This window comes from Triticum aestivum, chromosome 1A (genome assembly GCF_018294505.1).
Source record: "Triticum aestivum cultivar Chinese Spring chromosome 1A, IWGSC CS RefSeq v2.1, whole genome shotgun sequence".
NCBI lineage: Eukaryota > Viridiplantae > Streptophyta > Magnoliopsida > Poales > Poaceae > Triticum > Triticum aestivum.
In genome coordinates, this window is record NC_057794.1 from 445716959 (window position 1) to 445789047 (window position 72089).

Genomic DNA, 72089 nt, shown 5'->3' on the forward strand with positions numbered 1-72089 from the left:
TGGAGGTAAAACCCTACGTCCTGCTTTATTAATATTGATGATATGGGTAGTACAAGAGTAGATCTACCACGAGATCGAAGAGGCTAAACCCTAGAAGCTAGCCTATGGTATGATTGTTGATCTGTACGTTGTCCTACGGACTAAAACCCTCCGGTTTATATAGACACCAGAGAGGGTTAGGGTTACACAAAGTCGGTTACAATGGTAGGAGATCTTCATATCCGTATCGCCAAGCTTGCCTTCCACGCCATGGAAAGTCCCTTCCAGACATGGGACGGAGTCTTCAATCTTGTATCTTCATAGTCCAGGAGTCCCGCTGAAGGTATAGTCCGGCCATCCGGACACCCCCTAATCCAGGACTCCCTCAGTAGCCCCTGAACCAGGCTTCAATGACGACGAGTCTGGCGCGCAGATTGTCTTCGGCATTGCAAGGCGCGTTCCTCCTCCAAGTACTTCATAGAAGATTTTGAACACAAAGATAGTGTCCGGCTCTGCAAAATAAGTTTCCACATATTGCCATAGAGAGAATAATATTTACACAAATCTAATATGCTAACATATTCCATAGCGTGACACACCACGGCCAAGCCTTTATCCGAGTCGTTTCATTATCCCACCTCAGCGCGTCATGCGAGGCGGTTTCCTTGGCACGTCTGGTGGGGACATGTAGTTGCATCCACCCATATAAGGGGATAAGGATCCACCTTTTCACCTACGCCTTCTTCCTCCTTCGCCTATCCATTCTTGCGCACTCGAGCTCCAGCGCCCAAGTCCGCACTCCCCACCTTAACCTTCTCCAGCCATGTCCGGAGCGGGAGGCAAGTGGATGGTCTCCTCCGTCACGGAGGGACACATCAAAAAACTGAGGAAGGCCGGATACCTGTCTAACGACATCGCGTACCGGCTTCCCGAAAAGGGGCAGCTCATCCCCACCCCTAGGCCCCATGAAAGGGTGGTGTTCCTCCCCCATTTCCTCCGCGGACTGGGCTTCCCTCTCCACCCGTTTGTCTGGGGGCTCATGTTCTACTACGGCCTGGATTTCCATGATCTGGCCCCGAACTTCGTCCTCAACATCTCGGCATTTATTGTTGTGTGCGAGGCCTTCCTCCGCATCCGCCCCCATTTCGGCCTATGGCTCAAGACTTTCAACGTCAAGCCGAAGGTGGTGCGTGGCAACCAGGCGGAGTGCGGAGGCGCCATGGTGGGGAAGACGGCCAACGTCCTATGGCTCGAGGGCTCCTTTGTAGAGACCCTGAAGGGGTGGCAATCGGGGTGGTTTTACATCACCAAGCCGCGTGACACCGAATGGGTCACACCCCCTGAGTTTTGATCCAGACCCCCTACGCGGCTCACCTCCTAGAAGGAGACGGGCCTGTCATGGGGTAAGAAGGGAGAGCTGACCGGACTCCAAACATGCGCCCAAACCCTGGTGGACAAGAAGCTCAAACTTGTCAACGTAGTCCAGGTTATGCTCATCCGCTTGATCCTCCCATGTCAACAACGGGCTTTCAACCTGTGGGAGTTCAACCCGGCGCGGCACCAAACTCTGAGCAGGCTCTTCGACATGACGTATGAAGATGCCTGGAAGGTGATTTTCAAGGGCGCCGAGGCTCCCGCATCCGCTACCGAGGATCGCGGATTCAGTGTGCAGCGTCACGCTCTCGCGGTAAGCTATTTTTTCCTTTTACAGGGTATCAGTTTTTCATAGTTTGACTCCATGCGGGATCTAAGCTCCCTTAGCTTTGACAGGATTGGCTGGTGACATCCGGACAGATCAACTGTCCGGCTCCTTTGCCCGAAGGCCCAGCGGACGCTCGCTTAGCGAAGCTACTGGTTCCGGCACCCTATGTGGTGCCAGAGAAGAAGGCCGCGAAAAAGGCCGCGGGGACTCGAAAGAGTGCCCGGTGCCAGGAGGTGTCGGATCCGTCATCCGATGGTTCCGAGGCGCATTCCTCCCATGAAGACGAGGAGGAAGAAGAAGAGACCTCTCCCCCTCCAGCGGGAGGAGAGAAGAAAAGGAAGGCCGCCCTCTCTAGGGAGGCCGGAGGGTCCAAGAAGGGGAAAACCCTTCCTCCGGACTACTCCACTGACGCCGACGACGGCGGAGAGGAGTGGCAGCCCAGGGCCAAGCCCCTGGCAAAATCGTAAGTATCCGGATACCAGAGTAATTCATAGTATTCGTTTATTGCACAGCTTTCCCTTACATCGAATATGTTTATGCAGCCCACCCAAAGACCGGCTCGACGCGTCGTCGAGCGGCTCACTGGACTCGTCGGATGTGAACTCGCTTTCGACGGCTTCCTCCCCCCACCCTACGGACGACACAGAAGTGTTGTCCCAACAGGTTCCAAGCTAGGAGGAGGTGGTCCTGGAGGCGCCACAAGGCAACCTCCCGGACTCCAGGAGTAAAGGGGATGAAACCCCCCAGGGCTCCAAGTTTGGCTCTAGGCCGGACACCGCTCTGGAACCTTCAAAGGTTCCAGAGTCCGGCCGGGGACCTTCTTCCAAGAGGAGCAAGTCCACCGTGCCGGTGGCCCCCGTCCAACCGGAGGCGCTGGACAATATGTTGGAGGCGCTCCAAGGCGCCTCCATCTACGAGGAGCACCGCACTATTATGAGTGCGGTGGTCCAGAAGGTTTAGTCCGCCAAGAGCGGACTGACTGAAGCTTGTACTAGCCTTTTAACAGGCTTTGAGGTAAGTAAAGAATGTGTAAATAATATTACCGCATAAACAGTAGCCCTTGATGCTCTATTTGGCGTTCGGGAAGAAAAGCCGAATAGAGGATCAAATAAAATTCGCAGGAGTCTAACAAAAATGAGTCAATATGCATATGCAGGCTTCTCTGCTTGCATCTGCCGCACTGACTGCGGAAGTGGACACGCTAAAGCAGAACCTTGAGCGGTCCGAGCAAGAGCTCGGGCGTGCCAAGAAGCAGCTCGAGGACAATGAAGGTAAGAAATACCTTGTTTTTAAATATATATAAAAAGGTGCAATTGCAAAGAATGACATGATTATCGTGGCTATTGTAGGGGCCACGTCTAAAGTGGCGACCCTTAAGCAAGCGCTGGTCGAGGCCGAGAAGAGGGCGGCCTTGGAGCGCACCGAGTGGGAGAAGTATGAGGCCGAGGTTGGCAAGGTGCGGCAAGAGCTCCATGCTCTCATGGAAAAACATGAGAGTTTGGAGCTTGACTCAAAGACGCGAGCGTCCGAGCTCGCGTTGGCTATTGAAAATGCCAAGTCTGCCAAGGCCGGATCCCAGAAGACCCTCCAGGAGTTGGATGAGGTGAAGAAGATAGCGGAGGGTGATGCATTCTTTATGCAAAGCAAACACATAAACGTGAGTTACTTGTTACTTACCCGAATCCGGAGCTCTCCAGGAGCGTTCACAGATCTTCCCCGGAGTGTGTCTGATGCCGCCGCATTCTATCGAGCCGAGGAGGGCAGCTCGACAGAGAAGGTGTTCTGGTCTCAGTATGCTGAGGCCGGACACCCCGTGCACCTGAGTGACCAGCTGAAGCAACTGGTCGAGCTCCACAAGGCGGACGAACAGGCCATGAAGGGCCTCATTGTTCGGCTGTGGCCTGGAGGGGCTCTGCCTGGGAGCTATTTCGGGCTGGTGCGGCGGCTGGTGGAGGCCTGTCCAAGGCTCGAAGTCATCAAGCACTCCATTTGCATTGAAGGTGCCTGTAGGGCCCTTGCCCGTGCTAAGGTGCACTGGGGCAAGCTGGATGCCGAGAAGCTTGTGAAGGAAGGGCCACCGCCGGGGAAAGAGCATCGCAAGCCCGAGAATTACTATAAGGATGTTCTGAAGGGTGCCTGCCTTGTAGCGGATGAATGTTCTAGGGATGTAATTTTTGAGTGAAACTTGCTCGTTTTGTCCTGTGCGCTGGAAACTTGTTTATATGCGCTAAGCAATGCTGTTGGAATTTAAAATATTACCTTCTATGCGGCTGTTTATCAATTCTGAGAGATGGCGAGTCGTCGGCTTCTGCCCCCGTGCCGCTAGTGCTGGGGTGTTCGGGGATAAACCTGAGCGCTCTTTTTCCCATGTTTGGGTCCTTCGAGGGAGGCACTCAGCCCAACGAACAAGGCAATCGGACTAAAATGCGTGAACACTCTCACTAAGCCATAGAATTCTATAATTTTAAATTTCGGTGAAGCCCCTGGTATTCGGAAGACTGAGTTCGGGGTGCTATCCACACCTTGGCCGGACAGAGCCGGCTCCTCGCCCTAAGCGGCATAAGTCTTTAGGGACTCGAAAAACCTCTCGAACAGCGACCAGCTCTCGCTTCATCATGACAGTCAGTTTTAGCTTTCTCCACTGAGGTGCTCGACCCAGCTCAACTAGGGCACAATCGCAGTGGTTCTCCTAGTGCTACCTTAGCCGATATAGTGGAACGTAAGGCACCAAAACATAGGAGCCGGGCAAACCCAACTATTGACCCAAGACATGATTCGGAGCCGATGCATATAATGCTATAAGTTCGGGGTGCCGCACTTGTTAAAGTGTTCGGACTTCTCACACCATATTGAGGGGCACTAAAGCCCCTGGCGTATTTTGGCCGTACCAACGTGTACGGGTGCAACATGTCGTTAAGGAACATATATAAAGAAAAAAGGTAATGCAAAAATAGACAAAAGCTATGCATTCTTTATTAAAAAGGGCTGCGATCAAAGCAGAACGATACAAATAATGCAATAAGTGGAAGGTTGGACTAGTTAACATGCCCGTTCCAGGGGCAAGCTGCGGAATAGTATGCAGAACAGGTATACTACTCGTGATAGAGACCACCTGGGAGTTCCGTAATGCGGCGTGGCTTGTCTGCTTCCATGGTTCTTGCATCATTTGTGCGGCAATTGAACTGCCGAACATGCCTTCCGAAGGATGGAGTCCTGAAAGTAAGAGAAAATTAAAAAATCGGTAGCCCCTGGTACGGTTTAAGCCGTGTTTTGGGCGTGCCGTGATGGTGCCCCTCCCCATGTACCCATGGTATCTCTAGAGCGTAGTTATGTACGCGAAGTACTGGCGTCGCCTTTTTGCGAGGGTTGGGGTTGGGGCCGCATTGCTACGCCTGCTCGGATCGTGCCAGGAGGTCTTGTTGTTGGTTACTCCGGGCGCGCTTGACGGTGTCCGGTCGTTTAGTGGCCGGACTGGAGAACTGCCTGGAGAGGCTGCTTTGTACTTCCGCTGCAAGGGCCGCCGTGTGCTCCTCCGTTCGGAGGGAGCATTCGGTGTTTCCATTGACCATAATTACTCCTCGAGGGCCTGGCATCTAGAGCTTAAGGTATGCGTAGTGCGGTACCGCATTGAACTTAGCGAATGCGGTTCGCCCGAGCAGTGCGTGATAACCACTGCGAAACGGGACTATGTCGAAGATTAACTCCTCGCTTCGGAAATTATCCGGAGATCCGAAGACCACTTCAAGTGTGACCGAGCCTGTACAGTTGGCCTCTACACATGGTATTACGCCCTTAAAGGTCGTTTTGGTGGGCTTAATCCTCGAGGGATCTATGCCCATTTTCCGCACTGTATCCTAGTAAAGCAGGTTCAAGCTGCTGCCGCCGTCCATAAGGACTCTCGTGAGATGAAATCCATTAATAATTGGGTCTAGAACCAATGCGGCAAATCCGCCATGACGGATGCTAGTGGGATGGTCCCTTCGATCAAAGGTGATCGGGCAGGAGGACCATGGGTTGAACTTTGGGGCGACTGGCTCTACCGCGTATACGTCCCTTAACGCACGCTTCTGCTCCCTTTTGGGGACGTGGGTTGCGTATATCATGTTCACCGTCTGCACTTGTGGGGGAAAACCCTTCTGTCCACTGTTGTTCGGCAGCCGGGGCCCCTTGTCGTCATCGCTATGTAGCCCCTTGTCTTCATTTTTGGCGTTTAACTTGCATGCCTGCTTGAACACCCAACAATCCCTGTTGGTGTGATTGGCCGGCTTTTCGGGGGTGCCATGTATCTGGCACAAGCGGTCGAGTATTCGGTCCAAACTGGACGGGCCCCTAGGATTCCTTTTGAATGGCTTTTTCCGCTGACCGGATTTAGAGCCTCTGAATCCAGCATTAACTGCCGTATCCTCAGCATTGTCGCCGTTAATGCGGTGCTTCTGCTTGTTGCGACGTGACCTACCACTACTATCCCTGGTGTCCAAATTACCAAGGTTCTTGGTCATATTGTTGCTACGAGCAGGCCAGCTGTCTTCTCCCGCGCAAAAGCGGGTCATGAGTGTCGTGAGTGCTGCCATAGATTTCGGCTTTTCCTGTCCAAGGTGCCGGGCCAGCCACTCGTCACGGATGTTGTGCTTGAAGGCTATTAGGGCCTCAGCGTCCGGACAGTCGACTATTTGATTTTTATTTGTTAGGAACCGTGTCCATAATTGCCTGGCCGATTCCTCTGGCTGCTAAATTATGTGACTTAGGTCATCGGCGTATGGGGGTCGCACATAAGTGCCCTGGAAATTGTCGAGGAATGCGGCTTCCAGGTCCTCCCAACAACTGATTGGTCCTGTTGGCAAGCTGTTAAGCCAATGCCGAGCTGGTCCTTTAAGCTTGAGTGGGAGGTATTTGATGGCGTGGAAATCATCGCCGTGGGCCATGTGGATATGAAGGAGGTAATCCTCGATCCATACCGCAGGATCTGTTGTGCCATCATATGATTCAATGTTTACGGGTTTGAAACCCTCAGGGATTTGATGATCCATTATTTCGTCTGTAAAGCATAGTGGGTGTGCGGCGCCTCTGTACTGGGCTATATCATGACGTAGCTCCAATGAGCCTTGTCTACTATGTTTGGCCCTGCCGAATTTGTGGCCGGCGTGACGGTTACCGTATCGAGCCGTGGGGCACCCACGCGATCCGTAGATCGATCTTGTTTGCCTTGCCTTGTCCTCCAACATGTCTTGTAAGTCCGGCGCATATTCCCGTGCCTTGGTACGGGGTGCGGCTTGAGTGGAGGGCCGAGAGGCCTCTCTGTCGCGGCCACGAGGTGGCCGGTCGGCCACATCAAGTGCTTCCTCCTCTAATCGGGATAGCAACCTGCGCTTTGGGTAGCTCTTGGAGGGGCGTTCGAGTTTATGCTCTTCGGCCGCAAGGACTTCAGTCCATCTGTCGACTAGCAAATCTTGATCAGCTCTAAGTTGTTGCTGTTTTTTCTTGAGGCTTCTTGCCGTGGCCATAAGCCTGCGTTGAAAACTCTCTTGCTCGACGGGATCCTCTGGCACGACGAGTTCGTCATCGTCGAGGCTTGCCTCATCTTCGGAGGGAGGCATATAATTATTGTCCTCGACCTCTCTGTCTGCCGCTCTCTCATGAGGGCTGGTTTCTCCATCCACCTGTGCTAAATCTTGCTGGAGGGGGTTTTCTTCAGCGCTTTCCAGAGTATTATTATCTCCCGTGCTGGAATCACCATATTTGTTTTGGCAGGATTTTGAGCGGCGCCGCTGACGCCGGCGCTTAGGCTGTTTCTTGGAGGGGTCATCCTCCGCTGTTCCATCGCCATCTCCCTCTTTTGGGGTGTCCACCATGTATATGTCATATGACGAGGTGGCTTTCCAGGGCCTAGTAGGCGCTGGTTCTTCATCATCTCCTTCATCGGCGTCCATACCGTCGATGTCTTCGGAGTCGAAGTCCAGCATGTCAGTTAAGTCGTCGACAGTGGCTACAAAGTGGGTGGTGGGTGGGCTTTGAATTTCTTCATTGTCCGTACCCCAACCTTGCTGACCGTAGTCTGGCCAGTGCTCTCCTGATAAAGAGAGAGACTTCAGTGACTTCAGGATATCGCCGAAAGGCGAGTGCTGAAAGATGTCCGCGGCAGTGAACTCCATGATCAGCGCCCAATCGGATTCGATCGGCAGGGGCGCGGAGGGTTCGGAGTCCGGAGAGGAGTCCGGCTCCTTGGAGTCACGAGTCTCGCAGAGTACGGGGTTGGTGTTTGGCTCAATCGTCGTTGGGGTCGCAGCCCCCGAGGTGGCGTCCAACCGCCCATCCTCGATCAGCGCAGTTGGCTCTGAATTAAGGGTCGGAGCCGATGCGGGTGCGGCCTCCAGGGCACTGTTCGGCGGCAGAGCTAGATCATGCTCGTAGTGACAGTGCGGCGTGCTCGGCAGTGGCTCGAATCCATCGAAGATCAAGTCCCTGCAGATGTCAGCCGTGTAGTTTAAACTTCCAAATCTGACCTGACGGCCAGGGGCGTAGCTTTCGATCTGCTCCAGACGGCCAAGTGAATTGGCCCGCAGTGCGAAGCCACCGAAGATGAAGATCTGTCTGGGGAGGAAGGTCTCACCTTGGACTGCATCGCTATTGATGATCGTAGGAGCCATCGAGCCTGACGGCGATGACACAGAGGAACTCTCAATGAAAGCACCAATGTCGGTGTGAAAACCGGCGGATCTCGGGTAGGGGGTCCCGAACTGTGCGTCTAGGCCGGATGGTAACAGGAGGCAAGGGACATGAAGTTTTACCCAGGTTCGGGCCCTCTCGATGGAGGTAAAACCCTACGTCCTGCTTGATTAATATTGATGATATGGGTAGTACAAGAGTAGATCTACCACGAGATCGAAGAGGCTAAACCCTAGAAGCTAGCCTATGGTATGATTGTTGATCTGTACGTTGTCCTACGGACTAAAACCCTCCGGTTTATATAGACACCGGAGAGGGTTAGGGTTACACAAAGTTAGTTACAATGGTAGGAGATCTTCATATCCATATCGCCAAGCTTGCCTTCCACGCCAAGGAAAGTCCCTTCCGGACACGGGACGAAGTCTTCAATCTTGTATCTTCATAGTCCAGGAGTCCAGCTGAAGGTATAGTCCGGCCATCCGGACACCCCCTAATCCAGGACTCCCTCAAAACCCCTGTTATATACCTATGTTAGATGCGATGTTTGTGAGCTGTCATTTGTTTGATGTTTTTCCCGACAGCCACAAATAAAATCTCTCTTTTCAAAACTTTTGTTTGTATTGTGTGTATCCCTCTCTATCTCTCTTATCTCACCCCAAACCCATGGACCCAATAGAGGACGAATGGAGATGAACTCATGTTTTCCTGGACCGATAAGTCAATTGGAGATGGACCAATGGATTCAGAACATGGAGGATCATATGAAGAATAACCCTATAGTTGGAAAGGATATGATCCAGCATGCTCTTCAGTGCTTTGAAAGAGGTGTTGCTACTTGGTGGAGGATGTACCAAACCATCAATGGATGGCAAGGAGTAACCACCTGGAAAGAATTTAAGTTGACTTTGCCAAAGTCTCGGCTTGTGTCCCAGAAGTTGAAGCCTTATGGAAAGGATGTGAAGAAACCTTATGCATGCAAGATTTGTGGAGAAATTGGACACACCCATAAAGAACACAAGGATGAATGCCCTAATTGTGAAGGAAGTCACCCGGTTGAAGAATGCCCAACTAGGCAGATTACTTGTTTCTTGTGTGAAGGGACTACCCACTACCCTGCTTAGTGTCATATTTACCCCATGGTACAACGAACCATCCAGCAGAAGAAAGAAGTAACGAAAGGAGCCCTCATGGAAATTTTAGAAGAAGTTGTGATGAAGGAAGAGATGGAGGACACACCTAAAGAAGACCCGAGTAAACCCTGCACTAAGTCTTGCTATTCATGTGGAGAAGAAGGACACATCTCCCAAAATTGTTTGAATGGGGATCTAGTAGAATTCCTGACAGAGGAAGTAGAGTATGACCCACAGGAAATAGAAGCCCTAATTGGAATGGAAAAGTCCAGAAAGAGAAGTAGAGTGGATTCCAGGAAGGATCTGAGTCATATCACATGTTATAGGTGCAAGGAGTCAGGGCACTACCTCAACAGTTGCCCAAAAAGGAAACCTCGATACTTGCCAGAAGTAATATGTTTTAGTTGTAATGGAGCAGGGCACTTTGCCAGAGAATGCCCCAAGGAGAAGGCAACTTGTGCTAGATAGTTGAGTTTGCAACAAAAGAAATGGAGTAGTAGAAGTGAGAACATTTTCTTTTATATTGAGGTGTTGAGTTGAGACATGTAATGGAAAAACGAGAGATTGTAATCACTTGAGAATGAATAAAGTTAGCATCGTTGGTACTGATATGGATTTTATGAGTTGTTACTCTATGAAGAAGAATTTTGGCCATTCTGAGGATATGAGAAATATGGTCTATGGAAGATTTGTGCATTTTAAGGGTGGTAGTACCCTGTAAGAACCGTTGACCCTGGAAAAAGGTAAGGATATTCCACTGAGTGGATTTCAGACAAAATAAATACGAGTTTTGTCTCGATATGTGTGATACCCCAAGAGTATGTGGGATGAAGTTGGAGACCGTTAGTTATTTGGACCAAATGTGATCAAGGAGTCAGAAGAGAATGTTAAGTTGATTCGAGATAGACTGAAGGTAGCTCAGTCCAGGCAGAAGAGTTATGCAGACTAAAAAAAGCAAGGAGGTAGTCTATGAAATTGGAGACAGAGCATGTCTTCGTGTGACCCCTCTGCGAGGAGTTAAACAAATTAGAGTTAAGGGAAAGTTAGCCCCGAGATTTGTAGGACCATACCGAGTTTTGAAGCGTATGGGAGAAGTGGCCAATAAGTTGAAGTCACTCGAAGGACTGTCAGGAGTTCATGATGTGTTTCACATTTCCCAGGTGAAGAAGTGCCATGCATAGATGGCCGATATTCCCCTGCAAGGACGCTTGACCCTGGAAAGGATAATGATGTTCCACGAAGTGGAATATGGACTTCATAAGTATAAGTTTTTATCTCGGTATGTGGGATATCCCACGAGGATGAAGAGATGAATTACTATTGGATATAAAGGAGGTATGATGTAGGAAATATGGATCAAGGGAAATTCCAGGATGAGTCTGAGTAATCACGTCTTAGTTTGGTGCAAATAGAAGGAAGGAAGACAGTACAATTGGATGGATTTAAGAATACTAGGAAGTTGGAAGTTGGAACAATGATCAGTTGCCCAATGATAAGTTCAAGGACTACAAGTGATGAGATCGGCCATAACCCACAGGCCCCAGGACCTGCCAAGAAGCAAGCACAATCTTGCTGAAAGAAAAACCCTATAAGAGGATATACCTTTGTCGACAGACGATTTTATAGGAGTTTACGCAAAACCTGAGAGTTGTGAAGGAACGATAGATGTTTGTCTGGCTTGCAGAATCTATGGATATATCCAAACTTGGTTCGTCGACAAGAGAAATTCTGCAATGCTTGTGAGGATGACCAAGTGTTACAATGTGAGATTCTCTAAACTGTATACATGGTAATGATTTGGGTGCGGGATGGATTGATCACCATAACGACTTACTCTTATTATTTGCCTTGCTATATGGGATGGTAAATCTGAGTGACTTACCCATAGTAGAGCGACGACGATCGAAACCTTGTTTAAGCCTTAGAATGGTATAGGTATTTTTCCCTTGTACAAGGCAGTTTTTCCAACCGTAGGTTATACGGTGAGGATCAACCAGACCCATTTCATGCAGGAGAAACCCTAAATTGTTAACCACCATGAGATATCGATAGTTATTTAGTATTGGCGCCAGACCCGTCAGCTAAGGAGACCCAATCTCGAAATAACCTTACCAAGAGGAAAGGACAGAAGAATTGAGGAAAAGGTTATGCCACTACCGGAAGAGCCCAGAGAAGGAATTACCTTACGATCTGAGAAGACCGGCACTGTCAAGAATAAGGATGGAGTATATGAGTTTTGATGGAACCGTAACCATGCTTTTAAGGGTGGTAGCACCCCAGACCCCTGTGATGATCGATGGATATTGAGGAGACCCCCAAACCCTAACCTTTTCTTACTAGCCTCTCCGAATCTCGAGGACGAGATTCATTTTAAGGGTGGTAGGTTTGTAACATCCCAAAATTCTAAATTTTGGAATGTTATATTAAATAGATAGATTTGATTGACTGTTTGATTGATTGACTGAAAGTGAGTGAAATTCAAAACTTTTTGAAAGTTAAATGAGAGGGAATAAAAGGACTTTCCCAAAATTTCATTTTGCATTTTGATCTCCGTGAATTCAAATTCTTTTCAAATACAAAACCCTCGAGAGAAGATGACATGACTTCTTCCATTTATTTAAATGACAAGGGTTTTTGGAAACATTTGAATTTCATTTGGAAAATATTTCCAATTCAGAAACTTTAAGCAACTCAATGATTTTCACGAGAGGAGATAAAATGACTTCTTCAAATTATGAAATATGAGTTGGGAGTTTCAAGGATCAAATTCAAAGTCCTTTTGAAATTATTTTTAATTTGGAATTGTTTGAGTTTTATGCAAATTATTTTTCTCCAAAAATAAATATATGGAAAATAGGGTAACATGATTCCCTACATTAGAAAATTGGAGAAAAATTTATTTGAAATCATTTTGGTAATTTTAAAATGATTTTTGTTGGATTTTATTAGACCAGTAGCACTCTTTCAATTATCTGAATTTGGGTGGATTTTATTTGCCATTATAAAAAGGTTCATGTCATAGAGAATCTTTTTCTGAAAATTTTGATATATTATATGCCTATATAATATTTTTATTTTTGCCGTTATTATTTTATTTGTCTGGAAGTTGTTTTTTTATAAAAAAAACTTTGCGGACCGACTGGGCCGAAGCCCAGCTGGCCCAGCGCCGCGCCGGCCCACCCCGGGTCATCCCCAATCTCCAGCAGGAGACCGAACCCCGCACGACCGCTGGCCGCCGCCGTCTCCTTCCCGGAGTCCGCCTCCGCGCCGCCTTGCCTTGCCCCCTCCCCCACGCCTTCGCCTCCCCTCCCCTCCTATAAATTCACCCCGGGCCCCGCCTCCTCTCCTCTTTTCCCCGGTGCGCTGCAGCCAGAGATCGCCGTCGCCACCGCACTTTTCTGCTGTTGCCACGCCGCCGCCGCTGCTGCTGTCCGCGTCGCGCCACCGCCCCGCGCCGCATCTCCCAGCACTGCCGACGCCGTCGTCGCCTGCACATCACCGGAGTCGTGCCGCCCTCGCCAGAGTTCATCGGCGCCGCCATCGGTTTTCACGCCAAAAACCGCACAAATCGATCGAACCAGTAAGAACCGCCCGGTCTGGTTTTTTTAGGTTTTCGATTTAGTAGTCGGTTTTTCTTTTAAAACCCTGATCAGTATATTTAGAGAACGCTCGCTGGTTTAGTCTCTGGAGCGAACGAGTTCATAGTTTAGGGTTCAGGAATGATCGTTCGTTGTTTAGAATTATTCTTTTTCTTTTAATTTTCGGCCAGGGACTCCTCTGTGAAGGTTTTATTTATAGTTTAGTCCCTAATCTTAAAACGATCACTACTTTTTATTCGTTTGTCCAAATCCAACGAAACCAACGCTCACTTCTTCGTTACGATCTCCTCTATCCAGCAATCCAACCCAAACATGTTTTTGAAAAGTTTAAAATTTGAATTAGATCAGATTTGAATTCAAACTTCGTTTGATCATAACTCGAGTTTCGTAGCTCCGTTTGAGTTGATTCTTTTTGCAAATCGAAGCTCTTGACCTAAACTTTCAGATAAGGCCAAATTCACATAATTTTGGTACTGTTAGAAATTGTTTTATGTTTCAAGAGTTATTTGCTTGGTTTTGAAGTTTTTCGAATCGTCTTCTTCGATCTTTCTGATATTTTGAGTGATTGCTTATGTGTGGTTACTATTGCTTGCTTATGATAGATTGACCAGACTGTGAGGAGTAGAACTATCAAGAGTTATGAGTGCGAATCATCTTCATCAACATTGCAGGCAAGTTCACACTTTGATCCTATCCCCTCTCATACCCAGTTTTTATGCATTAGTTTCACCCTCAAACATTGCATGAGTAGGATTGATAACATGTGGGTATTGGGAAGTAGTTGATGAGGTAGGAACCTATTGCCCTACATTCAAACCTTGGGAGTTACTATTACGTTATGTTTGTACTACTATGCTATGCTCGTAGACGTGGATTGGGTTTGAGAGTATTCATGACAGATGTGAGATTGTTATTTAATGGTTTACTTAAGGTGGCAACTTTAACACACATCTGGGTGGATTGAGGCACCTGGGTATTCCAGCGATTGCCTATTTTTTATGGACCGCCACCCAGGCTCAAAGGGATCATGAGATTATTCATACTAGAAACTTCCGTGTGTAGCCACAAGCTATTATGGGCTCTAGCATAGTTGATTAAGTCGTGTGAACTCTTACAGTGGTAGACTAGCAGATGTAGGGGTAGTAGGTGGTACGGTCTACCCATCGTAAGGTGCAAACGCTTCTGAAAGACTATGTCTCGGTCATCCGTTTCTCAAACACCATGTAGTGCAAGAAATCCAACGGAGGAGATCGAGTCTTGTGGGGAAAAGTGTGCAAACCTCTGCAGAGTGTATAAACTAATCATGATTAGCCGTGTCCCCGGTTATGGACATCTTGAGTATCTAGTACCTGTATTGTCATGTGAATCTCATCATGTTACTTTAAATTAAGTTGTTGGGTTTAATGATGTTATTTAATTGGGATTGAGAATGCTGTCAACCATTCTCAATGTTTAACAACCACCATGATAGTTAAATAAAATTTATTCCTTTGTAGTAGGGAAAAATTGGCTTTTCGCAAAAACCTTATAACCATAGAGATTTTCCACCAGCCAAATATGCATCTAGTGATAGCCTTTATTCATCATTCTCTATGGTGTGAATTTGCCAATACATTCAATGTACTGACCCTTTGTGACTGCAACGTCTCATGTTGCAGGATTATCTTACGACGAGTAAGTGATACGTTAGGGTTACGATTTCTACACTCAACTTTGCCTTTGGTGTTGATGGGAATCCACAACCTTGTTACTTCCGCTATTTTGAATTGAGGTAATAGTATTTACGTTACTTTTACATGTGATTTACCTCTGTTATAAATCCTCGAGTACTGTGTGTCAGCATACCAATCGAGGGATGACACTTAAGCACAGAGACTTGATCCATTCCGGTCGGGTTGCTACATGTATGCTATAAAGAATAATGGTATCCATGAAACTTTTCATCATGATTTTAGTTTTCAATTGGATTATGCCTCACATGATAATTATTTTGTTGAGTTTGCTCCCACTATTATTTATGAGAAGAATTTTGCTTGTGTGGAGAGTAATAAAATTTCTATGCTTGTAGATCATGAAAAGAATGCTTTATGTGATAGTTATATTGTTGAATTCATTCATGATTCTACTGAAAATTATTATGAGGGAGGAACATATGCTTGTAGGAATTGCAATAATATCAAGTTTCCTCTCTATGCGCTTAAAATCTTGAAGTTATGCTTGTTTTGCTTTCCTATGCTAGTTGATTATTGTTCCCATAGATTGTTTGCTCATAAAATCCCTATGCATAGGAAGTGGGTTAGACTTAAATGTGCTAGTCATATTCTTCATGATGTACTCTTTATATTTCAATTCTTATCTTTTATGTGAGCATCATTGAAATCATCATGCCTAGCTAGGGGCGTTAAACGATAGCGCTTGTTGGGAGGTAACCCAAGTTTAATTTTGTTCCTTGCTTTTTGCTCCTGTTTAGCAATAAATAATTTATCTAGCCTCTGTTATTATTGAGTTTTTATGTTTTAATTAGTGTTTGTGCCAAGTAGAACCGTTGGGAAGACTTGGGGAAAGTCTTGTTGATCTTGCTATAAAAAATAGAAACTTTAGCGCTCACGAGAATTGCTTCCATTTTTTATTGGAGAGCGCTATTTAGTTAATTATTTTTTCAGATGATTAATAGATAAATTCCTCATGTCCAGCAATTTATTTTAGAATTTTTGGGGTTCCAGAACTGTGTGTTAGTTACAGATTACTACAGACTGTTCTGTTTTTGACAGTTTCTGTTTGTCATGTGTTGTTTACTTATTTTGATGAATCTATGGCTAGTAAAAGAGTTTATAAACTATAGAGAAGTTGGAATACAGTAGGTTTAACACCAATATAAATAAAGAATGAGTTCATTACAGTACCTTCAAGTGGTGTTTTGTTTTCTTTCGCTAACGGAGCTTACAAGTTTTCTGTTAAGTTTTGTGTTGTGAAGTTTTCAAGTTTTGGGTAAAGATTCGATGGATTATGGAACAAGGACTGGCAAGAGCCTAAGCTTGGGGATGCCCAAGGCACCCCAAGGTAATATTCAAGGACAACCAAAGGCCTAAGCCTGGGGATGCCCCGGATGGCATCCCCTCTTTCGTCTTTGTTCATCGGTAACTTTACTTGGAGCTATATTTTTATTTACCACATGATATGTGTTTTTCTTGGAGTGTCATTTTATTTTATTTAGTTTTGCTTGATGTTTGAATAAATTACCAAGATCTGGAATTCTTAAATGTTAGAGAGTCTTCACATAGTGACCTAATTATTCAACTACTCATTGATCTTCACTTATATCTTTCAGAATAGTTTGTCATTTGCTCTAGTGCTTCACTTATATCTTTTTAGAGCACGGTGATGGTTTTATTTTATAGAACTAGATGAACGCTCATGCATCACTTATATTATTTTGAGAGTCCTAAACAGCATGGTAATTTGCTTTGGTTATGAATTTAGTCCTAATATGATGGGCATCCAAGAGGGATATAATAAAAACTTTCATATGATGTGCATTGAATACTAAGAGAAGTTTGATACTTGATAATTGTTTTGAGATATGGAGATGGTGATATTAGAGTCATGCTAGTTGAGTAGTTGTGAATTTGAGAAATACTTGTGTTGATGTTTGTGATTCCCGTAGCATGCGCGTATGGTGAACCGTTATGTGACGAAGTCGGAGCATGATTTATTTATTGATTGTATTCCTTATGACTGGCGGTCGGGGACGAGCGATGGTCTTTTCCTACCAATCTATCCCCCTAGGAGCATGCGCGTAGTACTTCGTTTCGATAACTAATAGATTTTTTCAATAAGTATGTGAGTTCTTTATGACTAAGGTCGAGTCCATGGATTATACGCACTCTCACCCTTACACCATTGCTAGCCTCTCTAATACCGCGCACCTTTCGCCAGTATCATACACCCACCATATACCTTCCTCAAAACAGCCACCCTACCTACCTATTATGGCATTTCCATAGCCATTCCGAGATATATTGCCATGCAACTTTCCACCGTTCCGTTTAGTATGACACGCTTCGTCATTGCCATGTTGCTTTGCACGATCATGTAGTCGACATTGTATTTGTGGCAAAGCCACTGTTCATAGTTCTTTCATACATGTCACTCTTGATTCATTGCACATCCCGGTACACCACCGGAGGCATTCATATAGAGTCATATTTTGTTCTAAGAATCGTGTTGTAAGTAAATAAAAGTGTGATGATCATCATTATTAGAGCATTGTCCCAGTGAGGAAAGGATGATGGAGACTATGATTCCCCCACAAGTCGGGATGAGACTCCGGACTAAAAAAAGAGGCCATAAAAAAGATAAAAGGCCCAAATAAAAAGAATAAAAATAAAAAAATGAGAGAAAAAGAGAGAAGGGGCGATGCTACTATCCTTTTACCACACTTGTGCTTCAAAGTAGCACCATGGTCTTCATGATAGAGAGTTTCGCATGTAGTCACTTTCATATACTAGTGGGAATTTTACATTATAGAACTTGGCTTGTATATTCCAATGATGGGCTTTCTCAAAATGCCCTAGGTCTTCGTGAGCAAGCGAGTTGGATGCACACCCACTTAGTTTCTTTGTTGAGCTTTCATACACTTATAGCTCTAGTGCATCCGTTGCATGGCAATCCCTACTCACTCACATTGACACTACAAAAAAATACACTTCCGTGATGATACATGTTTGTCATAGTAGGTCGCTTTTTTTGTCATGCATGTACATCCATGACAAATTTATGACAGAATCAAGATAGTCATACCTGTGCTGTCGTAGAAGTGTTCCATGACATTACCAAAATTATCATCACGGAAGTGTCCACTTCCTTGACGATAAATCGCGCGTCACAGAAGTGCTTTCGTCAAGGGTGACCGACACGTGGCATCCACCGTAACGGAACGCCGTTAAGCTATCGGGTCGGGTTTTGGATCCGATAACCCGTTAACAGCCCCGACCAATGGGAAATTTCCACGTGTAAAATTCTTATTGGCCGAACGAAACACGTGTCAGCTTGTCAGTGGGTCAGATAGGCGCCTATGATACGTCGACACATGGCACGGCCCAACAGAGGCCCATTCCTGTGAAAAGGCCGGCCCGTTTGACTTGGTCAAAAGGTGGCGGGCCGGCCCATGGAAAGCCTGTTAACGGCCTGTTCGCATATAGCCCATTTACAGCCCGCTAACCCAAGGCCCGTTACGCCCTATCCGAATTAGGCCCAGTAGCGTCATCTAGGCCATCCAATATGTTCCAGCCCGTTTTCACTTCTGGCCCATGTATGGCCCATGACGTCTTTCGGCCCATATGAGGCCCTATGTAACTCTTGGCCTATTAACGGCCCGTGGTGAAACTGGCCTGTAGTGAACACTGTATCAGTTTACACCCATTAATGGCCCATGGTGAAACTGGACCGTAATGAACAGTGTATCACTTTATACCCATTAACGGCCCGTTATTCCGTTGGGCCGTTTCCAGCCCATGTTATCTTTCGGTCTTCTCAGAGCCCATTTATTCTCGGGCTCATTTCCAGCATTCATTTACTTACGGCCCGTTACTGTCATTTTCTGCTTGTGGGCCAAATTCGGCCCGTGGTTACAGTCGGCCCGTTTGTGGTCCGTTAATACGTTGGGCCGTTGAGGGAGTCCTGGATTAGGGGGTCTCCGGACAGCCGGACTATCTCCATTGGCCGGACTGTTAGACTATGAAGATACAAGATTGAAGACTTCGTCTCGTGTCCGGATGGGACTCTACTTGGCGTGGAAGGCAAGCTAGGCAATACGGATATGAATATCTCCTCCTTTGTAACCGACCTTGTGTAACCCTAACCCTCTCCGGTGTCTATATAAACTGAAGGGTTTTAGTCCGTAGGACAACAACCATAACATACAATCATACCATAGGCTAGCTTCTAGGGTTTAGCCTCTCTGATCTCGTGGTAGATCTACTCTTGTAATACCCATATCATCAATATCAATCAAGCAGGACATAGGGTTTTACCTCCATCGAGTGGGCCCGAACCTGGGTAAAACATCGTGTCCCCTGCCTCCTGTTACCATCCGTCCTAGACGCATAGTTCGGGACCCCCTACCCGAGATCCGCCGGTTTTGACACCGACATTGGTGCTTTCATTGAGAGTTCCGCTGTGCCGTCGCCACCAGGAAGGATGTCTCATCCCATCTTTAAAGACAGCACTATTGCTGAGGGAGCTTTGGCTATAGGCCAAACTCTTCGGCTAGGTGGTTTTATTATGACCGCCTGTTCGGCCGCTGCGCTGACGATGACTTCTCGGGTCATCGAAAGCAATCTTCACGTGAACTCGGAACTCGCCGAGCAGTTAGATCCAATGGAGCTCTCTTCCCTGAACGAGCTCTTGGATTGCATCGCCGCCCTGGGAGTCGCTACAGACTACGATCAGATTGGGCCTAAACCCGATCTGAGAGAGATCAACTCTCCCCAGGTCACCCATCACGTTGCAGTGGTGGAGGAACAATGTGGAAACCATTAATCTATCTTAAGGACTAGCTATGTCCGGATTCCCGATCCCTCCAAGATGGATACCCGTGGAGGGGAGGACTTCACTCAAGGCCTGAACCTAGAATCAGGCAGCGGGCTAGATTTATCGGAAAACATCCAAGAATCCAAACTTCCGAGTTTGGAAACTCCTCGGCCCCTGAGTCCCAAATTGGGTGAGGATTCAGATTCAATTCCACCCACCCACCCAAACATACGCGATCTATCCCAAATTAGGCAAGAGCTCGAAGAAACAGTACACCATTACTGGGCCAGATTCCTCCTGGTCATGAATAGGATAAAGGACGGCCGCGAGGAAGACGCAATTTTATTCTTCGGCAATAATTGCACGGATAAGGGAATCCTAAACGCCATAAGTCGTCGCGAAATTACACGCTTTGCCGACTTGGTGTCCATAGTACGAAAGTACTGTGCGATGGAAAGCGCCTGGAAAACCGAAATAAAATTTTGGGATAATCCGGCCCTGAATACAAACCCTGTCCGAAATAAAAGGGTGCATTATCACAATACACCTGGGTTAACTACCAAAAAGCAAAAGCCCTCTACGGGGCAAGGAACTGTACTGGAGGGACGGCTCAACGGACCCTGCAAAATTCATAGTACAGAGGATGCAATACCAACGCACAACCTTAGAGCATGTTGGATACTCCGGCAGGTGGCCAAAAGTGGTAAGGATCTACTCCTCCCAAATACCACAGAGCACCAACCCGGTAGCCTCTGAAGTACCACTTAACGATATTATAAACAACCGCGACGCAACGGGCCGGATTGCCAAATGGGCCATTGAGCTCCTCCCGTTCGACATAACTTACAAGCCACGTCGAGCTATTAAATTGCAAGTTTTGGCTGACTTCGTCGCCGAGTGGACGGAAGCCAAACTCCCTAAGGAGTATGACACATATTCAAACTGGATCATGCACTTCGACGGCTCCAAAATGTTGGCTGGCCTGGGGGCTAGCGTCGTTTTGACGTCCCCAACAGGAGATTCAGTTCAGTATGTACTACATATAATGTATACGGACTCCAACAACGCAGCCGAATATGAGGCCCTTCTACATGGTCTCCGGATGGCAGTATCCATGGGCATTCAACGCCTAGAGGTGCGCGGGGATTCGAACTTCGCGATATCCCAAAGAAATGGAGACTTTGATGCCAAGGATCCAAAAATGGCAGCTTATCGCAATGTCTTCCTAAAAATGTCAGCTCGGTTCGAGGGGCTCGAATTTCACCATGTGGCTTGGGAAAACAATCAGGGGGCGGATATCCTCGCCCGCATCAGCGCAAAACGCGACGCGGTCCCCCCCAACATATTTTTGGAAAGGCTCTTCAAGCCATCCGTAGCATGGGAAGGGGACACCGGTAACAACAGTCCGGACCCGGCCAAAATACCCGATACCGAACTCTCTGACACAATCGGAGGCCCCACCACCGAAATAACACATTCAGCCCACGAAATAATGGCCATTATTGCTCTGTGGACAGAACCATTCCTGGCCTACCTAACTAGACAAGAACTTTCGGAGGACCAAAATGAGGTACGCTGCATAGTGCGGCGATCCAAGGCCTACAGGGTCCATGAGGGAGAATTGTACAAAAAAAGCTCTACCGGAGTCCTTCAAAGGTGCATATCCGAAGAGGAAGGGCGGAACCTTTTGGCAGAAATTCACGCCGGACTCGGTGCTCATCACGCCGCAGCCCGGGCTCTTGTAAGCAAGGCCTTCCGTACAGGATTCTATTGGCTAACGGCCCGGGCAGATGCAGAGGACTTGGTCCAACGTTGCGCCGGTTGCCAGCTCTTTGCAAATCAAAGCCACATGCCACCCACCACCCTCCAAAAAATCCCCATTACATGGCCCTTCGCGGTCTGGGGGCTTGACATGGTTGGACCCCTTAAAGGGGGAACCCACAAGAAAAAATACTTATTGGTCATGGTGGATAAATTCACCAAATGGATATAGGCTAAACCGGTTAAAACAGCCGAATCCGGACCGGTGATAGATTTCATATCCGGGGTTGTACACCGTTACGGCGTCCCCCACAGCAGCATCACTAATAACGACACGAACTTCACGGCCGACGAGGTAAAACTCTGCTGCAGCAAAATGGGCATCAAGCTCGAGTATGCTTCCATCTATCACCCACAAACCAACGGTCAAGTCGAACGAGCAAATGGTCTTATAATGAGCGACATTAAACCCAGATTAGTGCGCTCCTTAACGGAGTCTGACACACACTGGGTAGAGGAGCCCGACTCCGTACTCTGGGGTTGCGGACCACGGCGAATCGTAGTACCGGATATACACCATTTTTTATGGTGTACGGCGCAAAGGCAGTCCTGCCCTGTGACATAATTCATAACTCACCTCGAGTGCGCATGTATGAAGAAAGAGAAGCCGAGCTCGATTGGCAGGACAGTCTGGACACCTTGGAGGAAGAGCGCGATGTAGACAAAGCCCGTTCCGCATTTTACCAGCAACAGGCGCACAGATACAAAAGCAAAGAAGTACGGGCCAAAACTTATAACGTTGGCGAACTAGTTCTACGACTGCCGGATAAGAAAAAGAACAAGCTCGAGCCCAAATGGGAAGGTCCCTTCATTATCGACCAAGTTCTAACCGGTGTAGCATACCGACTGCGGGATGCATCGACTAGTCGACTCGAGCCAAACCCATGGAACGCAGCCAGGCTTCGAAGATTCTACGCCTAGCATCGGACTCTATGTTAGTCCCCTCCCTTTGTCCATTTTCTGCATATGCATCATCTGTCTTGTTTCCCTTTCTTTCTTTTATTTCTTTAGGCCTTCAAGGGTCACCTTGTGCCTCACTCGTACATTACAGATGTGCTAGCCGCACTCTTCATACCTGGGGGCTTCTTTCACAGAAGCTTAAATTATTTACCTGGGCCTCACGCCTAACACATGTGTTATACTTCCGCATGTACCTTTTTTCACCATTATATGCATCGATATGACTTAAGTTTTGGCCAAGCTGGGTTGCCTGGCTCTTGTATTTATGCCCTACGTTCCCGTTAATTTGGCTAGGGCATAAGGGGAGCACCTCTGCGATTGTTACCGCCGGGTCAGCCGGACGTGTACCTCAGACTGGGCGAAGCCGAAAGCTAGCATTCTTAAGGGAATATTCGGTCGGTGAACGAAAGATGACTTTTATTTATTATCCATATCTGCCCCCAGATGCTTTTTCTGTGCTTCTTATCACAGTCCGGACATGCACTTTAGGGCATGCTTACCAAGGGAAAGGAACCCTTAACGGAACTATTCTCTCTAGAAGATGTTTCTTACTACCCATGTAATATAACATAACTAGTTGGGCACTTGTCTGATAAAGCACTAATGACCCCTACGCCTGGTCTCCACACACGCCCCGGTTCTTACATAACTGAGAGGGTATTCGGATACACTCCGGACTGTCGGGTCCCGAGGTTGAAGCGAAAAGGTCCGCCATGACAAACGATCTACAATCCGGCTGGAAGGCATTATACATGTCACTTCAAAATTACATAGTCAATTTGACTGGTTGAATTCCTCTTCAATACCATCCAATAGGCTGTCTAGTCTACAGTCCTGTTGGGAATACTTTGCGGCCAATTCTACTTGGCCGTACACTAAGCTCACAGGGATCTCCTTCCCATCAGGCCCCACAGGCCTGACTTCGGCCATGTGGTTCGGGTCAGCCTTCGTGTATCGTGTCTTCACCATTGCCCCGGCTTCCCTGGCGCCCTGACGGCAGGCCGATATCTTCCATAATCGGAAGCGCCGCCGTGCTCCCTTCAGCTTTTCTGCAAGCTCTCCAAGGCCTTCGGGTATGGAGACGGATGGCCACAAGGCCTGGGCGACGCCTTGCATCACCTGCCGAACTCGTTCGTGCAACTGTGAGAGCCCAGGAAGCAGATCACCCGTTGAACCGGGCATCTCCTCGGCAGGACGACCTGTTAGCATACCTACAGACATAACTCTGTCAGCCAGCTTCCTCGCCGAACTCTTTTTCAAAGTTCGTTCAAGCACTTACTAAATATGCCGCGTCGAAGCCGCCGATTCTCCTTAACAGAGTCCGACAGTTGGGCACGAACATCTTTTATTTCCACGCCCAGCTTGGTGTTGGCATCTAGGAGATCATTCTTCTCCTGCCTCACCCTCGTAAGCACGCTCTCACCGGCCTTCAGCTGGCGTATGAGCTGTTGCTTATCTGGATTTACTCCAGCACCATCTGCAATTTTATCATCAGATCTGCATATATGCCGCATTCTAATATGATACTTATCATTCGAAGGATATGTTACCAGAGGGGGTCTCTTTGGGCTCCCCTGCTGCGGCCAGTGCGGCCTGAAGTTGGGCTTTGCACTCTTCCAACTCCTGGGACAGTTGAGTATTCTTTTCTGTAAGAACCTGCATAACAAATGATCCTTAAATCAGTTATCCTAACTATTTCAAGTCTCAGGGGCTACTGATATATATATATATAATCACCAAATTTTCTCACCTGTATGTCTTTTACATACTGCTCCGTGGCTCTGGCTAGACCATTTTGAGCGGCACGGAGGTGCGCGTCTCCTGAGTTGAAGGCATCCAATGCCTCTTGGGAGAAACAAGCGTCACGAAGAACAGTCCAGCGACGCCTGTGGTTCATGGCACTTTCCACCTCAGAATTGGTGGCGGACGGTTTGTCCGCATCCTCTGTCGGAGGAGTGCCCGGCGCATGCCTCGTATTTGTTCCCGCCTCCGAATTCGACCTTGGAGCCTGCCTGGTGGAGGCGCGATTGGTAGCCCCTCCGGGTATAGTCCGGCGAGCACTCTTTTTCCTAAAAAGAAGGCATGGGCGTTAGTATGCCTCTGAGAATAATGTACTGCAATAAAGATGGCACGCCGTACCGCTGCGCCGGTGTCTTAATCCGGACTACGGGTCTTTTCAGCCTGCCTGGCCTCACGGCCCCTTGTTGGCTAGTTGCCGCAGGCTCGGCCTTCTGCCTCGAGGACCTCCCCTGCAAAACACGGTTGTTATACGACAATCAAAAAAGCGCAAGGATGGATCTCCTTTCGAAGTACTAGGACTTCGGTCTCAGTCACCTGTGAGGCTGGAAGTAGCCTAGGGTAATTAGCCATAATGGCCACCAAAGTGTTGTCATTACTCGATTGGTAAAATACCCCATCAATCAGCTCCACAGATATGTCCGGATCCTCCTGGGAGGCCGGGTCAAGGGACCGTCCAGTGTCCTCGGGTTGTGGAGGAGGGCTGTTTATCTCCTTTACAGCCTGGCGCAGCTCCTGCGATGAAATTGCTAGATTGAATACTTAACTGCGGGAATACGAAACGGATGGGCGAGAAAAAGTCTCCGCTTACCCAGCTTGGAGGATTGTACATAGAGAATCCGCCCTATGGGTTGACACGAAGGAATTCCTCCTCTTCTCCCTTGTAGAAAGTGGATAAGATCTTCATTAGATCAGTAGCCGATCCCAGCCCTTTGCGGACGTGGCGGGTGGCGTCATCCTCCCCGTTGAAATCCCACATGGGGTGGCCTCTATATTGAAGCGGATGCACCCCCCGCATAATACATATGGCCATGACCTCGATCATGGTCAATCCGGATTGAGCTAAAAAACTTATCCGGCTCATCAGGTAAAGAACGTCCCTGTCCTCTTCTTCCTGGGAGCTCCATGGACGCCAGCTCCGGCGCTTCTTCAGAGGGGCGTTGTCGAACTTAGGAAGGCCGATTCTAATAGGATCCGGGAGGGGGACGTCTTCTATATAAAACCATTCTGAAGGCCAGTCTTCGGACGTCTTCTTTGGGGTTCCGGACAGGTATCCGGTCCCGACAATATGCCACACTTCGGCTCCGCCCACTTGATATATTGACCCGTTCTGAGAACGGGGCATAAGGCAGAACAGCTTCTTCCACAGAGCGAAATGAGCCTCACAGCCCAAAAACAACTCGCAAAGGGCTACGAATCCCACGATATGCAGCATGGAGGCAGACGTAAGGTTGTGCAGCTGGAGACCGTAGAACTCCAAGAGCCCCCGGAGAAACGGATGAATTGGGAATCCGAGCCCTCTTACCAAATAAGGGACAAGGCATACCCGCTCTCCCTTGGAGGGATTGGGAAGGCTCTCCGCTTGCTCTCCGCCATTATAGGTGGCAAGCCCGGCTCGAACCGGGACCAGGTATGCTGGGGGAAGAAATCCCTTGGTCTGAAGCGTCACTAATTTGTTGTGCAGGACGGAACATCTCTCCCAATCTCCAGGCTTGAGGCTAGGGGAGCGAGAGGAGGAGCTGCGTCGACCGGCCATGATGGAATGGATCTCTGTTGAATGCGCTCCGATGAAGGCTCGCCGAGTGAGGATGGTGTGATTTGGATCTGAATCCTCGTCTTTTTAATAGGCAGCTCATTCACACAGCTCAGGGGTAAATGGAAAAACACCGTGGCTCTTCACATTCGCTCGACACGTGGAAAGTGGCCATTATTGGATGTGGAAGCCAAGGAGTGCAACATCCACAAAAGGCCGGACACTATTTCGACAGGTACACAGAATTTGGAGAGGAACCCGCCTTGCAATGCCGAAGACAATACTGCGCGCCGGACTCATCGTCATTGAAGCCTGGTTCAGGGGCTACTGAGGGAGTCCTGGATTAGGGGGTCTCTGGACAGCCGGACTATCTCCATTGGTCGGACTGTTAGACTATGAAGATACAAGATTGAAGACTTCATCTCGTGTCCGGATGGGACTCTACTTGGCGTGGAAGGCAAGCTAGGCAATACGGATATGAATATCTCCTCCTTTGTAACCGACCTTGTGTGACCCTAACCCTCTTCGGTGTCTATATAAACCGAAGGGTTTTAGTCCGTAGGACAACAACCATAACATACAATCATACCATAGGCTAGCTTCTAGGGTTTAGCCTCTCTGATCTTGTGGTAGATCTACTCTTGTACTACCCATATCATCAATATCAATCAAGCAGGACGTAGGGTTTTACCTCCATCGAGTGGGCCCAAACCTGGGTAAAACATCGTCTCCCCTGCCTCCTGTTACCATCCGGCCTAGACGCACAGTTCAGGACCCCCGACCCGAGATCCGCCTGTTTTGACACCGACGGCCGTTTTCATAGCATCATCAAATACGGCCTTTTAACGATGGCCCGTTACGGTCGGCCCATGAACGGACGATTCCAACTCTAGCCCGTTTACGGCCATAATGCGGCCTGTTATTGGCCCATATTTGGCCAATCGATCGTACGACCCGTATAAGGCCCATTGATGATACGGCTCGTAGAAGGCCTGTTGTTTCTACGGCCCGTAGAAGGCCTACTGTTTCTACGGCCTGTAGAAGGCCCACTATTTCTATGGCCCGTAGGAGGCCTAGTGTCACTATAGTAAATATTAGCCCATGGTTATTGTGGCCTAGTTTTAAAAATAGGTTATTGCAGCCACTAGTTAACTGCAGAAAAAGAACTGCAATGACTACAAGCAAACAAATAAACAAGACAACAAGGAAATAAATAAGCAAGCAACTAACGCTAGGCTATCACGGCTATTACACATATTACATCCATTGGGCATCAAAGTTCGCCACCAGTGCAAATATAGGGAACAAAGCAGCATATCATATACACTGGCCGTCAAAATTGGCCACCAGTGCAAATAAACGCGGCAGCAAAACAAGAGAATAACTGAAACAACTTCAAAAGAGCTCAAGAAACGTTATCCTGGGTATCCACCATGCTGGCAATAAGCTTAGCAAGTATGCATCTGAATGCTCCAGGGACTTCCGCAGTCCTTCCGCTTCTTGTCGCGGCACAGCTGATCGATGTCTTTCAGCTTGTAGTTGAGACTCAAGAAACCGAACTGATTCAGACAGTGAGTTTGAATAGCTTGTGCAAGCAGTAGTGGCCAGTAACTCCAACACTAAACCAAGACAGGATGTGTCACTATCCTGAACCTTATCTGCATTACTTCCTTTACCGTTGCTTAATAAGGCACTCTTCCCCAATATTCTGTCAGCATTCTAAAAGAAGAAACAAGCAGACACATAACAAGTTTAGCATGTACTAGTATATGAAACTCATTTCAGTGAACCAGTTCATTAGTAAGGTGGACAAGATTAAACTACCAAGTATTCTATTGCCAAGTACTAGTACATAATAAAAGCATCAAACAAACATATATCTATGTCCTATGGTAGCAATGGAATCTTATATTAGAACAGTTGTTCTTCAGGTTTAGGCACTTGTTCTACATGAACAGAGAACAGTAAGACGCAAGAATATAATACTGAAAAATAGAAATTGAGCTCATAGACCTTACCACATTCTTGGTTCGGGACCAGTACAGAACAAGGCGTTCCCAGTCATCGTCCAGTAAATGTGTCTCAGGAGAACATAAGGGAATTTGATGAGTTTATTTGCCAGCGAAGTACGTTTTCTTTAGGTAATTCCGATACTGCCACCAAGCATTCTTGAAGATAGTAGAGGTATTAGCACATGTTACCTCATCCTGAGTTTCCAAATTGGTCCTTCTCTATAGAGAAAAATGGGAAAATTTGCTGTATTATAACCATCATGGAGGTAGGATGTATGGGACGAAGCAAAGTAATTGCCATGAATAACATTACTTACACATAACTCCTGGACAAACACCTGCAACTGGCATTTTCCTTCATCTTTAGTATAATATTTCCAAGAAGGGAAGATACGCACATATGATTTAACAACATCAAATGTGATAGATGCTAAACTACGACTAGCTGGTTGTGCTTCCTCCACAGGAATAAGCGTACTAACTGGTGGAGTTGGGGTTCGCCGTGATAGTACTGGCCCTTTGGGCACTGGAGCTGCCTTATTAACTGGAGATGGTGTTGTGTCAACAGGAACTGGGTTACTATCGGCTGGGGTTGGGATTAGATTGGGTGAAGCTGGTTCTCTGCCCATCGTAGTAGGGGTACAATCTGCGAGAGTTTGGGTTATGTGTGGTAGGGCTGGTTCTTGTGCATGTACAACCGGGGTGCTATCTCCACCAAGAGGTAGCACTGTTTTATTTGAAGACCGTGTTTTTAGTCCGCTAGATACTGGCATCACCCGCTCCAATTCAAATGGCTGATAAACAGGAAACATAGTTGAATGTACAGACATTGTATGAGAGACAGATGCAATAGATAGTGTGGAAAAAAGATGACATGAAATAGTTGACATGTATATTGTTTAACTAAAATGGATAGCATGACATAATTTCACATATATGATGTCTATCTAATCTGGATAGCATAGCATAACATAATTCAAAGATACGATGAATAACTAAACAGGATCGCATGACATAATTCACCTACATGTTATCTATGTAATCAGGATCGCATCATTTAATTCACATATGTGATTTATATGCTAAACAGAGGGCATTCGATATGATGTATGAACTAAGAACATGGTGTTGAATATTGTGTATATGATGTCTAAACTATGCAATGCAAGACACCGTATGCATGATATGAGTAGTATAACCGTGCCAAGTTAGAGCATACACCTCAGTGGGGGAATAGGACTGGTCATCTGTCTTTGAATCCATCTCTGAGGAGCTATCGGGACCCAACAAGAGATCTGCTTCGACAGGTAGCACTGTCTGCTCTGAAGGCCTTGTTTTCACTCCAGATTTTTCCATCTCCCACCCAAATGGCTGATTCACAGGAAGAGTAGTTTAATGTACAAACATTGTCGACAAATGGAAATGTAATGAAGAAAAGGATGGGCAAGATATCATTCAAATATTTGATGCCTGGTTAAACAGGATGGCGTTGCACATTTCACATATATTATGGCTGGCTAAAAGACATGAGACTGCATAATTCCCATATATGATATAGAAACTAAATAGGTGGCATTACAGAACATGTCTAAACTAAGCAGATGACATATATGATGTCAAAAGTAGGCACTGCAAGGCAACATATGCATGATATGACTAACATCGTCGTGCCAAGGTAGAGCAAACACCTTGGGGGGTAAATAGGAGTGGTCAGCGGCGTCCGAATCCGCCTCAGAACAGATATCTTCCTCTAGATTACAATCTAGAGAGGGGTGGGGAGGGTTTCCCATTGAACCCACCATGGAGCGATGTCTGCATGACATTGTATTGCCGCGCAAAACTCTTCTCTTTTTCTCTACATGTTCAGCATGACTGTGTACAATATCTGACATGCATATGAAAAAAATATGGTGAGATTATATAAGGAGAGCATGCAGAAATTTAGAGTGATGGTAACAACCAGTGGATCAATGTTTTTCCGTTGAACCAAAATAGCCGTGATGGATCGACGTGAATGTATAGTAATAAGTGATGCAACAAGTGTAAAACCTCTTTGCCATAACTGTGTCGACCTCAGCATCATTGGGTTGGTCGCTGAAGCAGTTGAGGCAGAGGTGGTTGTCGGAGGTGTTGAGGAAGATCTGAGGAATCTGTAGACGACATCCAGGGCACTGCTCTGTTGTGACAGATCGTTCTGTCGTTGGAGCAGCTCCGGTGAGCCGTAAGACGTCAAGGCTGAAGCAGCACAAGACAGACATCGTCAATCTCAAGTGGGATTCTAATAGCATCTCCAATAGATGATGTAAAATGGATGTAAAATTAACATCACCAAAAACCACCTGACTACAACAGATGAGGTAAAAACTGTTGACTCTGAACTTAACTGTCGAAACTGAAATTTACTATGGAATCTGAATGCTACTGTCGATACTGAACGCAATGGTAGCAGAGAGGCACTTGACATGTAGTTTAGGGAGGGCCTGCACTTCATCTTCAACCTGCACCCCCCTGAGCCGCCAGCCACCACCGGCCAAACCGCCGGCCCCAACACCGCCTCGCCGCCCTGAAACAACTCGCCACCGCTGCCCCGGGCAACCCTCTAGGCCTCCCGCCCCCACCCTGAACACTAAGATAGATAGTGGGGTACCTCTCCGGCGAGCCCCGTCCCTGCTGTGGGTGGTTCTTCCTTAACTCCGGTGAGCCCCCAACCCCTGAAAATTGACTGACCCAAAAGTCGATTGAGTCAACTGAATTGTGGCTTAATCGGAACAGAGCAGCAGCACGAGCAAGGGGGAGAGCAGCAGCAGCAGCTAGGCGAGCGAGCGATCGAGCGAGAGCCGGAGCAGCAGCAACAGATCCGGCTGGTATGGACGCCGCCACCGAAGGGGCCTCGCACTAGGGGAGAGCCGCCGTGGAGATGTCGCCCGCGGCGCCGGCTTCAAGGTAGCCGCTCCATGGGGGTGCGGGATGGAGCACCGTCGGTGCCGGGAGGTCGAGTTAAGGAGAAGGTGTGATGCGATGAGTGTACAACCTCTTTGGTGGCGCCGAGTAGGCCTCGACTTCGTCAGAGGAGTCGGTGAGGATGCTGCGGTTCTGGTGGAGCAGGTTAAGGCGGCGTTGTGGGGATGGAGCAGCCGCGATAAACGAGGCGATCGTCGGAGAACTCCTTGGAGGTGGAGGACGGGGCGGCTGAACCGGCGGGACGGTGAGATGGATGACAAATCCTCATCCGGGGAGGTGGACGAGGAACGTCGAGCTGTTGCGCTGGACAATGTCGTCGGGGAAGAGGCTCTAGCTGGGCAGCGGTGATGTGGCAGACGGAGGAGGGTGGGGTTTGCGGCTGGAGCGGAGAGGTTATGGCGGCCTGGGATTTCGAATGGCGAAAAGGGGGCGATGGGAGGGGGTGAAGCATGACTTAGGAACACACTTGTCCAAAATGTAGGGTGTGTTACAAAAGTACCCCCCCCCCATCTATTTGAACTAGCGGCCCTTTCGGCTCAGGGTTAGAAGGGGGCTTTCGCGTGTCAGGATTTGGCAGCTGGAGGGAGTTTTCGCGCGTGTTGTAATTTCGGGATAGCAAGGCGCGTGTTGTGAAGGCGCCTGTTTTGGGAGCACGATATCTGAATTTTCGGGATATAACAAGACGCGGGTTGAATTTTAGGGACAAGCCTAACGTCTAGTAATATTGTACTTGTACATACCAAATTAATTCACACTTCCCTCAACCAAAAAGAAAACGAAAAAAATAAAACTATTCACACCACACAAAGAGAGAGTCTTGCCCCGTTTTACTATACAAATGCTATTCAAAGCTACTCCCTCCTTCCATCTATATAGGGCCTAATGCGTTTTTCGATGCTAACTTTGACCAAATATTAGAGCAATGATATATGACATGCAACTTACACAAAGCACACCGTTAAATTCGTCTGTGAAAGGTTCTATGAATGATATAATTTTCACATTGTTCAAGTCATGTACTATTAATCTTGTCAATAGTCAAAGGCGGTCTTAAAAATCTCATTACGCCCTATATAGATGGAAGGAGGGAGTATGAATCCATGTTATGTCCGATTAAATTTTTTCGCTTGCTGTATAATGCATGTAACCTACTCATACCAACATTTTAGTGCATTCCAAATGTCTATACTACCGCTGCAATTCAAACTAAATTTGAATTCATTTCTCTATTTCAATAAGAATCTACAATCATGATTGTTGCCAACTTCAACCATCATAATTTCCTTGCTATCCGCCAGATATAAATCAGACGGCCTATAATGCAGGATGGCGGGCACACCATCATCAACAACTCCGTTTTTTATAAGAGTAGAGATAAAACATATTAAATGTAGTATAACATGTTCATAACCACACCATGTGTATCACCGTTATATATATTCACACATCCGTCGGTTTGAAACACTATGATAAATTCTTCAAATATCCGAATTCGCTTTTTATAATGAAGTATATATGATCTCTATTCGTCTTTTACACCCACACAACCCTCTTATCTTTGTAGCTAGTGCTAACTTTCTCTTGTGCATGCACACGCCCGCATCCCTCTCACCCTCCCTCAGCATTCTCTAGCACCATCGCGCAAATTCGTCTTTTCACTTTAGGTCGTTCACCCACAGTTTGTGTAGGCCCCCCAGCTCCTTCTTTACAGCACACATCGATCGATATGCCTCTCTAGCCAGGTGTGCCTAGCACAAACACAAGCTTCCCCTCTTCTCTTGTCACCGTCCATGCCTCACTCCCACCACTCTTTTCATCATTCTCGTACTCGCACACTCCTCCCCCTCGATATAGTATGCCTCTCATACCACCTCCTACATGCATCCCTCTCTCTCTATCCTTCTCCTCGTGCCTCATTTGCTTCTAACACACACATGCATGCATACCGATCGATCTCCCAACATATACCTAGATCGACTTTAACTACCCCCCATCGATCGATGTACCTCACAAGTTATGTCTCTCCTTTATCTTACAAAGGGCGATTGATCTTCCTATGTAGTTACGTCTGCTTACGACAGCCACATCGTCCCCCCTCATCATTCGTGCATGCCTCCTGACCCGTCTCTCACACGCACGTGCACAGACAAAAAGCAGCCATCTCCTCTCTTATTGATATTGCGGGCGTGCCCTCCGTTTGTCTAGCAAGCCGATCCCACCATTTGTTAGAAGCAACTCCACTACCACCCTCTCCAACAGTCTAGCTCTATCTCTCTCCCAACCTTATTCATCTCCTGCACATATGCATGGATGCCGATCGATCTCCCTTAATACATGAGGCAGATCGATCTCCTTAATACATGAGGTAGGCCTCTCTCCTCCTCCACACATATACCAGCCATTGTACCTCTATAGTTAATTGGGCCTCCCTCTTCCCCCACCACAGACCGATAGTCGAGCGTTGTAGGTAGGTATTCATGCCATAGAGACAAACTGCACATGTCCCATCTCACGTTCCAGTAGGCCAGCCACTCTATATCTTTGACGTGGGCACACACAAATTTGATGACACTCTTTATCGATCGCGCACGCACGCACACACACACATCATCCCTCTCTTCGATTCTATGGGACACCTCAAGCCGATGATACCTCCACTCTCTTCTCTAGATCGCCCCCTCTATATATATGTTATATCCAGGACTATTTCACACACATTGCATATGTTAAATTTTTTGATTGACCCCCCCCCCAAATACTCTCAAGAACCCACACACTATATCTCTCTAGGTTTGTATCTCTCTCACACAACCCCACGTAGGTGGTGTATGTATACAAGAAGAGAATAGGTGCACCGTGGACGTACTCACGCTTCGTGCCCAGCCACACCCGTGCGGGTACACGGTGGAGCTCATTTCTCCGCAGAAGCTAAATTTGTTTTTGAAACATCAAGTGGCCAGAGACTCGAAAACTTATTTGCCCATTAGTAACTTGTCAGGGTGGTGGATTTTAGTTTGTACGATAATGCTGCATCCACCTAAAGTAACGAAAGTTCTTACGTAAACTTCCTAGTAATTCCCTCTTCGTAGGTGCAGCATTACTCCTAACATTTGTAATATCATTTTGAAACTTGTAATATTGCCGTGTCCTATTCCCGTGTTTTCAAAATCCTGCGAATCAAACAGGTCATGAGTTGGTGATGATGTTGTGCCTCCCATCTTTCACCAATAGCCGTCGGATCTAGATATGACGCATACAAACCAAGCTTCTCCATTTTTGCAAAAATATGCCCACACTTGTTCCCTATTTACAAACAACTCCTTGTCTCTCACAACCTAGGAGTTGAAGGCCGTGGAAAAATCTGGCGCGATGGCTGCTGCCGGAGCCGTCAACCCCCAATCTTGGTGTTCCATGCAATGCACGGGCATCTACGCATGGGAAATTATGTTGAACAGGGCTAGTTGTAAGCAGGCTAGCTCTACAGCCACGATGATAGTGACTGTAGACGGTGAGGCTTACTATGGTATGCCGAACACGGCGCCTATACTCAGGTGTCATCTCCGGTGCTGGGTCTTGTCACTTCACTGTGAGGAGCAGCACATAATAATTTGACCAACGGGTAGTACAGTGCTAGTACTCCTACTACTACATTGGTAGTACTACTACTAGTACTAGTAGCACCACCGTCTGGATTTAGGAGTACTACCACGTCCACCGGCACCGAGGAACGTCTCCAGGTAGTATTGCTTGAGGCCACCAGGGCGAGCGGCCGCTTGGACGACAGCTTCGTCTCCTTGTTCGATGAGGTCCTCGTCAGTTTCCTCGACAAGTTCACCGTCGTCAAGAAGCTTGCAGACGACTTTGACGTAAGCCTCCAGCTGACGCGCCCAGGCCGTGCGATGCCTGCCACCCTCAACGGCCACTATGGTAACAACCTCTTCGACGCACTGGTGGCCCTGCGACTGCCCGCCATCGCGCCTTAGAATGTCCACCTCGAGGTCGCGCTCGCCGCGCAGCGCCTGGCGCAGCAAGACACCATCGACATAATCACCCACGTCTACGCGCAAATCGTCCACAAGGACTACTACATGCAAGAGGAGGACGATAGGATGCTAGCCTTCTTGAAGCGCAGGGCAACCTTGGACGGCACTGTTCAGAAGCACGTTGAGCTCGCCGCCAACGCCGCTGCTCCTCACACGTCGATTGGTGACCCGGCGCACTAGGGCGTGAGGATGTCATTGAACGTTGATGGATCCGTATGTATTTTTATCTTTCTGTCAAATCCATGTAGTAGTATATGATACTACAGTAATTATCTTGTCGGATGGCTAAGAAAACAGGAGGGTGAAGAGATGGCTGTAGCACGGACTCCAAGAAAATTGGTGTCGGATGGGACTCGTGTGGGTGGAGTGTGTCGTACTGCTAGACGTGAATGCTACTGAGTTATGGCCCATGCCACCCCACTATATCGAGGTAGGTAGAAAAATTTTCCTGCAGTCCATGCTCAGCCCTCCTCTATCTCTCTTCTCAGCCAGCCCGCGGATGCGCGGAGCCCATCGTCTATTTGCTCACATGTGGCCCCACATGCCAGTGAAAACGCAAGAGGACCCACTGAACCTGCACATCTTTCACCTGGACGTGCTGGTGATGAAAAACAAATCCAATAAAGATCTTCGGTGGCCGCTTTTGGAGTTACTCAAGAGTAGTAAGATTCTATTTACAGTTTAACCCAAGATGCACATCTCGTGGCTTCAACTACCACTCTATTTTCTTTCATGACACGACCTGGATGCTGGATGTCCCACGTGTCGGCAAAAGGAGGAAGAACCCGACCAAATCTTCGGTTCTGCTATCGGATGAGATTAGTGCACTTGTCGATACTCCTACTAGAATAGAGGCTAGACATGAGACTAGATGCGAGGAAGCAACGTCTACTTCTTTACACTCGAAGAAGAAAGAAGCACGCAAGATCGAGCCTCCGCAGATCAATAATGAATGCATCGAGAAGGCACTAATCCAACTTACAGGAGTAGTAAAATGTATTCTTGTGGTTCTTGTTTTCTTTGGTCTTGCTTTTCTAGTCAAAATTATTGTTGGAGTTCGTGCAAAACGGAGGTGCATTTGGGGTTGTGCGTTGGAGTTGGCCTTACAAGTGGGACCGCAGTTAAGGAAACCGACTATCGGCAAACCCCCACCTCGCCCACCGCGTGATGGATGAAGTTAGAGAAATGACGAGGTTGAAGAGATTGCTCTAGCACGGACTCCAAGAAATAATATGGTGTCAGATGGATGTCGTGGTGGTGGCGTGTGCCGTACTCCTGGACGTGAATGCTTGTTCTGGCCCATGCCACCCTACTACTCCCACTACTTACTCCTACTAGTATATAGTATACTAGTATCAAGGATTCGAGGTGCTGGTTACGTACAACAAACACATTAACATATGGCTACAGTAAAAACACCCGCCCGACGCGCGAAGCATGTGAAGCTAGTACAAATTTAGAGAAGCTACTCGAAAGCCATTCATAAATTTAGTAAGTTTATCACAGGCATATCATTTTATTACATACAATAGGTCATCAACCCACATTGACAACGATGATACATTATAAATACTAAAGTTTTCACCACACAACAAATAACAAGCCATGAAATGAACTTCAACTCAACCATTCCGCGGCGTTGGAAACGCTTGCTTTGAACCACAACTGATTCTCTAGGACAGGCCATCTGTTGTCGATCTGGAGACCAACGCAGGACCGATCAGTACGAGGGTAGGGAACCACCCAAATGTCCGAGGTATAGACACTGTTGCTTCTCATAAATGTGTCAACAACAGTTGGATCGCCTTTCACCATCATCGGATAGTTTTGTCCAAGGAAGAGCGAGTTTTCTCCAAGACTATCAATTCTGTCCCAGGGAGAAGGAGATGGCGCTAGCACACTAGTATCCATCCCGAATACCATGCAACAGGTGTTGGAATAGGTCCGGAGAGTGCGGACATGGGAGACACCTGCTTCCTTACCAGTAACATCATCAGTGGGTTGTATACACACAAGAAGAGGTGATCCATTGGAATTAGTTGCCAGGCGCCACAAAGTATATCGGTGCTGCTCGTCCTCATGCTCGTGATCATCACCATCGTCATCTCCTTGGTTATAAATTTTTTCAAGTATAGGTGGTGGGATGTTCACAGGACCTTGCAAACACAAGGAGAAGGTTAATTAGTAAAGGGAAACTTGCTAACCCGCATGCATGTGGATGAAACAATTATAATTACAGCGGAAGACAAACATACCGAAACTACTAGGATGCCATGCAAAAACAGTGCCACGAGTGGTGGCAGCAAACACAAGGCCTTACTATTGAATTGCATCACAGTACTCTTCCGTGTACAGAAACTGATTTTTGAGCAATATCCATCGAGTCGAATCACGAAGGACGGCAACAAGCTTGTCGAAGATAGCAACAACTTGATAGTTGTTTTAATTCCAAGAGCGGTTGGCAACTCGACAAATTGCTATCTTTCGTAGAAGACAGTCACCATGATCGTATTTGAACGTGCGTACATTACCGGTGTGCTCAACCTCTGGGCAGTGTGCTGAGATTTTTGGAAGTGGAACCCGGTGACGAGTGTACACATTCACAAGTTCCCACTCGCAGTTGGACCCAATGTAAACAACCCAATCTCCATTTGCGCCCGCCCAAGCCTTACCCTCGAGCGATGGCATCTTAACATCATACGTATCATTATCAAGCGGCATCAACTGGCACAGGGCGAGGCCTCCGTCGTGCCGGCGCCAGTCATCAGGGTCATGGCGAAGAAGATAGGGGAGATCAAACCGCTCCTTGACTCTTGGGTTCTTTGTAATGATGTTATTAGTTGAGTCGAGAATGGGCTTGAACGAACCTGCCATGCTAGCCGAGGTGATGACGTCGCACCGATCAATGAGTTCCTCCACCACGTCATCTTTCAGATCGGGGCAAGAATAACGGGGTCGTTTCCGGCCTGTTCCCTCCATGGAGAAGACGATCGAACAATGGCAGAAGAAAGGGTGAAGGGCTGAAGGAAAATGGAGGAGGGAGAGGAAGAGCGTGCGACAGCAGTTCCAAATCGAGAGGGAAAGGCGAAGAGTCGGTGGACGGTTGCGAGTTTGCCACGGTTCACGAAGAGGCGCCCCGGCCTACACGTCCGTTCGGAAATACTCCTACTACTCGCCGTCGTCTCACTGATATGTTGGAACGGGACCACATGTCAACGAAACATGGTGTGTAATTTCTCGTGCAAAATTCGATCTGGCCGCGTTGGCCCGAGGTGCCGCATTAGTTATCGACCTTTATTTTTTTAATGGCGTGCCGATCAGTTTTGAAGCACGACTAACTGGTACTGTACGTGGAGAGGATGACAGCAGGGACCCGCCAAGGTCATGGCAGTATGCAAGCAAGTGCCTCCTTATTTCAAGCCAATAAAAATGGCTCCTCCTAGTGGATTTCTGACATCTGGGTCCCACGCCGTTGTCAACGTAGTCAATAAACGAGAGAATTGCACAACGAGCGGCTGACACCAGGGACCCAGCAGCTCGCCCAGTTATTTTTGTTTTGGGTTAATTTGATAAATGCCACTCCAAATCTGGTGTATCCGAGAAATGCCACTGCAATTTCCAAACTTTGAAAAATGCCATTTCATGCCATTTCTAGTGGCATTTTTTGAAGTCTGGAGTGGCGTTTTTCAAAGTTTGCAAACTGTAGTGGCGTTTTCAAAGTTTGCAAAAATTGCAGTGGCATTTTTCAAAGTTTGGAAATTGCAATGGCATTTTTATGAATCGCCATAATTGGAGTGGCATTTATCTAATTTGTTTTTGAGACGGAAGCAGGGTGTCAACTGGGCTATGCGGGACACTCTGGCCTGTCTAGACAGCCTTTTCTTTTATGTTTACCACAGACCAGCCCAATAGTTTTTTTCCTTCTGAAAATGGCTAGCCCAGTTCTTTTGTGATTTGTCAAGTAAGTCGCTTTATCAGGCCTGCTGGGCTGCAAATCTTTCAAGACGAGGAGAGCTTCATTCGGCTGGCCGAGAAAATGGCCTATCAGTAATGAGAAATGGGTTGTACATTTTTAAAACACATCAAACCGGCAATTATTTTCAAATATCTTTTTTTCATTTCAAGATTTTAAATTGCATTGATTTTTATGCGTGGACAATTTATTGGATTTTATATTGATATACATTTATTTTTAAAATCAGTCTGAATGTGACTCGAAATTTCGGGATTAAAAACAGTTCAGACCGCACCGACATATGCAAAATTTCGTATAATTTTTTAACCGTGGCCACAATATGGGCTGTAATGCTAACATAAAGAATATGGGCTCCAAAAAAACCCGTAAGAATTAGCAAATGGGCTGTAAATTATTTGAAATAATGGCAGATGGGCTGTATGCTGTTTTCCACAGATTTGAGGCTTTCCACAGATGGCCTGTATACTGTTGGATGTCCATCCAACGGCCGTCGTGCTTCTTCAATCTCTGCTCTTCCTGCTCCAGCCGCTCAAACAAGCGCCGGCAGGACTGCCTGCTCCCTCCTCCCCGCGGCCGGCTGTGCTGCCGCGCAGGCCTCACCGCCCCACCATACTCCCATCGCTGGCCTAGCCATCCCTCTACTCACCCACACCTGCTGTTATTCTCCGGCGACGGCAGACGAACCAGTAAACCCTCGTACAGTCGTACTCCCCTCCGCGTGGGAAACAAAAACAACGGCCGAGTCTTCCCTGCCTCCGTGTCGTTCCCTTCCTAGGCCTCGCCATCGTCCACCGCCCTGGTGCTCTCGGCGTGGCGTGGTCAGCGTGGTCAACGACCGACATGCATCTGAAGTGGACTGTACGTGGAGAGGCTGACAGCTGGGTCCATGGCCGCACGCAAGGAAATGCCTCCTTATTACGCACAAATAATGATTTCCTCCACCTGACATCTGGGACCCACCAAAACGGCCTCTGTATTTCGCGAAAAAAACGTTACCGCCGCTGACAGCTCGGACCCACCAGCTATATCTTCGCACGCAAGGAAGTGCCTCCTTATTACGCACAAAAAAATGAATACTCCCCCTGCTAGCTGGGACCCAGTATAGTGGGCCTACTAAGTTGACAGGGACGAAGGGCTTTGTCAACTTAGTCAATATGCACGATTCTAGATCGACTGACCGTATGATGTCCATCCAACGGCCGTAGTGCTTCTTCAACCTCTGGTCTTCTTGCTCCAGCCGCCCAAAGCAGCGCCGGTCGTGCCGCCTGCTCCTGCCTCCCGTGGCCGGCTGTGCTGCCGCGGAGGCCTCACCGCCCCCATACTACTCCCACCGCTGGCCAGGCCATCCCTGCACTCCACTCACCCACACCCCCTGTTATTCTGCAGCGACGGCAGCGCAGCCGAACCAGTGAACCCTCGTACTCCTCTCCCGTGGGCATTCACTACCGCGTCTTCCCTGGCTCTGCGTCGTCCCCTTCCTAGGCCTCGCCGTCGTCCACCGCCGTGGTGCTGTCGGCGCGCCGTGGTCAATGTGGTCAACGACCGAATTCCATCGGAAGAATACTGTACGTGGAGAGGTTGACAGCTGGGTCCATGGCAGCCGCAAGGAAGTGCCTCCTTATTACGTGGAAAATAATTATTCCTCCACCTCACATCAGGGACCCACCGGACGCCCACCAGTATATCGTGAAAAAAATGTTTGCCCCTGACTGCTGGGACCCACCCGACGGGCCACCGTATTTCGTGAAAAAAACGTTCCCCCTGCTGTCAGCTCGGACCCACCAGAAGTGCCTCCTTATTACGCAGAAAAAAATGAATACCCCCTGCTAGCTGGGACCCACCTTAGTGGCAGGCTGACTTGTGGGCCTACTAAGTTGACGGGGACGGAGGGCTTTGTCAACTTAGTCAATATGCACGATTCTAGCTCCAGTGACCGTACGATGTCCATCCAACGGCCGTAGTGCTTCTTCAACCTCTGGTCTTCTTGCTCCAGCCGCCCAAACCAGCGCCGGTCGTGCCTCGTGCTCCTGCCTCCCGTGGCCGGCTGCGATGCGGCGGAGGCCTCACCGCCCCTACTACTCCCACCGCTGGCCAGGCCATCCCTCTACTCACCCACACCCCCTGTTATTCTGCAGCGACGGCAGCCTCACACCGCAGTGAACCAGTGAACCCTCGTACTCCTCTACGCGTGGGCATCCACTGCCGCGTCTTCCCCGGCTCCGCGTCGTCCCCTTCCTAGGCCTCGCCGTCGTCCACCGCCCTGGTGCTCTCGGCGCGGCGTGGTCAACGTGGTCAAGGAACGGCTTCCATCGGACGTGGACTGTACGTGGAGAGGCTGACAGCTGCGTCCACGGCCGCAGCAAGGAAGTGCCTCCTTATTACGTGCAAAATAATTATTCCTCCACCTGACAGCGGGGACCCACTGGACGGGCCACCAGTATTTTGCGAAAAAAATCTTTTCCCCCTGACTGCTGGGACCCATCGGACGGGCCACCGTATTTCGTGAAAAAAACGTCCCCCCCCCCCCGCTGTCAGCTCGGACCCACCGGAAGTGCCTCCTTATTACGCACAAAAAAATGAATACTCCCCCGGCTAGCTGGGACCCACCTTGCTGGGAGGCTGACTTGTGGGCCTACTAAGTTGACGGGGACGAAGGGCTTTGTCAACTTAGTCAATATGAACGATTCTAGCTCCAGTGACCGTACGATGTCCATCCAACGGCCGTAGTGCTTCTTCAACCTCTGGTCTTCTTGCTCCAGCCGCCCAAAGCAGCGCCGGTCGTGCCGCATGCTCCTGCCTCCCGTGGCCGGCTGTGCTGCCGCAGAGGCCTCACCGCCCCCTACTATTCCCACCGCTGGCCAGGCCCTGCGGCGACGGCAGCCTCACACCGCAGCCGAACCAGTGAACCCTCGTAGTCCTCTCCGCGCGGGCTTCCACTGCCGCGTCGTCCCCTTCCTAGGCCTCGCCGTCGTCCACCGCCGTGGTGCTCTCCGCGTGGCGTGGTCAACGTGGTCAAGGAACGACTTCCATCGGAAGAGTACTGTACGTGGAGAGGCTGACAGCTGGGTCCACGGCCACAGCCCAGTTTTTTTGTGATTTGCCAAGTAAGTCGCTTTGTCAGGCCTGTTGGGCTGCAAATCTTTCAAGACGAGGAGAGCTTTCATTCGGCTGGCCGAGAAAATGGCCCATCAGTAATGAGAAATGGGTTGTACATTTTTAAAACACATCAAACCGGCAATTAGTTTCAAATATCTTTTTTTCATTTCAAGATTTTAAATTACATTAATTTTTATGCGTGGAGAATTTGTTGGATTTTATATTGATATACATTTATTTTTAAAATTAGTTTGAATGTGAGTCGAAATTTCAGGATTAAAAACAGTTCGGACCGCACCGAAATATGCAAAATTTCGTATAATTTTTTAACCGTTGCCACAATATGGGCTGTAATGCTAACAAAAAGAATATGGGCTCCAAAAAAACCTTAAGAATTAGCAAATGGGTTGTAAATTATTAGAAATAATGGCAGATGGGTTGTATGCTGTTTTCCACAGATTTGAGGCTTTCCTAAAAAAAGGTTGACGCACAAGCACTGACTGTTGGATGTCCATCCAACGGCCGTCGTGCTTCTTCAATCTCTGCTCTTCCTGCTCCAGCCGCTCAAACAAGCGCCGGCGGGACTGCCTGCTCCCTCCTCCTCGCGGCCGGCTGTGCTGCCATGCAGGCCTCACCGCCCGACCGTACTCCCATCGCTAGCCTAGCCATCCCTCTACTCACCCACACCTGCTGTTATTCTCCGGCGACGGCAGACGAATCAGTAAACCCTCGTACAGTCATACTCCCCTCCGCGTGGGAAACAACTAACGAGTCTTCCCTGCCTCCGTGTCGTCCCCTTCCTAGGCCTCACCGTCGTCCATCGCCCTGGTGCTCTCGACGCAGCGTGGTCAAGGAACGGCTTCCATCGGACGTGGACTGTACGTGGAGAGGCTGACAGCTGGGTCCACGGCCGCAGCAAGGAAGTGCCTCCTTATTACGCGGAAAATAATGATTCCGACACCTCACAGCTGGGACCCACCGGATGGGCCACTATATTTCATGAAAAAAAACGTTTCCCCCTGACTGCTGGGACCCACCAGCTACATCTTCGCACGCAAGGAAGTGTGTCCGGGCAAAAAAAACGATTCGCCCCCTGACTGCTGGGACCAACCAGCTACATCTTCGCAGGCAAGGAAGTGCCTGACAGTCAGGACCCACCTGGTCGAAGCATACGTAGCGTTGTCATTCTGGTCGCGAACGTGTACGTACATACTGGTCGATGTAGAGGCGCGCACGTGTCGTAGTAGAGGTGTGCACGTAGCATGTACACGTACGTACATCGGCCAGGGTGCAAGAAAGAAAATACGGCCACGTATGTGTACATACGGGCGGGGTCTCGAATGCCTACTTGCGCATACGTACGACGAGGGCTCGTGTACATGGCAGGGTCGGAACGGAGAAACAACGTCGTCGTCGTGTTCATGGGGAGGCAACGGAATGCGTCGTGTTCATGGGGAGGCAACGAAATGCGTCGTGTTCATCGGGAGGCAATGAAATGCTCGTGTTTATCGGGAGGCAATGGAACGCGTGGGAGCCAACCGGTTGGGTCGGAACGGAATGCGTGGTCGTGTTCATCGGGAGGGCTTGGACGAAACAGGCGATGGAAACAAGGCCTGGCGTACCGCACAATGGAGGAAACGGACCTCCTACGTTCGGAACAGGGTCCTGTTGATCGGGAGGGGTCTGGCGTACCGCAAAATGGAGGAAACGGACCTCCTACGGTCAAAACGGGGGTCCTGTTGATCGGGAGGGGTGTGGCGTACCGCAAAACGGGACTCCACGGGATACTGTTCATCTCCACCGTCAACCCCCTCCAGCCTCCACGAGCTACTGTTCATCCACCATCGACCTCCTCCAGCCTCCACCTGCGACTGTTCATCCACGGGCTCCTGTTCATCTAGCCTCCACCGTGCGCTACTCCACCGGCTACTGTTGAACCAACCCTCTCCACGGGCTCCTGTTCAACCACCCCTCCACGGGCTACTGTTCATCCTGCCCTCCACCGTCTACTGTTCATCCTGCCCTCCATGGGGTGGTCCTGTTCATCCAGCCCTCCACGGGTTCCTGTTCATCCAGCCCCAACCGGCTCGATCAATCGGGGTCCTGTTCATCCAAAGGCAACACCACGGGGTCCTGTTCATCCACCCCCACCGGGAATTGTTCATCCACCCCCACCCCCCCCCCCGCAGCGCTCATTGTTCATCCAGAGGCAGCATCGATCGGCTTCAGTTAGCAGCAGTAGTGAAGGAATCGCTCGATCGGGTTCAGTTAATAGCCATCGATCGATCGCTCTGGTTCAGTAACGCGTAGCCTGTAGTGCAATCGCTCGGGTTCAGTTAGAGCCCAACGCCTCGCTCGGGTTCAGTTAGAGCCAACGCCTCGCACACACGCGCGTACGTGTACGAGAGAAACGCGCTTCGCTCGGCCCCCGACCTCCCACCGTAACCGGGAACTCCTCGAAATTTTCCTCCCCCTCGCTTCTACCACGGTTTTTTCGGTCATGGACGGCCCAAAGAATGTCATGCAGCTGCGTCTCCGGCCCGCCCAGGACGAAAAGCCCATTTTCTGTCATGATTTTTTGTCATAGAAGTAGGAGCCCACCACATCTATGATGATACCGGGTTTTATCACAATTATCGTCATAGAAGTGTCATATGTATGACAAAAAAATTCGTTCGGTCCAAAATATCACGGATGTGTCTTTTTTGTAGTGTGATATCTATTGATGGGCATCTCCATAGGCCGTTGATACGCCTAGTTGATGTGAGACTATCTTCTCTTTTTTGTCTTCTCCACAATCACCATTCTATTCCACCTATAGTGCTATGTCCATGGCTCACGCTCATGTATTGCGTGAAGATTGAAAAAGTTTGAGAACATCAAAAGTATGAAACAATTGCTTGGCTTGTCATCGGGGTTGTGCATGATTTAAATATTTTGTGTGATGAAGATAGAGCATAGACAGACTATATGATTTGTAGGGATAGCTTTCTTTGGCCATGTTATTTTGAGAAGACATGATTACTTCGTTAGTATGCTTGAAGTATTATTGTTTTTATGTCAATATTAAACTTTTGTCTTGAATCATATGGATCTGAATATTCTTGCCACAATAAAGAAGATTACATTGAGAAATGTGGTAGGTAGCATTCCACATCAAAAATTCTGTTTTTCTCATTTACCTACTCGAGGACGAGTAGGAATTAAGCTTGGGGATGCTTGATACGTCTCCAACGTATCTATAAATTTTGATTGTTCGATGCTATTATATTATGAACCTTGGGGCCAGTATGGTCGGCCGCCCCGGGTAGACTGGAAAACGTATATAGAAAAATACGATTCATTGTACATGGGCTAACATAGATATGACAGAACGGCCGCACCAGCCTAGTTGCAGCACAAAGCCTGAACGCTAGCAGGGCCACACCCATTCACCCACGCCACAAACTAGTCCTAGGAAGGAAATCCTCAGTCGGCCAATCGAAAGAGGAAGCGAGTGTAACTGCGTAACCCAACCGCCGATTCGCCGCCACAGCCCACAGAGCTCTGCCAGACGCCAGTCCTCCTCACCGGCTGCCGTCTGCCGGCCGCCAGGCACCTAACCCAGATCGGCCAACGGGCGAACCAGCACCAGCACGGCATCGAGCTAGTGCAAAAGCAAGCGCAGCTAGCAGGTGCAAGTCCATTTTCTTCTGAATATGACCTTCAATTCAGTAATCAGTACTGCTTCAATTTCTAGCAAATTATTGAACTGATGGTCAAATCATCAGTACTAGTATACTCCCTCCAAGGAATGAATTATTTAAGCAGCGGGAGTTCATGTTTTCTTGTGATGTTTATGTTGTATTTTGTGATTTTTGGTGGTTACATCTACTTGCCAAGAATCTTGAAGAGTTTTAAATCATTAGTTATGTTAATTTTCGAGTGCATCTAGCTTTCATATTTGAACTTTATGAGTATTGTTGGTTCAGCGGACTTGCATTTATCCATCAAAAAATTTAGACCTTAAATGTTTCGCCCCGGCTAAGTTCAATTCCTGGATCCGCCAGTGGATGTTTTATATGCATTTATATGCTATTTTATATGATTTTTGGGATTAACCTATTAACCTAGAGCCCAGTGCCAGTTTCTGTTTTTTCCTTGTTTTTGAGTTTTACAGAAAAGGAATACCAAACGGAGTCCAATTAACGTGCCAATTTTTGACGATTTTTTATGGACCAAAAGAAGACCCCGAAGTAAAAGAGTTTGGCCATGAGAGTCCCGGGCTGCCCACGAGGGTGGGGGGCGCGTCCACCCCCCTGGGCGTGGGCCCCTGCCTCGTGGACAATCCGGAGACCCCCCTGACGTGAGACCTACGCCAAAAAATCCTATAAATACTGAAACCTCCAGAGAACAGAATAGATCGGGAGTTCCGCCGCTGCAAGCCTCTATAGCCACCGAAAACCAATCGGGACCCTGTTCCGGCACCCTGCCGGAGGGGGAATCCCTCACCGGTGGCCATCTTCATCATCCCAACACTCTCCATGACGAGGAGGGAGTAGTTCACCCTCGGGGCTAAGGGTATGTACCAGTAGCTATGTGTTTGATCTCTCTCTCTCTCGTGTTCTCGAGGTGATACAATCTTGATGTATCGCGAGCTTTGCTATTATAGTTGGATCTTATGATGTTTCTCCCCCTCTACTCTCTTGTAATGGATTGAGTTTTCCGTTTGAAGTTATCTTGTCGGATTGAGTCTTTAAGGATTTGAGAACACTTGATGTATGTCTTGCCGTGCTTATCTGTGGTGACAATGGGATATCACATGATCCACTTGATGTATGTTTTGGTGATCAACTTGCGGGTTCTGCCCTTGAACCTATGCATAGGGGTTGGCACACGTTTTTGTCTTGACTCTCCGGTAGAATCTTTGGGGCACTCTTTGAAGTTCTTTGTGTTGGTTTGAATAGATGAATCTGAGATTGTGTGATGCATATAATATAATCATACCCACTGATACTTGAGGTGACATTGGAGTATCTAGGTGACATTAGGGTTTTGGTTGATTTGTGTCTTAAGGTGTTATTATAGTATGAACTCTATGATAGATCGAACGGAAAGAATAGCTTCATGTTATTTTACTACGGACTCTTGAATAGATCGATCAGAAAGGATAACTTTGAGGTGGTTTAGTACCCTACCATAATTTCTTTGTTTGTTCTCCGCTATTAGTGACTTTGGAGTGACTCTTTGTTGCATGTTGAGGGATAGTTATATGATCCAATTATGTTATTATTGTTGAGACAACTTGCACTAGTGAAAGTATGAACCCTAGGCCTTGTTTCAACGCATTGCAATACCGTTTATACTCACTTTTACCATTAGTTACCTTGCTGTTTTTATATTTTCAGATTACAAAAACTTATATCTATCATCGATATTGCACTTGTATCACCATCTCTTCGCCGAACTAGTGCACCTATACAATTTACCATTGTATTGGTTGTGTTGGGGACACAAGAGACTCTTTGTTATTTGGTTGGAGGGTTGTTTGAGAGAGACCATCTTCATCCTACGCCTCCTACGGACTTATAAACCTTAGGTCATCCACTTGAGGGAAATTTGCTACTGTCCTACAAACCTCTGCACTTGGAGGCCCAACAACGTCTACAAGAAGAAGGTTGTGTAGTAGACATCATACCGCGACATAGAAGTTCAGCAGAAGTCTTGCGTGATCAGCATATGCCAGGGCGTGTCTGCCGCTAAGGTTCTGGACGTTGCTAGATGAGGGGTCCAATCCCTCTGACATGCTGATGCAGAATCGTCCGAAACTTGGCAAGACCGGTGCCGACAAAGCCATGGATGCCACACGGCACAGGAGCATCGTCGTGAGTCTTCGGTACCTCTACGACATGTGGCCATATATCTCGTTCTCTGTTGGCATGGTGAGTAGGTACTTGGCGTTGCCGATGCTAGCGCATTGGGCTACCGTCAAGCAGATCCTGCTCTATATCAGCGAGACGTTGAACCATGGCTGCTGCTACAAGCAAGGCGGTGCAGCAATGTCAGAAGTGACCGGCTATAGCCACAGTGATCATGCCAGTTACATCGACGATCGGCGGAGCACAACGGGAGTGGTGTTCCTCCTCATCTCCAGTCCCGATCACTTGGACTTCTCAGAAGAAAAAGGTCATCGCCGTCTCGTCATGCGAGGTTGAGTACATGATGGCGGCAACCGCAGCCTGCCAAGGCATGTGGCTGTGCAGGCTCCTCGGCGAGCTCACTGGCGACACTCCAACAAGGGTGAAGCTGCACATCGACAACAAGTCGACGATTGCTCTCGGCAAAAATCCGGTGCGCCATGACAGAAGTAAGCACATTAACATTCGATATCATTTCATTCATGAGTGCATCAAAGATGGCAAGGTGGAAGTCGACCATGTTGACACTAAGGGACAGATTGCTGATTTCCTCACCAAGGCGCTAGGGTGAATCAAGTTTGTTAAATTGAAATAGAAGGCTGGCGTCGGAGTGGTGAGCATCGGCTGTTGGAATTAGGAGGTGAGATGTTGAACTTTTACTTCCTAGCCCGATTTAGTAGCTATCTTAGTTCTCTTTTCAGTTAGCATAATAAATGGCCATGTCAACGTGTGCATGTACAATAGATGTGGCCTAGTAGTTTCTCAATTAGTACCTAGGTTGGTGCGGCTATTAGTAATGCATGTGATGGCTGATATGTCTCCAACGTATATATAAGTTTTGGTTGTTCCATGCTGTTATATTATCATTCTTGGATATTTTACAATCATTTTATATTATTTTTCGGGACTAACCTATTAACATAGTGCCCAGTGCCAATTGTTGTTTTTTTACTTTGCAGAATATCAGTACCAAACGGAGTCCAAATGCAGCAAAACTTTTTGGAGAATTTTTATGGGCCAGAGGGAACAACATGGGCCAAAGAAGTACCAGAGGGGTGCCCCGAGGGGGGCACAACCCACCTGGGTGCGCCTGGGGGCCCAGGCGCGCCCTGGTGGGTTGTGCCCACCTCGGCGGCCTCCCACACCGCCTCTTCGCCCTATAAATACCCAAATATTCCAGAAACCCTAGGGAAGTCGACGAAACACAATTCTAGTCTCCGCAAGTTTCCCAACCACGAGATCCAATATAGACACCATCACGGAGGGGTTCATCATCCTCATTGGTGCCTCTTCGATGATGCGTGAGTAGTTCATTGTAGACCTATGGGTCCATAGGTAGTAGCTAGATGGCTTCTTCTCTCTTTTTGATTCTCAATACAATGGTCTCTTGGAGATCTATTTGATGTAACTCTTTTTATGGTGTGCTTGTTGGGATCCGATGAACTTTGAGTTTATGATCTGATCTGTTTATCCATGAAAGTTATTTGAGTTTCTTTGATCTCTTATATGCATGATTACTTATAGCCTCGTATTTATTCTTCGAATCTTTGGTTTAGTTAGGCTAACTAGATCGATTTTTCGTGCCATGGGAAGAGGTGCTTTGTGATGGGTTCAATCGTATGGTGTTCTTTCCTAGTGACAGAAGGACTAGCAAGACACATATGTATCGTTGCTATTAAGGATAACAAGATGGGGGCTATTCTTACATGAATAGATCTTGTCTACATCATGTCATTGTTCTTACTGCATTACTGTGTTTCTCCATGAACTTAATACACTAGATGCATGCTGGATAGTGGTCGATGTGTGGAGTAATAGTAGTAGATGCATGCAGGAGTCGGTCTACTAATCTTGGACGTGATGCCTATATAATTACCATTGCTTGGATATCGTCATAATTATTTGAGGTTCTATCAATTGCCCAACAGTAATTTGTATACCCACTGTATGCTATTTTATCGAGAGAAGCCACTAGTGAAATCTACGGCCCCGGGTCTATTTTCTTATCATATATCTTCAGAGCTATATTGATATTTGCCTTTTTATTTATTTGCATCTTTTATTTTCAGATCTATATTACCAAAAACCCAAAAATACCTCGATGAATTTTATTTGTTGTTATTTTATTTGCAAATACCAAATTATATCTTTACCAATCTTTTAACCAAGATGGTTTGACAACCCCTCTCACGCGTCAGGTTGCAAGTATTTTTTCTTTGTGTGAAGGTACCATTTACATAGTGTTTCTTGGTTCTCCTACTGGTTCGACAACCTTTGTTTCATCACTGAGGGAAATACCTACCGTAGTTGTGCTACATCATCCCTTCCTCTTTGGGCAAAAACTGACGTGGACACGCGCATCAAGAATGGATTTCTGGTGCTGTTGCCGGGGAGACATCATCAACATCTAGCAGGTTCCTAATTACAAATATCATCTCCTTGCAATTTACATTATTTGCCATTTGCCTCTCGTTTTCATCTCCCCCACTTCACAAAAAATTGCCATTTTATTCGCCCTCTTTGTCGTTCGTCGTTTTCTCGTCAGATCTATTTTTGTCTGCAATCTTGTTTGCGTAGTTGCAATGACTCAAGAAAACACCAAGTTGTGTGATTTTTCTAGTACCAATAATAATGATTTTATAAGCACTCCGATTGCTCCTCCTGCCACTAATGCGGAATCTTGTGATATTAATGCCGCTTTGTTGAATCTTGTTATGAAAGATCGATTTTTCCGGTACTCCTAACGAGGATGCTGCGTCCCATGTAAACACATTCCTAGAATTATGCAATATGCAAAAGAAAAAAGATATGGACAATGATATTGTGAAGTTGAAATTGTTTCTGTTTCATTTACGAGTTCGTGCAAAAATTTGGTTTTCTTCATTGCCTCGGAATAGTATCGATTCTTGGGATAAGTGCAAAGATGCTTTTATTACTAAGTATTTTCCACCCGCTAAAATTATTTCCCTTAGAACTCAAATCATGAATTTTAAGCAACTTGAGCATGAAATGTTGCGCAATATCGGGAAAGAATGAAATTGATGCTAAGAAATTGTCCTACTCATGGTTTAAATCTTTGGATGATCATACAATTTTTTTATGCCAGGTTGAATTTTGTTTCTAGAAATCTTTTAGATTCCACCACGGGTGGTACTTTTATGGAAATTACTTTGGGTGAAGCCACTAAATTTCTTGATAATATTATGGCAAATTATTCACAATGGCATACTGAAAGAGCACCTACTAGTAAGAAAATTAATTCGGTTGAAGAGATTAGTACGTTGAGTGAAAAACTTGATTCTCTTATGAAATTAGTTGCTAATAATAGTGCTCCTATTGTTCTTAATGATGTGACTTTGTCTACTTTGATTGAGCAAAATAGCGATCTCATAGATGTGAATTTTGTCTCGCGAAACAATTTTAACAAAAATGCTTATAGAGGTAATTTTAATCCTTGGCCTTTTCCTGGAAATTCCTCTAATAATTATGGTAATTCCTATGGTAATTCTTCTTACAACAATAATAGGAACACCTCTGATCTTGAGATTAATATTAAAGAATTTATCAATGCACAAAAAGCTTTTAATACTACCATAGAAGAAAGTTGAATAAGATTGATGATATGTCTAGAAGCATTGATAAAATTTCTCATGATGTAAAGTCTCAAGTTGAAAATTTTTGTACCCAAAGGTGATGAATCAATTAAAGCTTTATATGTTTCTAGATGAAAGTAAGAAAAGAACCGCTATGCTTAGAGCTAAGAGAGAATTTTTAGAAAGAGTGTTTTCTAGTGATTGCTTTCATAAAAATGATGAAGATCTTAAAGTGATTGGTGTTTCTTCTATTGATTCCTTGTTTAGTAAGATTAAAATTGATGATAAAAGGACTAAAGAAGAGTTAACTTTAGCTAGAAGGCGTCTCGATATTTCGGAGGGTGAAAATCTTGTTGAGAAAGTTGATAAAAGTGGGGTTGGAGAGGTCAAAACTTTAACTAGTGATGTGCCCACTCTTTTGGATTACAAAGACTTTAATTATGATAGTTGTTCCTTGATTGATTGTATTTCTTTGTTGAAATCCATGATAAATTCACCCTATGCTTATGAACAAAATAAAGCTTTTACTAAACATATTGTTGATGCCATGGTGAAAGCTTTTGAAGAAAAGTTGGAATTAGAGACCCATCCACGCGGAAGTCATGTGCACACAAGAAGAGAACAATTCGATGTGGGGTGAGGGCTGAGGGTAATTAACTATGTATGGAGACATAGGAGACCTTGAATGTGCATGTGCGAGAGGTATACATGTATGCGTGGGATATGTGTGTGTGTGTGTGTGTGTGTGTGTGTGTGTGTGTGTGTGCGCACGCGCGCGCATGATGAAGATAAAAGAAAGAAGACATAAGTCATAAGATCAACGACATGGGAGAGACGGATCGGTATGATAGTATGCATGCATATGAGAGTGGAGGGAAGAAGGTCTGATAATTGAGCATGTGTTTTTGTATTTAAGAGATAGTGGCGTGGGCTGGAGCACCATCTATGGCGAGCAGAGAGAGCGAGACACAACGATTGTGCAAAAGAGACCGACCTATAGATGCATGTATAGGGAGACAGATATAGTGTGCGTGATAGGAAGCAAGAGTGCGTGCGAGAAAGAAAGAAAGGTTGACGTAGAAACTGCTGATAGATAGAGAAATAGAGATGCTAGCTAGAGGGACGTCGGCTAGTGTGTGTTAGAGATAACCGTCGAGTGGTTCAGAGGGGTGAGTTATCTGTGTGTGAGAGAAAGATAAAAATGTTGGGAAACGTTGCATGGAAAACAATAAAAGTTCTATGCACACGCAATGATCTATCCATGGAGATGCATAGCAATGAGAGGGGAGAGTATGTCTACGTACCCTCGTATACCGTAAGTGGAAGCGTTTAACAACGTGGTTGATGTAATCGAACTTCTTCACGCTCCAACCGATTAAGTACCTAACGTACGACACCTCCACGTTCTGCACACATTCAGCTCGGTGACGTCCTCCGCCTTCTTGATCCAGCAAGACGGCGAGGTAGTAAATGAGTTCCAATAGCACGATGGCGTGGTGACAGTGATGGTGAAGTGATCTCCACATAACTTTGCCTAAGCAGTACGAAAATATGACAGGGGGTGTAAACGGTGGAGGGGGGCGCCGCACACGGCTAACAATTGATCTGGTCTGTTCTAGGCACCCCCTTCCCACATATATATAGGTGGGAGGGTGGACCAGCCAAAGGAGGCGCCCAAGTAGGAGGAATCCTACTTGGGGTCCCTCCCAAGCCGCGCCCCTTTTCTTATTTGGAGTGCGGGGAAAGGCAGGGGAGGGTGGCGCCCCCTTTCCTTTCTCCCATGAGAGGGAAAGGTAGGAGGGGCTAGCCCTCCCCCTTTTCCTGCCCTAGGGCTGCCAAAACAAGGGAGGGGCGCACCAGCCCCCTTGCGGGCTGGTCTTACCCCTCCTTTGGCCCATAAGGCCCATATCTTGCCGGGGGGGGTGCCCGGAACACCTTCCGGTAACCCGATTCCATCCTGGCACGTCCTGAAACACTTCCGATGTCCAAATACCATCGTCCTATATATAAATCTTTACCTCTCGTACATTTCGAGACTCCTCGTCATGTCCCTGATCTCATCCGGGACTTCAAACAACATTCGTTCACCAAAAAATATAACTCATATAACACTATATCATCAATGAACGTTAAGCGTGCGCACCCTACGGGTTCCAGAACTATGTAGACATGACCGAGACACCTCTCCGGTCAATAACCAAGAGAGGAACCTGGATGCCCATATTGGCTCCTACATATTATACGAAGATCTTTATCGGTCGAACTGTTATGACAACATACATAATTCCCTTTGTCCATCGGTTTGTTACTTGCCCGAGATTCGATCGTCGGTATGTTCATACCTAGTTCAATCTCGTTACCGGCAAGTCTCTTTACTCGTTCCATAATACATCACCTCGTGACTAACCCCTTAGTCGTTTGTTTGTAAGCTTATGATGTGTATTACCAAGAGGGCCTAGAGATACCTCTCCGATACTCGGAGTGACAAATCCTAATCTCGATCTATGCCAACTCAACAAACACCTTCGGAGATACCTGTAGAGAATCTTTAGAATCACCCAGTTACGTTGTGATGTTTGATAGCACACAAGGCATTCCCCCGGTATCCGGGAGTTGCATAATCTCATAGTCGAAGGAATATGTATTTTACATGAAGAAAGCAATAGCAATAAACTGAACGATCATTATGCTAAGCTAACGGATGGGTCTTGTCCATCACATCATTCTCCTAGTGATGTGATCCTGTTATCAAATGACAAGACATGTCCATGGTTAGGAAACCTTAACCATCTTTGATCAACGAGCTATTCTAGTCGAGGCTTACTAGGGACATGGTATTTCTTTACGTATTCACACATGTATTTAAGTTTCCAATCAACACAATTCTATCTTGAATAATAAACCTTTATCATGAATAAGGAAATATAAAATAACAACTTTATTATTGCCTCTAGGGCATATTTCCTTCAAAAAAAGAGGGTGCATGACTGCATGTAGAGAGAAACATATATAGTGTGCGTGATAGGAAGCAAGAGTGAGAGCGAGAAAGACAGTTGATGGAGAAATAGATAAATAGGAAGATAGAGATGGTAGCTAGAGGGAGATCGGCTAGTGTGTGTGTTAGAGAAAAGAGTCGAGTGGATCAGAAGGCTGAGTTATGTGTGTGGGTGTGAGAGAGATAGAGAGAGGGTGCATGTAAGTCACATACAAATGAATATTAGAGAGAAATGAGATCCCAGAGACGGAGTTTTGTGTTTGCGAGAGAGAAAGATACTTCACAAGGAGAGTCATAGCTAGAGAGACATATCAAGGAATGCAAGATAACCCTAGGGAGAGAGGGAGTGTGTGTGAGCAACATACAAGGGAATGGTGGAGAGATATGAGTGATATCCCTAGCTAGGTTTAGGATAGTGAGTGATACGTCCATTTTGCATCTTGTTTATTTACTGTTATTTATATTGTTTTATGTATAATAATGCTTTTTGGAGTATTTCTAAATCCTTCTCTCTCATAATATGCAAGGTACACACAAAGAGGGAGAATACCGACAGCTGGAATTCTGGACCTGAAAAAGCTACGTCAGGCTTCCTATTCTGCACAACTCCGAATGAGCTGAAACTTTACGAGGAATTTTTATGGAATATATAAGAAATATTGGAGCCAATAAGTATCAGAGGGGGGCCACCAGGTGAGCATAACCCACCTGGGCGCGCCAGGAGGCCCATGCGCGCCCTGGTGGGTTGTGCCCTCCTCGGCCCACCTCTGGTGCCCCTCTTCTGGTATATAAGTCATTTTGACCTAGAAAAAATATGGAGGGGACTTTTAGGGTGAAGTGCCGCTGTCTCGAGGCAGAACTTGGGGAGGAGCACTTTTGCCCTCCGACGGAGCGATTCCGCCGGGGGAACTTCCCTCCCGGAGGGGGAAATCATCATCATCATCACCAACAACTCTCCCATCTTGGGGAGGTCAATCTCCATCAACATCTTCAACAACACCATCTCCTCTCAAACCCTAGTTCATCTCTTGTGTTCAATCTTTGTACCGGAACTATAGATTGGTACTTGTGGGTGACTAGTAGTGTTGATTACATCTTGTTGTTGATTACTATATGGTTTATTTGGTGGGAGATTATATGTGCAGATCCATTATGCTATTTAATACCCCTATGATCTTGAGCATGTTTATCATTTGTGAGTAGTTACTTTTGTTCTTGAGGTCACAGGAGAAATCTTGTTGCAAGTAATCATGTGAATTTTATATGTGGTCGATATTTTGATGCTATGTATGTTGGGGAACGTAGCAATAATTTAAAATTTTCCTACGTGTCACCAAGATCAATCTAGGAGATACTAGCAACGAGAGAGAGGGAGTGCATCTTCATACCCTTGAAGATCGCTAAGCAGAAGCGTTATGAGAACGCGGTTGGTGGAGTCGTACACACAACGATTCAGATCGGGATCGATTCCGATCTAAGCGCCGAACAACGGCGCCTCCGCGTTCAACACACGTACAGCCCGGGGACGTCTCCTCCTTCTTGATCCAGCAAGGGGAGAGGAGAAGTTGAGGGAGAACTCCGTCAGCACGACGGCGTGGTGGTGATGGAGCTCGTGGTTCACCGGCAGGGCTTCACCAAGTGCTACGGAGGAGGAGGAGGTGTAGGAGAGGGGGAGGGGCTGCGCCAGGGGAAGCGTACGGCTGACCTCTCTCTCCCTCAATATATATAGGGGGAAGGGGGTGGAGGAGGCGCCCTAGGGTTCCCTAGGGGAGGGGCGGCGGCCACAGGGGAAACCCTAGATGGGTTTGGGCGCCCCCACCCCTAGGAAACTTGCCCCCCAAGCCAGGAGGGGTGGCTGCCCTAGGGGAGGCGCCCCCACCTCTCCAAGTTACGTGAGATGGGGTGGGAGGGGTGCTCAGCCCCTTAGTGGGCTGATGTGCCCCCTCCCCTTGGCCCATAAGGCCCCCCAACGCTTGTCAGGGCCTGTGAAACCCCTTTCGGACACGCTGGTCGTCACCCGGTACCCCCGGAACAATTCTGAACTCCAATACCCTTCATCCAATATATCGATCTTCACCTCCAGACCATTCCGAAACTCCTCGTCACAACCGGGATCTCATCTGGGACTCCGAACAACCTTCAGTAACCACATACTATTTCCCATAACAACTCTAGCGTCACCGAACCTTAAGTGTGTAGACCCTACGGGTTCGGGAACCATGCAGACATGACCGAGACATCTCTCCGGCCAATAACCAATAGCGGGATCTGGATACCCATATTGGCTCCCACATGTTCCACGATGATCTCATCGGATGAACCACGATGTCGGGGATTCAATCAATCCCGTATACAATTCCCTTTGTCTATCGGTATGTTACTTGCCCGAGATTCGATCGTCGGTATCCCCATACCTCGTTCAATCTCGTTACCAGCAAGTCTCTTTACTCGTTCCGTAACACATAATCCCGTGACCAACTCCTTAGTCACATTGAGCTCATTATTATGATGCATTACCGAGTGGGCCCAGAAATATCTCTCCGTCATACGGACTGACAAATCCCAGTCTCGATTCGTGCCAACCCAACAGACACTTTCAGAGATACCTATAATGCACCTTTATAGCCACCCAGTTATGTTGTGACGTTTGGTACACCCAAAGCATTCCTACGGTATCCGGTAGTTGCACAATCTCATGGTCTAAGGAAATGATACTTGACATTAGAAACGCTCTTAGCAACCGAACTACATGATCTTGTGCTATGCTTAGGATTGGGTCTTGTCCATCACATCATTCTCCTAATGATGTGATCCCGTTATCAATGACATCCAATGTCCATGGTCAGGAAACCATAACCATCTATTGATCAACGAGCTAGTCAACTAGAGGCTTACTAGGGACATGTTGTGGTCTATGTATTCACACATGTATTACGGTTTCCAGTTAATACAATTATAGCATGAACAATAGACAATTATCATGAACAATGAAATACAATAATAACCATTTTATTATTGCCTCTAGGGCATATTTCCAACAGTCTCCCACTTGCACTAGAGTCAATAATCTAGTTCACATCACTATGTGATTGTAATGAATCCAACACCCATGGGGTTTATTCATATCTCGCTTGTGAGAGAGGTTTATTAGTCAATGGGTCTGAAGCTTTCAGATCCATGTGTGCTTTACAAATCTCTATGTCATCTTGTAGATGCAGCTACCACGCGCTACTTGGAGCTATTCCAAACAACTGCTCTACTATACGAATCCGGTTTACCACTCAGAGTCATCCGGATTAGTGTCAAAGTTTGCATCGACGTAACCCTTTACGACGAACTCTTTTACCACCTCCATAATCGAGAAAATTCCTTAGTCCACTAGTTACTCAGGATAAGTTCGACCGCTGTCATGTGATCCATTCCTGGATCACTCTTGTACCCCTTGACTGACTCATGGCAAGGCACACTTCAGGTGCGGTACACAACATAGCATACTATAGAGCCTACGTCTAAAGCATAGGGGACGACCTTCGTCCTTTCCCTCTCTTCTGCCGTGGTCAGGTCTTGAGTCTTACTCAATACTCACACCTTGTAACACAGCCAAGAACTCCTTCTTTGCTGATCTATTTTGAACTCCTTCAAAATCTTGTCACAGTATGTGTTCATTTGAAAGTACTATTAAGCGTTTTTGATCTATCCTTATAGATCTTGATGCTCAATGTTCAAGTAGCTTAATCCAGGTTTTCCATTGAAAAACACTTTTCAAATAACCCTGTATGCTTTCCAGAAATTCTACATCATTTCTGATCAACAATATGTTAACAACATATACTCATCAAAAATTCTATAGTGCTCCCACTCACTTCTTTGGAAATACAAGTTTCTCATAAACTTTGTATAAACCCAAAATCTGTGATCGTCTCATAAAAGCGTGCATCCCAACTCCGAGATGCTTACTCCACTCCTTAGAAGGATTGCTGGAGCTTTGCATACTTCTTAGCATCTTTCAGGATTGACAAAACCTTCTAGTTGTATCACATACAACCTTTCCTCAAGAAAAACATCGAGGAAACAATGTTTTGACATCCTATTTGCAAGATTTCATAAATAATGCAATAACTGCTAACATAAGTCCAACAGACTCTTAGCATCGCTATGAGTGAGAAAGTGTCATCGTAGTCAACTCCTTGAACTTGTCGGAAAACATCTTAACGACAAGTCGAGCTTTCTTAATGGTGACACTTACCATCATTGTCCGTCTTCCTCTTAAAATCTATCTGCACCCAACAGCCTTATGACCATCAAGTAGTTCTTACAAAGTCTATACTTTGTTTTTTAATACATGGATCCTCTCTCGGATTTTATAGCCTCGAGCCATTCGTTGGAATCCGGGCCCACCATCGCTTCGCCATAGCTCGTAGGTTCATTGTTGTCTAGCAACATGACTTCCAAGATAGGATTACATACCACTCTGAAGTAGTACGCATCCTTGTCGACCTATGAGGTTTGGTAGTGACTTGATCTGAAGTTTCATGATCACTATCATAAGCTTCCACTTCAATTGGTCTAGGTGCCACAGGAACAACTTCATGTGCCCTGCTACACACTAGTTGAAGTGATGGTTCAATAACCTCATCAAGTCTCCATCATCCTCCCACTCAATTCTTTCGAGAGAAACTTTTCCTCGAGAAAGGACCCGTTTCTAGAAACAATCACTTTTGCTTCCGGATCTGAAATAGGAGGTATACACAACTGCTTTGGGTATTCTATCAAGATGCATTTATCCACTTTGGGTTCGAGCTTATCAGCCTGAAACTTTTTCACATAAGCGTCGCATCCCAAACTTTTAAGAAACGACAGCTTAGGTTTTTATAAACCATAGTTCATACGGTGTCATCTCAACGGAATTGCGTGGTGCCCTATTTAAAGTGAATGTGGTTGTCTCTAATGCCTAACCCATAAACGATAGTGGTAATTCGATAAGAGACATCATGGTATGCACCATATCCAATAGGGTGCAGTTATGATGTTCGGACACACCATCACACTATGGTGTTCCAGGCGGTATTAGTTGTGAAACAATTTCCACAATGTCTTAATTGTGTGCCAAACTCGTAACTCAGATATTCATCTCTATGATCATATCATAGACATTTTATCCTCTTGTCACGATGATCTTCAACTTCACTCTGAAATTACTTAAATCTTTTGATAATTCAGACTTGTGTTTCATCAAGTAAATATACTCAGCATCTACTCAAATCATCTGTGAATTAAGAACATAATGATATCCACTGCGTGTCTCAACACTCATTGGACTGCATACATCAAAATGTATTACTTCCAACAAGTTGCTTTGTTGTTCCATCTCACTAAGAACGAGGCCTTTCAGTCATCTTGCCCATGTGGTATGATTTGCATGTCTCAAGTGATTCAAAATCAAGTGAGTCCAAACGATCCATCTGTATGGAGTTTCTTCATGCATATATACCAATGGACATGGTTCGCATGTCTCAATCTTTTCAAAAACGAGTGAGTTCAAAGATCCATCAACATGGAGCTTCTTCGTGCGTTTTATACCAACATGACTCAAATGGCAGGGCCACAAGTATGTGGTACTATCATTACTATCTTATATCTTTTGGCATGAACATGTGTATCACTATGATCGAGATTCAATAAACCATTCATTTTAGGTGCAAGACCATTGAAGGTATTATTCAAATAAACAAAGTAACCATTATTCTCCTTAAATGAATAACCGTATTGCGATAAACATAATCCAATCATGTCTATGCTCAACGCAAACACCAAATAACATTTTTTAGGTTTAACACCAATCTCGATGGTAGAGGGAGCATGCGATGATTGATCACATCAACCTTGGAAACACTTCCAACACATATCATCATCTCACCTTCAGCTAGTCTCCGTTTATTTTGTAGCCTTTTATTTCAAGTTACTAACACTTAGCAACTGAACCGGTATTCTAATACCCTGGTGCTACTAGGAGTACTAGTAAAGTACACATTATAATGTATATCCAATATACTTCTGTCGACCTTGCCAGCCTTCTCATCTACTGAGTATCTAGGGTAGTTCTGATTCAGTGATCGTTCCCCTTATTTCAGAAGCACTTAGTCTCGGGTTTGGGTTCAACCTTGGGTTTCTTCACTAGAGCAGCAACTGATTTTCCGTTTCATGAAGTATCCCTTTCTTGCCCTTGCCCTTCTTGAAACTAGTGGTTTTACTAACCATCAACAATTGATGCTCCTATTTGATTTCTACTTTCGCGGTGTCGAGAGTAGCTCAAGGATCATCATATCTATCCCTGATATGTTATAGTTCATCATGAAGCTCTAATAGCTTGGTGGTAGTGACTATTGAGAACCATCACTATCTCATCTGGAAGATTAACTCCCACTCGATACAAGCGATTGTAGTACTCAGACAATCTGAGCACATGCTCAACGATTGAGCTTTTCTCCCTTAGTTTGCAGGCTTAAGAAACTTTTTAGATGTCTCATACCTATTGACGTGGGCACTAGTATGAAATCCCAATTTCAGTCTTTGGAACATCTCATATGTTCTGCGATGTTTCAAAAACGTCTTTGGTGCCACAATTCTAAACCGTTAGAATTATGCACTGAACTATCACGTAGTCATCAAAACGTGTATGTCAGATGTTTCCCAACATCTACAGGCGACGCTCGAGGTTCAGCACACCGAGCGGTGCATTAAGGACATAAGCCTTCTACGCAGCAATGAGGATAATCGTCAGTTGACGGACCCAGTCCGCATAATTTCTACTATCAACTTTCAACTAAATTTTCTCTAGGAACATATCTTAAACAGTAGAACTAAAGTGTAAGCTACGGCATAATTTGCGAAGACCTTTTGACTATGTTCATGATAATTAAGTTCATCTAATTATTTAATGAACTCCCACTTAGATAGACATCCCTCTAGTCATCTAAGTGATACATGATCCGAGTCAACTATGCCGTGTCCGATCATCACGTGAGACGGATTAGTCATCATCGGTGAACATCTTCATGTTGATCGTATCTACTATACGACTCATGTTCGACCTTTCAGTCTCTTGTGTTCCGAGGCCGTGTCTGTACATGCTAGGCTCGTCAAGTCAACCTAAGTGTTTTGCATGTGTAAATCTGGCTTACACCCGTTGTATGCGAATGTTAGAATCTATCACACCCGATCATCACATGGTGCTTCGAAAAAACGAACGTTCGCAATGGTGCACAGTTAGGGGGAACACTTTCTTGAAATTTTAGTGAGGGATCATCTTATTTATGCTACCGTTGTTCTAAGCAAATAAGATGTAAACATGACAAACATCACATGAAAATCATAAAGTGACATGATATGGCCAATATCATCTTGCGCTTTTTGATCTCCATCTTCAAGGCGCGGCATGAACACCATCATCACCGGGATGACACCATGATCTCCATCATCGTGTCTTCATGAAGTTGCCTCGCCAACTATTACTTCTACTACTATGGCTAACGGTTAGCAATAAAGTAAAGTAATTACATGGCGTTTTTCATTGACACACAGGTCATAAATAAATTCAGACAACTCTTATGGCTCCTGCCGGTTGTCATACTCATCGACATGCAAGTCGTGATTCCTATTACAAGAACATGATCAATCTCATACATCACATATATCATTCATCACATCCTTTTGGCCATATCACATCACATAGCATACCCTGCAAAAACAAGTTAGACGTCCTCTAATTGTTGTTGCATGTTTTACGTGGTTGCTATGGGTTTGTAGCAAGAATGTTTCTTACCTACGCAAAACCACAATGGTGATATGCCAATTGCTATTTACCCTTCATAAGGACCCTTTTCATCGAATCTGATCCGACTAAAGTGGGAGAGACAGACACCCGCCAGCCACCTTATGCATCAAGTGCATGTCATTCGGTGCAACCAGTCTCACGTAAGCGTACATGTAAGGTCGGTCCGGGCCGCTTCATCCCACAATGCCGCCGGATCAAGATAAGACTAGTAATAGTAAGCAAATTTAACAAATCATCGCCCACAACCACTTTGTGTTCTACTCGTGCATAGAATCTACACATAGACCTAGCTCATGATGCCACTGTTGGGGAATGTAGCAATAATTTAAAATTTTCCTACATGTCACCAAGATCAATCTAGGAGATACTAGCAATGAGAGAGAGGGAGTGCATCTTCATACCCTTGAAGATCGCTAAGCGGAAGCATTACAAGAACGCGGTTGGTGGAGTCGTACACGCAGCGATTCAGGTCACGGTCGATTCCGATCTAAGCGTTGAACAACGGCGCCTCCGCGTTCAACACGTACAGCCCGGGGACGTCTCCTCCTTCTTGATCCAGCAAGGGGAGAGGAGAAGTTGAGGGAGAACTCCGACAGCACGATGGCGTGGTGGTGATGGAGCTCGTGGTTCACCGGCAGGGCTTCGCCAAGCGCTACGGAGGAGGAGGAGGTGTAGGAGAGGGGGAGGGGCTGCGCCAGGGGAAGCGTACGGCTGCCCTCTCTCTCCCTCACTATATATAGGGGGAAGGGGGTGGAGGAGGCGCCCTAGGGTTCCCTAGGGGAGGGGCGGCGGCCACAGGGGAAACCCTAGATGGGTTTGGGCGCCCCCACCCCTAGGAAACTTGCCCCCAAGCCAGGAGGGGTGGCTGCCCTAGGGGAGGCGCCCCCACCTCTCCAAGTTACGTGAGATGGGGTGGGAGGGGTGCTCAGCCCCTTAGTGGGCTGATGTGCCCCCTCCCCTTGGCCCATAAGCCCCCCAATGCTTGTCGGGGCCTCCAAAACCACTTTCAGACACGCTGGTCGTCACCCGGTACCCCCGGAACAATTCCGGACTCCAATACCCTTCGTCCAATATATTGATCTTCACCTCCGGACCATTCCGAAACTCCTCGTCACAACCGAGATCTCATCCGAGACTCCGAACAACCTTCGGTAACCACATACTATTTTCCATAACAACTCTAGCGTCACCGAACCTTAAGTGTGTAGACCCTACGGGTTCGGGAACCATGCAGACATGACCGAGACATCTCTCCAGCCAATAACCAATAGCGGGATCTGGATACCCATACTGGCTCCCACATGTTCCATGATGATCTCATCAGATGAACCACGATGTCGGGGATTCAATCAATCACGTATACAATTCCCTTTGTCTATCGGTATGTTACTTGCCCGAGATTCGATCGTCGGTATCCCCATACCTCGTTCAATCTCGTTACCGGCAAGTCTCTTTACTCGTTCCATAACGCATGATCCCGTGACCAACTCCTTAGTCACATTGAGCTCATTATTATGATCCATTACCGAGTGGGCCCAGAGATACTTCTCCATAATACGGAGTGACGAATCGCAGCCTCGATTCGTGCCAACCTAGCAGACACTTTCGGAGATACCTGTAATGCACCTTTATAGCCACCCAGTTATGTTGTGACGTTTGGTACACCCAAAGCATTCCTATGGTATCCGGGAGTTGCACAATCTCATGGTCTAAGGAAATGATACTTGACATTAGAAACGCTCTTAGCAAACGAACTACATGATCTTGTGATATGCTTAGGATTGGGTCTTGTCCATCACATCATTCTCCTAATGATGTGACCCCGTTATCAATGACATCCAATGTCCATGGTCAGGAAACCATAAACATCTATTGATCAACGAGCTAGTCAACTAGAGGCTTACTAGGGACATGTTGTGGTCTATGTATTCACAGATGTATTACGGTTTCCAGTTAATACAATTATAGCATGAACAATAGAAAATTATCATGAACAAGGAAATACAATAATAACCATTTTATTATTGCCTCTAGGGCATATTTCCAACAATGTATGTTGCTATTCCATTAGTGGTGTCATGTGAACGTCAACTACATGACACTTCACCATATTTTGGCCTAAGGGAATGCAATGGGGATTAGGTATTAGATGATGGTTTGCGAGAGTGACACAAGCTTAGACCCTAGTTTATGTGCTATTCCGTAAGGGATTGATTTGGATGCTGGCGAGGGGGTTGATCATATGTAGGAGGTTTCTTCAAGTAAGAACAGCACCTAAGCACCGGTCCACCCACATATCAAATTATCAAAGTAGTGAACACAAATCAAACCAACATTATGAAAATGACTAGATGAAATTCCCGTGTACCCTCAAGAACGCTTTGCTTATTATAAGAGGCCGTTTTGACATGTCCTTTGCCTCAAAAGGATTGTGATACCTTGCTGCAATTTCGTTACTATTATCCTTACTTGCTAATTACAAATTATCTTGCTATCAAACTACTCGTTACTTATAATTTCAGTGCTTGCAGAGAATACCTTGCTGAAAACCACTTGTCATTTCCTTCTGCTCCTTGTTGGGTTCGACACTCTTACTTATCGAAAGGACTATGGTTGATCCGCTATACTTGTGGGTCATCAGGGCTCTTTTCTGGCGCCTTTGCCGGGGAGTGAAGAGCTCGTGGTAAGTGGAAATTGGTAAGGAAAATTTATTACTACATGCTGAAATTTACTATCACTTGTTACTATGGAAAACAATCCTTTGAGGGGTTTGTTTGGGGTATCTTCACCTCGACCGGAACCAAAATTAGTTTCTCCTCAACCTACTGCACCTACTGAAAATATTGGTTATGAAATTCCTTCAGGTATGATAGAACAACTTCTAGCTAATCCTTATGCAGGAGATGGAACCGAACATCCTGATATGCAATTGATATATGTGGAAGAAATTCATGGATTATTTAAGCTTGCAGGTTTACCTAGAGATGAAGCTAAGAAGAAGGTTTTCCCTTTATCTTCGAAGGGAAAAGCATTGGCATGGTATAGGCTATGCGATGATATTGAATCTTGGAATTGGAATCAATTGAAATTGGAGTTTCACCAAAAAAATATCCCATGCATCTAGTTCATCGTGATCGAAATTACACATATAATTTTTGGCCTCGTGAAGGAGAAAGTATCTCTCTAGCTTGGGGGAGTCTTAAGTCAATGTTATATTCATCCCCTAATCATGGAGCTCTCAAGAGAAATTATCATTCAGCATTTTTATGCTCGGCTTTCTCATGTTGATCGATCCATGCTCAATACTTCTTATACTGGTTCCTTTATGAAGAAAACTATTGATTTCCGTTGGGATCTTTTATAAAGAATTAAACACAACTTTGAAGATTGGGAACTCGACGAAGGTAAAGAGTCAGGTATTGAGCTTAAGTATGATCGTGTTAAATCTTCTATGAATACCGATGTTTTTCAAAAGTTTAGCACTAAATATGGACTTGATTCTAAGATAGTAGCCTCCTTTTGTGAATCATTTGCTACTCATGTTGATCTCCCTAAGGAGAAGTGGTTTAACTATCACCCACCTATTAAAGAAGAATTAAAGAACCGGTAATAGCTAAAGATGAAACTATTATTTATAATGTTGATCCAGTTGTTCCTACTGCTTATATTGAAAAACCACCTTTTCCTGTTAGGATAAAGGAACATGCTAAAGTTTTAACTATGGTCAATAAAAGATATATTAGAACACCTAAACCAGCTAAACAAATCAAAGTAGAAACTAGTGTTGCTATGGTTAAAGATCTCCTGGTTGAAAATATAGATGGGCATGTTATTTACTTCTGTGATGAAGCTGCTAGAATTGCCAAACCCGATGAAAAGGATAAACATAGACCCATTGTTGGCATGCATGTTGTCTCAGTTAAGATAGGATATCACTATTATCATGGTTTATGTGGTTTAGCTGCTAGCGTGAGTGCTATTCTGTCGGTGCAACGAAACCTGGGTCCATTGCCCAGACTGCACACATGCCCAAGAACAAGGTTACAACACCAAGATCAGATCAAAGCACGAGGGATCAGTTCATTGAAGGACCAACATGCAAATCAAGAAGACCAAGACTAGCCAAAGAGACAAGATACAACTACGAGAGGAATCTCCCTTGCTGGGCAGGCGAGCCTAGCGAGGTTGGGGTTACCCCGAAAGCGAGCCTCCAAGATTGCTCCGGCAGGCCTGCCGGGGCTCATGGAGGCAAACCACTCCACCACACCACCTCACAGTGATACACGTCGTCGATCAGTGCGGTGTCAAGCTCCTAAGTGACTAAGTGGCTGCTCCCTGCCACATGGAAGCCACTTCCTACAAAAAATACCTCCAAGCGACACCCGTCCTGAGACGTGTCAAGCAAGCAGGCGCAAAGCTGGCAAAATAGCCCGGTAGGGCCTGCCGGGCAAGCTGTGATGTGACACTAAGAGGCGCATTTAATGCGCTCTGTCAGCTTGTAGAGTTAGGTATGATAGCACCATTTGCTATCTAATCAGTATGTAAAGACTGATTTGCCACTATGGTGACTCCTTGATCTATAAAAGGAGGCCCATGGCAACCATAGAAGGGATTCGGACCCCCGCACATTCATACGTGCGTAGCCATCTCGCCCCGAGATAACCTTGCCGGGCAAGAGTGCTAATTTTTTTCCACCATTTTCCACCATCAATCCACCAAAGCAGGAGTAGGGTTTTACGCCTCGCGCCGGTCCGAACCTGGGTAAAACTACCCGTGTGATCTCTGCCGTGCTGTGTTACGCTTCTCAGCTCTTTGTGCAACGTGCCCGTCCCCCCACCGAACCAAAAGGGGCTCGTGGCCCCATATGTGATCGTGGTTTCCCACGACATCTTTGGCACGCCAGGTAGAGGGATCACTTGTGCCAATCCGAGAGTGTAAGCAACGCGTTATCTTTATCGCCATTTTCATCATCGACGGCTCCATCGACTATGGCACCCAAGAAAAAGTCTAGTGCCACAGCTCACCCTTCCACCTCGAAGGCCCCACCGCCCGTGACCGCCGACGCCGCGGGGAATGCAGAGGCGCATGAGGACGTGGGTGTTGCAGGAGACGTGGTCGGTGCAGGCGGTGTTGTCACCACCTCCTCGTGGCTGAAGCAGGAGCCGAAGGCACCGGAGAAGGACAGCACCAACAACATCCCGGTGACCATGCTCCGTGAGGTACAAGTAGAGAGATTATTCCTTCTGTCCCTCTCAGCCTGGCCGAGGGGCATAGCCACAGTTGTGATGTTCATCCTGAGGCAAATCGCAATCCTACAGCCGCCCCCGCCATGGGTGCGGTCGCAGGACATGCACCACTCCCGGAGAAAACTGGCCCAGCCAATGCTCGGAGCCATTGGCCCGTGAGCGCCATAACCTCGTCACCACGCCATCCTAGCAACTGGCTCCCGACGACAGGAGCCCGACGCAGCCACTGCCGGCACCGTCAGGAGCCGGGCGACGCTACATCTACATCATCACCACCAATGCCAAGCACCGCTTCGGAGGCCATGGCACGGGCCCAACTGCTGCTTAGGTTTCCGCTGGCGGGTGATCAGATGGATGAGTGGAGAGCCACCATTCAGATCCTGATTGGCTTTGCCGAGGCTGGAGGCTCACAACAAGCTGGCCCGCCACGACCTCCCCAGACGACGATGGAGGCCCACGTTGCTGGCCGTACGGAAGGGGCCACCCCCACGGTGCAATCCCCATCGCGCCAACTAGTGCGAGGGCCACGAGACCCAGAGCTTAATGATGTCTCGATGGCTTCTTCCAATCCTCGAGCACGTCAAGGCCGAGGACGGGTCCGGAGGACAGGCGGATGGAGCACGCACATCTCACCATCGAGCGATGCCGCGACGGCCACCACCATTCCAATGGGCGCGATGGCCCCAACGTCGACGAGCTTACGCTCGGCAGAGGCGGGTATCTGCCTTTCGAGGCTGGGTGCCCTGCCTTCACCCGTGAGCTGCGACAAGTCCATTAGCCGTCTGCTCGAACGTTCAAGCCAGAGATTCTAGACAAGTATGACGGGAGATTGAACCTGACAGAGTTCTTGAGCATGTACATGCTACCTCTTGAGCACTGCGTTGGTTTTCCCTTGAAGAGGAAAGGGTGATGCAGCAAAGTAGCGTAAGTATTTCCCTCAGTTTTTGAGAACCAAGGTATCAATCCAGTAGGAGGCCACATGCAAGTCCCTCGTACATACACAAACAAATAAGAACCTCGCAACCAACGCGATAAAGGGGTTGTCAATCCCTTCACGGTCACTTACGAGAGTGAGATCTGATAGAGATGATAAGATAATATTTTTGCTATTTTTATAATAAAGATTAAAAGTAAAGATTGCAAAATAAACGGTGCCAGAAATAACTTGTTGACGGGAGATTAATATAATGGAGAATAGACCCGGGGGCCATAGGTTTCACTAGTGGCTTCTCTCAAGATAGCATAAGTATTACGGTGGGTGAACAAATTACCGTCGAGCAATTGATAGAAAAGCGAATAATTATGAGAATATCTAGGCATGATAATGTATATAGGCATCACGTCCGTGACAAGTAGACCGACTACTGCCTGCATCTACTACTATTACTCCACACATCGACCGCTATCCAGCATGCATCTAGAGTATTAACTTGATAAGAACAGAGAAACGCATTAGGTAAGATGACATAATGTAGAGCGATAAACTCAAGCAATATGATATAAACCCCATCTTTTTATCCTCGATGGCAACAATACAATATGTGTCGTTTCCCTTTCTGTCACTGGGATCAAGCACTGCAAGATTGAACCCAAAGCTAAGCACTTCTCCCATTGCAAGAAAGATCAATCTAGTATACGAAACCAAACTGATAATTTGAAGAGACTTGCAAAGATAACAAATCATACATAAAAGAATTCAGAGGAGATTCAAATATTGTTCATAGATAGACTTGATCATAAACCCACAATTCATCGGATCTCGACAAACACATCGCAAAAAGAGTTACATCGAATAGATCTCCAAGAAGATCGAGGAGAACTTTGTATTGAGATCCAAAGAGAAAGAAGAAGCCATCTAGCTAATAGCTATGGACCCGAAGGTCTAAGGAAAACTACTCACACATCATTGGAGGGGCCATGGAGTTGATGTAGAGGCCCTCCGTGATCGATGCCCCCTCTGACGGAGCGCCGAAAAAGGCCCCAAGATGGGATCTCTTGGGTACAGAAGGTTGTGGTAGTGGAAATAGGATTCATGGTGCTCCTGGATGTTTTCAAGGTATATGAGTATATATAGGAGGAAGAAGTAGGTCGGTGGAGCCACGAGGGTGGGGGCGCGCCCAGGGGGCAGGTGCGCCTCCCTGCCTCATGGCTCCTCGGTTGTTACTTGATGTCCACTCCAAGTCCTCAGGATCACGTTTGTTCCAAAAATCACGCTCCCGAAGGTTTCATTCCGTTTGGACTCCATTTGATATTCCTTTTCTGTGAAACATTGAAATAGGCACAAAAAAAACGATTTGCACTGGGCCTTGGGTTAATAGGTTAGTCTCAAAAATAATATAAAAGTGTATAATAAAGCCCATTAACATCCAAAACAGAATATATAATAGCATCGAACAATAAAAAATTATAGATACGTTGGAGACGTATCAAGCATCCCCAAGCTTAATTCCTGCTTGTCCTTAAATGATAAAAAACAGAAATTTTGATGTGGAATGCTTTCTAGCATATTCTTCAATGTAATTTTCTTTATTGTGGCATGAATGTTCAGATCCGAAAGATTCAAGATAAAAGTTTAATGTTGCCATAAAAATAATAATATTTCAAGCATGCTAACCAAGCAATTATGTCTTATCAAAATAACATAGCCAAAGAAAGCTTATCCCTACAAAATCATATAGTTTTGCCATGCTTCATTTTCATCACACAAAATGCTCTCATCACGCACAACCTCGATGACAAGCCAAGCAATTGTTTCATACTTAGCCTTTTCATACTCTTTCAACTTTTACACAATATATGAGCGCGAGCCATGGACATAGCACTATGGGTGGAATAGAATATAATGATTGAGGTTGTGTGAGAAGACAAAAAAGGAGAAAGTCTCACATTGACGTGGATAATCAATGGGCTATGGAGATGCCCACCGATTGATGTCAATGCAAGGAGTAGGGATTGCCATGCAATGGATGCACTAGAGCTATAAATATATGAAAGCTCATCAAAGAAACTAAGTGGGTGTGCATCCAACTTGCTTGCTCACGAAGACCTAGGGCATTTGAGGAAGCCCATCATTGGAATATACAAGCCAAGTTCGATAATGAAAAATTCTCACGAGTATATGAAAGTGACAAAATAAGATACTCTCTATCATGAAGATCATGGTGCTACTTTGAAGCACAAGTGTGGAAAAAGGATAGTAACATTGTCCCTTCTCTCTTTTTCTCTCATTTTTTGATTTGGGCCTTCTTTTTTTCTTTTCTTGGCCTCCTTTTTTCTTTCTTTCTTTTTTTCATCCAGAGTCTCATCCCAACTTGTAGGGGAAGCATAGTCTCCATCATCCTTTCCTCACATGGGACAATGCTCTAATGATGATCATCACACTTTTATTTACATACAACTCGGTACTTAGAACAAAATATGACTCTATGTGAATGCCTCCGCCGGTGTACCGGGATATGCAATGAATCAAGAGTGACATGTATAAAAAATTAAGCATGGTGGCTTTGCCAAAAATATGATGTCAACTACATGATCATGCAAGGCAATATGACAATGATGATGTGTGTCATAATAAACGGAATGGTGGAAAGTTGCATGGCAATATATCTTGGAATGGCTATGGAAATGCCATAATAGGTAGGTATGGTGGTTGTTTTGAGGAAGATATAAGGAGGCTTATGTGTGATAGAGCGTATCATATCACGGGGTTTGGATGCACCGGCGAATTTTGCACCAACTCCCAATGTGAGAAAGGGCAATGCACGGTACCGAAGAAGCTAGCAATGATGGAAGGGTGAGAGTGCGTATAATCCATGGACTCAACATTAGTCATAAAGAACTCACATACTTATTGCAAAAATCTACAAGTCATCAAAACCAAGCACTACGCGCATTCTCTTAGGGGGATAGATTGGTAGGAAAAGACCATCGCTCGTCCCCGACCGCCACTCATAAGGAAAGCAATCAAAGAACACCTCATGCTTCAAATTTGTCACACAACGTTTACCATACGTGCATGCTGCGGGACTTGCAAACTTCAACACAAGTATTCCTCAATTTCACAATTACTCAACTAGCACACCTATAATATTACCACCTTTATATCTCAAAACAACAATCAAGTATCAAACTTCTCTTAGTTTTTAATGCACTTTAAGGTTTTTATCTTGGATGCCTATCATATTAGGACTAATTTTATAACCAAAGAAAATTACCATGCTGTTCTAAATGACTCTCAAAATAATATAAGTGAAGCATGAGAGATCAATTATTTCTATAAAATAGGACCACCGCCGTGCTCTAAAATATATAAGCGAAGCACTAGAGCAAAATTATCTAACTCAAAAGATATAAGTGAAGCACATAGAGTATTCTAATGAATTCCGATTCATGTGTGTCTCTCTCAAAAGGTTTGTACATCAAGGATGATTGTGGTAAAATAAAAAAACAAGGACTCAAATCATACAAGACGCTCCAAGCAAAACACATATCATGTGGTGAA